Genomic DNA, 72,089 nt, shown 5'->3' with positions numbered 1-72,089 from the left:
CACTATAAATATAATAAAATAATCACTTGACCTTAATTTATTCAAACCTACAATTATGTTCAAACTCTATAGTTATTAGATGAGTTCACACATATAAGAGATTATTTTATAGAATCATATAGATAATATAAAAATCTGCATATTAATAACTTATAATATAAGTAAACAAGTAAAGGTTGCAGCCAGTCTCCAACCATTATCACATTGTTGTAATGTTGCTTCTCTTTCTCTTTTATTAAATATACTATAATAAGCGCTGCTCTAAAGAGCTAGCGTCCTTCTGCAATCTACTTAAATTCTTTCTCATCATTTAACTAAGTCTTATCCTTAAACTGCGAGTGTTCCTAAGTGCTCCAAAAATTCTTATTTATCTAGTTTTTTTACTTGAACATATGTTCTTTGGAATTCTCTCCCTCCATTTTGTTTTCCTGGTTTTTTTTGCAATCTGTCAATCAAATCATCTGTGAGTTGTTATTTTTCTTCATAAACTTCATCTTGGCTCTTCCAGTAACTTTCAACTCTAGTAGTGATTGCTTGTAGCCTTGTCAGAAGCGAAGATTAAACAAGTAACTAGTGTAATAAGTAAAAAAAATTGTTAACATCTATATATATTTTGAGTATTTTGGAAGTATATAGAATTTTTTTGTTACTTATTGTTTTCGCCTTGAATTCAAAATTTTTGTTATTGTTATTAAATCAAGCACTGAATATGAGCAGACAGTTAGACTGACTCCTATTAATAAAAAGATGTTCAGAGTAGATCTGAATTAAACTAAGATCTAATTAAAGTAGATTTGAGTTAAACATTTTTGAGCAGTTTTTCCAGGTTAAAGCTTATGTTTGCCATGACTTCCAGTCCTGTTGATATTTTGCTGCAGTTCAAGTGCCAGCAATTTGTTTAAGACCTAAGAAACATGGACATAGATATCCCTCGTCCAAGCTTCATGTATAAATATTTTTTCTCATTCATATTGTAATCTTTTGCCAAAAGGTGTTCCTCTTGGCAATCAAACACATCACAGCTATACTCACATAATCAGAGTGTACACATTATCATAATTGCAGCAAAGAGGTAAAAAAAATTATCTCTTTGCTGCAATTATGATAATGATAATACATTCCAATCAACAGGATAATAACTCTATTTAAATAACTCTATTTAAAATAGAGATAATGGATTAACTATGAGTCAGTTTAAAATAGAGTTAAAAATATTAAGTTCAATAGAAAATAAATATAATATAATATGATGGTACACGCTTTATTTTAAAAATGTTATTAGTGTTTGTAACTTTAACTAAATAAATAATAAATCTAACATCCCTAAGACTTAAGGACGTAGAGTACGCTAAAGTTTTGCGACAATAAATAAAACAAAAAATAATCCGGTAACCGAAAAATACGGCCTAATTCTGAGGGATGTTAAAGTCTGCTAACCAAGTTAAATATACTAAATATCTACCAAATAAATATTTATTTTCATCTAATTTTTATGTTCAAAATTAATAAAAGTATTATTCCAAAAAGTTTAATCTCTTATTCAAAAGCTTTGAATAAGAGATTAAAGTTTTTGCAATAATACTTTTATTAATTTTGAATCAAAAAAATCAGATAAGATACTTAAGTAGATATTCAAGTAACTCCTATAAAGTTAATTTGCGGCAACTGATTTTTCAATTTCAATTAGAGGACCAAAGGCATGGTATAAAATACTCACGACTGAACTTAAAACTCTTACGATGTTGAATGAGTTTAACGCTCAACTTAGACAATTATTACTAAACAATGATCTACCACAAAACTCTTTCTAAAAATGCAAAATATCCTTATGATTGATCTATCAATCAAAGGAAAAGTATATTAATTTTAAAAACGCTAAAGTTGGTAACTTTTCAAATTTATTTATGTTTTTGTTATTTAATATATGTTGAAAAATATTTTTAATAGCGCTACTTGTTATTTTTTGATGTTTTAATTTATTTCTTTAACAGTTTTACGTTTGTTTATTTTTTGTTGTTAAAGAAAGTGCTTATTTTTAAATAAAACTTTATATTTACGGAATTTATCAATGGGCTTGGCGATAAGACTTATTAGTCTTCATCTCGCCCCTGCGACATATATATCTTGTTATTAACATACGGTTTGTATATATTTACACGGCATAAAATTTTTTTTTTTTAACAACTTGATTTAATTAGTTTAAGTAAATATGAAATAACATATTTAAAAAAAGTTTAGAATATATTTAATTTTTTATATAGATAAGTTTTTTATAAATATCGATAAGTATTAAATAATACGCTCAAGCTGCAAAATGATGCGTTTTCAATCAGTAAAATTGATTAAAACAACAAAAACAAAAAAAAAACTAACATATTATATAGTGAATTTGAAATTTACTATCTTCATTTACTTTTAAAATTGAACAGCAATTACGCTAAAACAAATAAAGGATATGCTTACAATTTACATGTTTAATGAATATAAAATAGAAATAGAAATATTGGTGAAACAACAGGAAAAAGTTTTTGTTGATATTGTAAGTGAAAATTTAGAGGTATTCAATGTGCGTTTGGATGCTGTTGAAATTAAAACATTAGATAGCCATACAAAAATAAAAATAATAGAAAAAGAAATACAACACCTAACAGGAAGCATAACTCTTTAAAAACAAATGATAGAGACAAAAGTTAATTGCGCTAAAGAGTGAAAACATGATAATAGTCAGCATAAAGTCCAGAATAGCGAAGACAGGTCAAGATAAAACAACCTAAGAATTAGCAGCATACCTGAAAGCAAAAATGAAACTTAGAAAGAAGCAGAAAAAAAGATCCTGAAATTCTTATCTGATAAGTTGGCCGTTGAAGGAACTGAGATCAAAATGGCACATCGCACAGAAGTAAAAACATAGAGCGATTTAGAACAATTGTAAGGAAGTTACTTAGATACAAGGATGAATTTAAAATCTTGAAAGAAACGAATCGACTCAAGGGGTTTAATATATATGTAAATTAAGACAACTCACAGGAAACAGCGGCCATTGAAAAGAAATCAGTTTTTGAAAAAAGCGAAGGTAACAACGGCGATAAATTTTGAGATTTTGAGTAAAACGAATGTAACAAAACGGCGATAAGGTCATTGTCAGGTATGACAAAATTATTAAAGTAAACACATTTATCCAAAAAAAGTAACTTTTTTTTATTATTATAAAGGTTTTTATACTTTCATTATTTGGTTGCAAATATTTATTATGGTTTCGACAAACAAAACAACCGAAACACAACATTTTGGAAATTTTGATTGTAAAAACACTCTTCTTCAGATCAATACTAACAACCCGAACGAAAATATTTTTGAAAACATGAAGTTCAACTCTAATTATTATTGAGTTAAATTTTTTGGTTTCAGTATTGAGTAAGCATCTTCTTTTATAAAAGCGTCACAATCTGCTTTCTCAGCGCTGACCTAAAATATACGCAGCATGAGTAAAAGTTTTAAAAACCTTAAAGTAACGCTACATGACATAAATAACTAGTTGAAGGTAAAATATCTTATAGAATCATGGTGTAGAGATGATGATATTTTAAACTCAAATTTTCAAATACAGGGATATAAAGCTCTCCATAAAACTCGGAATAGAGGAAATGCTGGAGGTTAATGTTTCTTCATACATAATACTCTTCAATTCAAAAAGCTTGAGTATACTAAACGCAAACTGGAAACTGTTTACAGTTGAATTGGTAAACTAAGATAAAACAATTGCGTTTATAACTGCAATATAAAGACCACCTGGTGGCAATATAAAATCTTTTGAAAACCATTTAAATCATTATATAAAACTCGCTATACACAAGCAAATAACAGAATGGGAGGTTTTATTCTGGATCTTTTAAAAATAAAACTTAATAACACTACCGAACGATTTCTTAATAACCTCTCTCAGTACTTCGTAGTACCTTTAATAAATGCCATTATATCACGGGATATTTCCTAAACTGCTTAAGATAGCTAAAGTTGTTTCTGTATTTAAAAGCGGGGCAACTCTATGGCTTCTAACTATAGACCAATTTCTATTTTACCCTGTTTTTCAAAAATATTAGAGCGCATAATGCGCTATAGACTCTACAACTTTTTACTTAATCGTCACCTCTTATATAATGATCAATATGGGTTTCAAAAACGACACTCAACAGAACACGCTGTAGTCAAACTTGTAAATAAAATTTTAAATGGATTTGATAAAAAATAAATACACTCTAAGAGTATTCCTTGATCTATCGAATGCATTTGACACTGTTGACCATGAAATTCTTCTGTATAAAGTAATTATGGAATAAAAAACAATACCTTCAAATGGTTTCGATTCTCTCTTTATAATCGAAGACAAACATTATCGTATGACAATACTGTTACACATATTTATTTTTCTATTATTCACACCTGCATCATTTACTGTAACATAATCTGGGCGAGTACTTATCCAATAAAGTAAAACGCAATTAAAAAAAAACAAACATGCATGTTGCTTAATATTAAACGCAATTACCTTAACCCTAACCCTAGCCCTAACACCAGTGCCAAACCTCTACTATGAGAACTTGGAGTGGTTAATGTCTTCAAAATAAATATTCTTAACATACTACTTTTTATGTTTAATTTAAAAAACCTACTACTACCAAACACTTTCCAACAACAATTTATTTCTGCACACCACCAATACCAAACTAGGTACTCAATTAACAACTTTGTCATACCTAAAACTTTATTAAAACAAGCTGACTACATAACATCTTGCCGAGGATTGTGGAACTCGATTATAACAAGTAGTAAAAAGACTATAAATTTCATCTACATATTAAACGTGCAACAAAACCACACAATTTTGATTATAAACAATTACTAACTTACTTTCAAAGCCTTTATTTAACTTTAGTTACTTAATATCTTATATATTGACGCAATACGCTTTTGTTTTGTTTTTTTCAATATATATTTTTCTTCAATATATATGGACTTCAAAGTTTTGATATTATATTGACGTCTGAAGCGTTTGCTTCATCGAGAAAATTTTTTAAATTAACTATAAGTTAGGAGATCATATTGAAGGTTGGTCTTCTATTCCGAAAGATTCCGAAGACAACATACACACATTAAAAGATGCTGGTCCTGTAGGTTTATAATTATTGATAGTAATGGCAGTTTTATAATTATAAACCTACAGGACCAGCATCTTTTAATGTGTGTATGTTGTTTTCATGTAAAGAGTTTTATAATTGAGAGTTTTATAATTAACGGTAGTTATGGTAGAGAGCTACAAGATTATGAAGAAAATACAGGCACAAATTTTGCACCACCAATATATGTAAAATCATAAAAAAGGTATGTTGACGACATAATAATAATTTTAATAATAAGGCAGAATCAGGTCGTTTTCTCGAGTTGTTAAATAATCAACACATAAGTATCAAATATAGAGATTAAAAATGCAGGCTGTACTCCAGATTTTAAATCACCAAAAAACATTCAACGATCAATAACTCCAAAAGACAAGCCTCAACTTCCCAACAATTCTTATTCTGGAGTCTACAAACTGGAGTGTTCATGTGGAACAGGGACTACTAAAATACCAGAAGGCAACTTTTTATATCAGTGCGAATCCAACAAGAGGGCTTACTTTGGCGGTTAGCAATATTGCATTTTGCTATAACTTAAACAAAAACTAGTAAATCTTAAATTATGTTATTTTTATATATTTTTGCGTCAATCATTAAATTATTTTGATTATTTAATATTCTTAGAGGGTCTTCTTTTTTTTTTAACAGATTAGGTGCTTGTAATAAACACGTCAATTTAAGTTTTTTGTTAAATTTAACAATAATAACTTATAACAACTTAACAATAATTATAGCTAATTAAAACAAACTAAACAATAATAACAATATAACTTAACAATAACAACTTGTGTGTAGACTTGATAAAGTAAATCTACTGCCAGATTACAATTAGAGCATTGTTATTGGTAAGACTTGAGCTGTGCATATTAAAAATTTTATGTTTTAATGCTTAAATTAAAATAAAACTATATATTATCTTATTTTATTTTCATTTTTGTATTATATATAATTTAGTAAAATAAAATAAATTCAGTAAAAATTTTAACATAAAAGCAAAAGTAAATTTGTAAAAAATTTGAAACATGCCTAGAAAATGTTCATTGGGAAATTTTCGTGGAAGCTATGATAATACTGAGGAATGTGTCAAAGTTTACAAATTTACAACTGATAAAGAGTTATGTTAAAGATGGTAAGCAGCTTTACCAAATAAAATTCCATATCCAACAAATAATATGATAATATTATTTGTTGGATATGGAATTAACTAAATAGCTGGCATGATAAGAATTAGCTTGGCAATCTTTACAACTTGAAAAACAAGATGAGATGTTTGATAGTGAATATTTTGAAGTCAAAACCTATTGGTGTTGCAATGCTCGGGAAAAAAGGCAATTTGTATTTTAGCTATAGATAAGTTAAAGTCTTGACTGTAAAAGTGACAAACTCATTGCAGACGATTTTCTCAACTTTCCTCTTTTATTGAATTGAGAAGAACTCCCTGAAGATCAATATATACCTTATGATCAGGTTGATCAAAACCCTGTTTTGTAATGCTGATAATAAGATCGAAAGCCTTAAAATACAATTAGCGGTAATGTTCTTTTGGTGAATTTTTGGTGAAACAATTTTCGGGTTATGAGTTGTTTTTTAAATAATCTGGCATTTTCCTTTTTCTTGAGAGGTTAGGGTCAGCGACACCAAAATAGGTTTTTCATTTTACAGCATGTTCCCAAATTAGCTTGTAAATTTCGCTGCTTCAAAATAGTTCTCGAATAGCATTAAGATTACAATTTCTTTGAGGTAATTTTTCGATAAGTTTGCCAATTTCATATGCTTTTCCAAAGGTTTTGTTTAGACTCGGGATGATTTTGATGACATCACTGATGGCAAGGTTTAAAGCGTGGTCGTAGCAATGCGTGTAAAAACACTATATATATATATATATATATATATATATATATATATATATATATATTTAAACAACTTTAAAAAGTATTCTACACAATAGAGTGCTCAATGTTCTTAAAAGAACAGAGCAATTATATTAGTAGTAGAAAATCACTTAACAAAAAAAAAAGTAGTAGAAAATAAACTTAACAAAAACTTAACAAAAATAAAGTAGTAAAAAAAACAGTAGTAGAAAATCACTTTAAAAAAAAAAAAAAAAAAAAAAAAAAAAAAAATTTTGTTAAGTGATTTTCTACTACTAATATATATATATATATATATATATATATATATATATATATATATATATATATATATATATATATATATTTATATATATATATATATATATATACACATATATATATATATATATATATATATATATATATATATATTTATATATATATATATATATATATATATATACACATATATATATATATATATATATATATATATATATATATATATATATATATATATATATATACATATATATATATATATATATATATATATATATATATATATATATAATATATATATATATATATATATATATATATATATAAAGAGAGAGAGAGAGAGAGAGAAAGTTCTTAAAATTTATTGTATAGATTCCATCAGATCCTTCATCAATATTTCCTGGTGTGCTTCTTCAATTTTATGATTAACAGACACAACATTTCAGTCAAAACTTTTGGAAAGATTTTAATGGAATCAAGAAACTTATTACCTGATGCGTATTTAAAACATCTAATTCTGAAAAGCCTTGCAGTCTTCATTTTGATGAAGCTTTTGTTGAGCGAAATATACGTTTTTAAGGATGTCATTTAATAGACTACAGTTACAATAATCCTACTGAAGTCGTTAAAACCATGCTTTGTTTTATGTTTCAGCCAATATTAGGAAAACCAGATTTTCTTTCTTGTATTGTGCCAATCTTTTAGCTTATGAAATAATTTGGTAGGTTTATATGACAAGGAAAAAAACAACGTTTTTAAGTTGATGAATCTTACATACGAATTTTTTCTGGGCCAGTTGATCATCAAAATGTAGCCCGTTTAAGTGCAGTTGTGAATAAGAAAGTGTTAATGTTAAATATTGAAGCGAAAAATTGTTTACAATTGCTTAGAATTGTTTTATTAATTATTTGTTTTTTTAGCGGTTTTTATGTATTACTTGAATAACGAGGGTATATATAACCCCGAGAAACATTGTATTTTAATACAAACGATTTTATAAGGATAAGTTAACATACTATAACATATATTTAAACTTAATTTACTTTTGATTTTAATATTAAAAAAATTGAAATAAAAAAAATTTTAATTCATGATTTTTTAATAAATAAAATCTAAATATTTCCGTGCTTTTAGAAGAATATGTTAAAGTTAAGAGCGCTTCTTAATTTTTATTAATAGATGTTCTATTTACTTCACCAATTTTACGTTTATTTTATATAGCTAACGGTATTACTTATTTCTAAATTAAACTTTATTATTCATTTTTAAATTAAATTTAAGGAATGTATATATGTACACAGCAAAAAAAGAAAAAAAGAAAAGATTATTCGTAATAGAGGTGATAGCTTTGGTTTATTCTAATAGAGTTAATCGTAATGGTTTATCGTATCGGTTTATCGATATGTCGATTATCCTATCGGTATTCGGTATATCGTATTGGTATATCAATTTATCGTAATGGTTTATCGTAATAGAGATAAAGCTTTGGTTTATCTTAATAGAGATGATAGATTGTTTAAGCATTGATTATGATGATATTTGTAAAAAAAAAGTTCGAAGGTTGTTATTCGTCCATATATGAATGCCAACAATACTGCAATATTTTTTTGCATAAATTAAATGAGTTTAGTTGTCTAAAAAAAATTATAGATTTTAAGTCCAGAAGCTAATGCAAGCCATAGGCTGTTACAGAAGAGAGATCAGATTAAAAATCGGCTACTTGTTCTAAGCAATCAAAAAGTGAAGATTTTTTGAAGACAAGAGTATAGGGTTAAGTTGTCAGCAAATAGAGCTTTAGATGTAAAATTTTTATGAATATCATTATTGTAGATAAGAACTATTATCACAGGAGCAATTATGGAACCTTTTGGTACCCTTAAGTTTACTTGAAATAAAGAAGAGGGTAGGACTTCAAGAACAACTTTAATTATGCAGTTAGAAAGAAATAATTTATTTATCTAAAAACCTTTATATAAAGAAACTAATAACAGAGTAAAGACTAATTTTAGAATAGTTGAGGAGGTCAACTATTCTACAATAAGTGTTTTATAGAGTTTTGAAAAACTGGAACCACTTATTTAGCACTTTTTTAAAATTTAGCAAAAACTGAAGAGATTTCTGGAAAACACGGCTTCAAGATTAAGATGGAAATCTTTTCTTAAGCACTAACTGTAGAAGTGTTTATTGAGAATTAACTTTAGCATTGGAAGCCAGAGTGACTTGGATGTTTGACAATGGTTTAATCTGATTAACTGGCAAGAAGAGTATGACCATTAGATTCAAGAATAAAATTAGAGTATAGTTTCTTTGCAAATGACTCTGCCTATTTCTGGGGAGAAGTAAAAAGATCACACCCATGAATTAGAGATTAAATGTTAGACTTAATTTATTTAATGACATTGTTGAAGTCTAACTAAATAGATTTTTTATTAATTATTTTACCAATTTTACGTTTATACGAATGAATTAGTGATTAAATGTTACACTTACTTTAGTTAATGACGCTGTTGAAGTCTATTCAAAAGTCTGTAGAAATCTAACATCTGAGATAAGATACAAGATTTAGTAAAGTGAGATTAACAGAGCTTAACATCTGACAGGACCTTTTTACGTTAGTTTCTTGCAATAACAAAAAGGACACTTGTTCTTAAGAGAGATGTTTTTGTTAACAAATTGAAAAAAATGAATAATATTGAATGAAGCAACTGCTCAATATGGTAAAATATGTGGAGTGGAATGGAGCTTGACTCAAAACTAAGGAGAAGAAAGAAAATTTTCAAAACTTTTATTCCAGAAGGTAAAAAACCTTTATGCATACGTTTTATGGATATAAACAATAATAATAATAGTAATAAATAATAACAAATAACAAACGATAATAAATAATAATGCTTTATGCTTTTGTTTTATGAATATAAGCATATATGTTTGCTATTTATTTAGATGCTGGCATACAACATCCTTTCATTATTATATAAATTTTAGTATTTGTATGGTGTGGTATTTGCTGAAAGAGATAGATAAAGATAATCAAATGGATGTGTGGTGTAACTCTATCAAGACAAGAAAAGGAGGCATAATCTTAGACAGATTAGGAAAAACGTTGTATCAAACAACGTTTGTTAGAAAGGATTAAAGTGATTTAGGTATTAGCATGTAGAGAGGTGGCAGCTTCAGGAGAAAATGGTGGGGGTAGAAGTAAGAAAATTTGAAGATGGTGTTTTACATAGTGTATGAATGAGCTTTAGTTGATGATGGTGACGTTGATTATGATAATCATGTTGATGATAATGATGTTTGTATATGCATATGTATACAAAAATTTAAGGTTTCGGAAAACCCGGCATTTTTAGATCCGACGAGTCCGAGTCGAGTCTAAGAATATTTATCGAGTCCGGGTCCAATACGTCTTTTTAACGTGCAATTTTAACTATAGCATGGAAGGATTTTTTGTTCTCACACCGATTTTTAAAAATGGATTTGGTATATGTTAAGGTTAATAAAACAATTTTTGGCCAGTTCAACGTCTAACGTAAATATATTATTCTATACCTTTATTATAATCTTAAACTACCAAATAAACTTTACATTACCTTTTTAAAAATATTGCATTTTATAAAATGCATGTAAATATACTAGCAAAAATAAACTCAATTCAATCAAAATACTTGCAAGTGTTTAATACAAAACAGAGCAATTATTTTTATTTAAAAAATAAAACTTTGAAAAAACTAATGCAATTAATGAATTGTCCGATAATCTAGAACCAACCCTTTTACAGAAGTTGGATGCTACAGAAAATGTTCGTTCGGAATTTGTCGATGTTGGTTTTATCGTCATTAACGCTTTATATCTAATATTTTATGTAGTTCTTCCTCCAGTGTTAATGGTGGTGTGTTTCCTGTAGTACTTTCGTTACTTTCAGATGAATGCCCTTTGTTCATGTGTGTTTTGCTGTTCTTCATCCTCACCAAATAATCTCTTCAGTAAATCTGTTGTAAATAATTGTACGTTCTTTAAAGGCATAGTACCATTTACAAGAGAACCTAATAGCATCTATTTCTTGGTTTTTACGGCTATTTATTCAAGTTTCCATCGTCATTAATCGCTCTCTACTTAAATTACTATTGGGTTCTTTTAATTTTGTTAACATAAAATCGATTGCTAATCGGGCTGTTACAAGATTAGCATCGTCTCTGCTAAGAGCTTCAACATTTAATTTAATAGGCTTTAGAGTATTTTCCTATTCATTTAATAATTCAATATGAATATTTTCTATTAAATGTACACTTCCAATATCTTGCAGAGCTTCTTTAATGATATGAAATAATTTAAAAAATCTAGATATCATTTCGATCATTGAGATTCAACGCGTTCTTACGTCTAACACTAGCTAATGTTCATTTTCTAAAACTATTTTGATCTTTTCTTGCAAAATTTTATTTCTCACAGAAAACTGTTAAAAAATTTAACAATTATACAAACACTTTTTATGTTTTTTTCTACATTGCCTAAATTTGTTAATTCAACTTGTCCGTACTCTTCTACGTCACCGTCGCTCTCGTCAGAATAATAATATCATCTTGACCGTGGTCATTTCTGTCTCCATAAACGTCATCTTCATCTCGCAAGACGGTAATACTTTTCTTTTTATATAGTACAGCACAAACACTAAGTGTATAGTGTGATTCAAACACAAATTATAGAGACTAGAAGAATCTTGTCCATATTTTATCATTACACTTGGACCGTCGCTGGTTGAACCATATAAATGTTTTTTAAAATTAATATTATATGTGTTTAAATGCTGTTCTTCTTTTTCGACTAACTGCACAGCTGTACACGAGTTAAAAATTCTCACTAAACCCAGATTATACACTTTAGAGTTAATTCCATGCAAATTGATATTGAGATATTTCCAAATTTTTATACTCGTCCATTCATCAAGTGTAATGCTAAATCGTCGGCCTTCTTTAATTTTTTCTTGTAACAATTCTAATATTTCCTACTTCTTTTTTTCATAAAACTTATGAATTAAATTCATAAGATCTCTTTCCACGAATAAAGCTAGACTTTGTAATCCCCCTAACTGATATACCATCAAGAGCGGCTATGTTAGAGACAATTTCTTCTAAAGACGTCCTGCGACGGAAACGAAAGTGTCGGTAGTTTTAAATCGTTTTTTCTTCCCATGTTTATAAAGAAATTCCATGTTTAACTTTTAAATATTTAATCATTGATGAAGTATTTTTTTGTGTTTGGTACTGTCGTTGAAAACTTATTTCATTTTCCACTTTTCAAATCGATCCATTGAGTGAAATACTCCCATACTTTGGAGTGTTTCGGCATAATGGGGGTGTAAAAAATATTTTAGTAAAAATATGATATCTCACTTTTTTTTCTAAAATAGAGAAGTAATTAATAAATGAAAAGTGTTTTTCTTTAAGTTTTTTAAATACGCGCTAAAAGAACTAATTTATTAACTTCAATCTTTCTAATCTAAAGTTTTTATACTAGCGAATGGTTTTAAAACATTTGCTAATATAGAAACATATTATACTAGCAAATCCTTTAAAGCATTCGCTTATATATAAGAACATTCGACTAGAAAAAATTTAAGTTATGAAGTTAATTCTTTTAGTGGTTATTAGGACATACATGGAAGCATACATAAACTTAAATGTTCTTAAAACATCCAAAAAGCTGTAGCCAAGTTTAACTTTGAGTTAGATTCACAAACCCTACTACTATATTTTTCTAGAAAAAATAGGGATCCAGCTCGACGTTGCTGGGAACCAAATATGGCAAATACGGTGGCTGTGGGAGCAATTCGAAGTTCAATTCATGTAGTTTTGCTACTGTTTTGAGTGACTTGTGACACGGTGCGTTGTCTTGATGAAACAAAATTTTTTTCTTTGCCATATGCAGTCGATTTTTTGCAATTTCGGCCTTCAAACGCTCTAATAACGCTATAAAATATTCATTGTTCATGGTATTTCCTTTTTTAAGATAATCGATAATTATTACAACACGCACATCCCAAAATACCAAAGCCATAACCTTTCCAGCCGATTGTTGTGTTTTCGGGCGCTCTGGACGAGGTTCACCAGTTGCTGTCCACTCAGATGACGATCGTTTTAATTCCGGAGTGAAGTGGTAGATCCATATTTTATCTTTTGTCACATATCGACGCTAAAATTCCGGTTTTTTACGTTTGAACATGGCCAAACATTGCTCAGAATCATCAACACGTTCTTGTTTTTGGTCAACAGTGAGCAAACGCGGCACCCACTTTGAACAGAGCTTTCTCATAGTCAAATGCTCATGCAATATAAAGCCAACAAGTTCTTTTGATATATTTATGATGTCAGCTAACTCACGCAACTTCACTTTTCGATCATTCAAAACGATTTTGTGGATTTTTTTGATGTTTTTGGGTGTTACTGCCTCATTTGGACGTCCACTGCGTTCTGCATCATTGGAGTCTCTATGACCACGTTTGAAGTTAGCAAACCAACGTTTTATTGTTGTTTTTGATGGAGCCACCATAGCATAATACTGGAGTCACCATAACACTTTTGAAGCCATTGCTTTACCTAAACGGTATTTTTTCCAATCAAGAAGCAATGTAAAATTAAAAGACGAAATTGTTTTTGAGATATTGTTCTGAAAATAAAAAAATAAAGTTACTATTAGCAAAATAACATACAAACCAATGAAAAGAATATAATGAAATTTTAAAAGCTGTCTTTTGAAGGTTAGTATTAACTGAAAAAAAGGTGACTGCAATAAAACTCGTGCTATCTATGTGTTAGGCCCGGGACTTTTTAGCCCATGTGTTATTAACTCTACTACCTTAATGATTGGTTGAAACTCTGACAATTTTAAAGTTAGTTTTCTCAAAATCATTTGATCAATTTTAATGATTTTTTTAAAAATAATTCTAAGATAATTAGCTTTTTTGGGAAAGAAAATTGGAAAATGATGGAGAACCAAGATCTATTTTTAAAAAGAAAGCAAAATCAATATTCAACGCAATTCATTAAAATCCAACACCGTCACAACAAGATTCAGCTACAAAGTTTAAATGCACAGATTTTTCGTTCAAAGAGTATTCAAAAAGGAAAACCTGAAAGCATATTATAAAAAAATTACCAGAAAGGTCGCTTGAGGGTAAAATCAAAGCCATTTTTTAGCTCGTCCAAATCAACAAGACGAACTATTTATGAAATATTTATGGAGTTTAAATCACGAAACTCACTGAAAAAAAGATCAATTGATAATACTATTGATTACTGCACTAACAGTAATCAATAGTATTATCAGTCAATACGTTATAACGCCTTTGACAAATTTAAAAAACAAATTAAAAAATTTGCTCCCAATTCCTGGTATGGCAGGCTATTTGCAGTTGTGGCTTTGAAAGCTCTCCTGTTATATTAAATCATCATTGAATCATATCTATTTGTGACTGAACGCTTGAAAAAAGCGACTTCTTCCCTCTAATTATAAAGCACTAACAACCTACCTCAGTTTGTCCAGATCTGGTCAATATTCACTATTCCAAAAAAGTAAAGCAGTGGTTTAAGAAAAATAGAATCAATTTTGTTCCATAGGATGCTAATCCACCAAACAAATCCACTTATGCTGACATAATTATTGCCTTATTTGTATTATCAATAGAAAAACGATTTACTTTTGTATATTGATTATCATTGATAACTTTGGTGACAAAAAATCAAGACGAGAAAAGTTTTTATAACGTATTTATGCTTCTTATTATATCAACAAGTTTACAAAAACAACGGATAATGAGTTTTTACTGTAGATAATTGTTACTGTAGTTTTGGTTTAACTTTTATTATGAATTATAGGACAATGATTATTATATGACTAAGGGTGCCGAAAACACAAATGCAGCACTGCATGAGTGTGAGCACAAAAGCACTAGAGATTTTTGTTCTTATCTAATTAAAAAAAGATATTAAAAATCATTATATAGTATTTTTAAGTATCAAATAATTATTAATTATAAAGTTAAAAACAAGCCAAATAAAAATAGTTGTTTGTAAAATTTTAAAATTCATTATTAATTTTTACTAAAGAGTTCATTATTATCCTTGATATATTATAAACTTTTAAAAAACTGTTTAGCATTTACTTAGGAAGGTATTAAATGTTTTTAGCTTTGAGATAAAACACTCCTTAATTATGTGAAATATTTTTAAATTATTCCATCCGAACAACAACGCAGGGGTCTAAATAGCTACATGACCTTTGATTGCGGCCCTTTATTTGTTTCCCAGATGAAGTATTGGAAAAACAAAGACATCTTTCTTTTTTTAAAAGAAATGGCTAATAATTGGTTGCTGCCTTATCTAGACCACTAGGCAGGTTGTCAGGCACTAGTTTCCAATAATGCATTGATGATTAAAAATAAGCATTATTGAAAAATGCTGCTTTTGGTGCAAACATAACAAGTTAAAATGTTTGCTGTTTTAGATTGTTGAGTATAATGGTCTTTTATCCTCTTAATTTAAATCATTACAAAGTGTTGAAAAACCTATTAAATAAAGTACCTCTTTTCCTCTGTTTTCAAACTTTTTAAAGAAAGATGTTAAAAATTTTTTTTAAACATCTTTGTCATCGCGCATGTTGTTTCAGATCAAATATGCCAGGTATTTGTATTAAGTAGTGTACGAGTGAACCATGTTAGCTAATGTGAAACAGGAACCTTTTACTCAAGATTTATAACTTTTAAATAACTGAGTAAGTAACCTAATTGAGATTATAACTTATTTTAGACTTATTATTGCTGAAAATTAAATCATTTATCAATGCAAATCTAAAGCATATGTCAAGTAGGTAATGAGATAATTGGCTGAGGGTGCACGCAAGACAATATCATCAGCATAAAAAAGATATTTAGTGAGAGATGGACCCATACAACAGCTTTTTTTTTACATTATTGATCTTCCTGACACTTTTACATCTAAAGTTGCTATATATGCTGACAACTCAACTTCATACTTCTTTTTTGACAAAAATGCTTTTCTTTTTTATTGCTTAGAGTAGGTAGCCAATCTTGAATCTGATCTTACTTCTGTAACATGTTGGGGCTTGTAGTGCATTGTGAATTTTAAATTCATTTAAACTCAGTTATTTACTGCAAACAACAATCACATTACTACTGACATTTCTATACTAATGGATAGCTACCCTATCACTGAGTCTTCTACTTTACATTTTCATATGAATAATCTGAAGCCATAGACGTATTATTTGTCAACGAATTTGAAAGAAAACAAGGAAGACAGAGAAAAACATTTCATTCTGAAATTAATGAATCGGATTCACATACTAATTAGAACTTAAACCAAAACATTTAATGTTATATATGTATCTGTTAGTGGCGAACTGTAAAAGAGACTTCGCCACTAACACATACAATTATAACATTTAATGTTCTAATTGTATGTGTTAGTGGCGAACTAAAAGAGAGGCTATGAAGTTATTTACAAAAACTTATTAAATTATTTAATTAGTATTTTTAAACCATTCAACTAATTAACTGCATTTTTCAAAATTTTTAAAAATGCGGTGAATGTATAGCGGATATACACGGACAATTAAAAGGACAGGGCTTAATTTCTTTTTTAAAATGTCCCGGTCAAAATGTCCTATTAAAACCTGTTTGGGTCGAACAGTGTCCGATCAAATTTTGAAAGTATAATTTTCACAGTTTTACGGAACCGAGTGACGTAATTAAAATTTTTATCATGTTATTTTATTTTTATAACGTTAGTCTAGTGAAATTGTAGTTTCTTTCCTTAGTATTTAGAATATTTCATCGCAGATTTTTGTTTTTTAATAAAACAGTTTCAATTTAATATTGTATGTTTTTTAGTTTTTATTTTAAAAATTAATTATAATGATCGCTTAAAATAGACCCATTATGTGTTAACTAAATTTAACATTTAATTTTATTTAATAGACATTTTTATGATAAATTTAAAAGCTTGAAACTGTTTTTTTACGACTTTCTAAAAATCTTTTAAAAGTTTTTTTACTTTAAGTTACTTTAAATTTTGAATATGTTAAATTAAGTTTTCCCATAATTTAATTGCTTTATTTTTTTGTGTCTATTTTTACAAAGAATTGTTTAAAAGTTTTTAAATTTTCTAACTTGACTTACCAATTTAAGAATGAAATGATTAAAAATTACGATTTAAAAAAAACTACGTTATTGTTTTTTTAAATAAATGTTTTTACAACTAAAAAATTTTATATTTTTTCTTTTTAATAGCTTGATTTCACTTTTCAGTAAAAAAAATAAATTTTGCTTATTTATTAAACAATCAATAGAAGTAATTTGAAAAGAGTTTTGCGTAACTCTTATTAAACGTTTTAAAAGACGTTTCAAAGTCATTTTTTCAAGTAACAAAACGTAACAAAACGTAACAAAAAGTAATTTTAACTTCTGGTTTTTTCACTTTTATTTCAAAATTTGTTTTCTTTTTTTAAGGAATTGTTTTGTCTATTCTTTAGTTTTTTCTTTTTTTTCTAGTTAAAGTTTAGCTTAACGTTTCCTTTTTTCAGCGCATTTCTGTAACGTTTAAATCTTCAAAATATATAAGGTTGTGACAGTATATATATATACATATATATACATATATATACATATATAAATATAAATATATATATATATATGTATATATACATATATATATATATAAATATATGTATATATATACACATATATACATATCTATATATATATATATATATACATATATACATATCTATATATATATATATACATATATACATATCTATATATATATATATATATATATATATATATATATATAGATATGTATATATATATTTATATACCTGCGTTAAGGCTGAAGTCTACTGAGCTCGGGTGCCGACATAGGACCGCCATCGATTTTGTCCATACGAAATCGCGTCGAATTGCCATCGGCCAGCCGATGGTTGAAGCGAAGTATTTCACTCAAACCACAGGGTACTTAGCAGTTTTAGAGACCCATTTTCCCTGAGTATTCTCTGATATGCACCCGATTTCAAGTACTTTTTCCCTGAGTTCTCGTGGTGAAAAGTATATAACTTTCTTTGTTAACGTTGAAGAATATAATATTTTTGCTTCTGAATCCATGTTTCCCTAATATTTTTATTAGAATTTTTTAAGGAGGTAAATACTTCTTCTTAACTAATTAATAGCAATCTGTTAAAGGAAGGGTTTTTAAGTAATAAAAAGTAGTTTAATAAGGAAACAAAACCATTAAAGTCCAATAAATATAAAAAAATATATTTTCAAAAATAACAATTTCTATTTATCATATAATCTTATATAAAACTAAAAAACATTCCCTGAGTTTTCCCTGATTTTATAGATTTTCAAAAAAAGTTCCTTGAATTTTTCAGGTATTCCCTGATTTTTTAGAACTTAAAAACTTTTCACTGGTTTTCCAGGTTTTCCCTGAGTACCATGAAACCTGAACCATCGGCTGGCCGATGGCAGTCCGACGTGTTTCTGTATAAACAAAATCAATGGCGGTCCGATGTCGGCACCCGAGCTGGACGCGATCATTTAAAAACACAACAGATTTAGATCGACCAGCCGACATTAAAACTTATATCAGAATGATATAATAAGACATCTAAAGTATCTATGAAAAATACGATTAAGCATTTAAAATGTGAAACGCAAGTATAAAACAAAGTTATGTATTTTTTAATAAAGTAATTTTTTTTTAAAATTGAATCTTTTTCATCAAACAAATCGGAGTGGTTAAACATGCAATGATTATTTGTAGGCTGATCGTCGTTGCTGTTGAGCGCAGCATCTAAAAAAAAAAGAAGACGTTAAATTTTGCATGTCAATAAATAGTATTAAAATAAGCCATAACGTAGTTAAGGTGACTCGTCATTATGGAAAAAATAAATGTTTATTATAATTAAAATGTATTTTTCTCATAGTTTTAACACTACTTCAATGGTTGAAAATGAATTAAAAAAAAGTAAAAAAGCTATAGAAATGAAAAATAATAATAAATATATTAACTAGATGATATTGTTTAAACTTGAAATTTATAATAATAATAATAGTAACAATAGTAATAATATATATATATATATGTGTATATATATTTATATCTATATATATACCTATATCTATCTATTTGTATATATATATGTATAGATATAAATATATATATATATATATATATATATATATGTACATATATATATATATATATATATATATATATATATATATATATATATATATATATATATATATACCGTAACGCGGGGTTACTTTATGCCTTGCAGTCCTACTTGAATCCACTTACAGAAAATTCGAGATTCATGCCTCTCCTGTTTAAACGTTAAAAAAGTGGTGCGTTTTTTTCCTTTTTTTTTAATTTATATATGACTAATTCTGTTATGAAATCATATTGCCTTTGCCGCACACTAAACAGTTTAACATTAAGTTAAATGTCAAAAATGAACTGAATTTGCTAGTGAAATTCACTTGGCAGAACTTTTATGTGGTTTGTTATTATCGCACACACTACAGAGATAAAAAATCTCAGAGTTTGCTAGATTAACACTTTGGTAAAAAGATTAGAATATTATTTTTAACTATTTTTTTATTTAGCTGTGAGAAAAAAATAACTAATCACATTTAAATTAGTTTTTATGTAAAAGTGGGGCTACTTTAATCCAGACTTAAAGTATCCCCATATCATTTATTACATCTCCAATCATTTTATTTATATTAAATAAATATACTTTTTGTTTATTCATTTTGGTGGTATGATTTATTTATTAAATGTATTAATAATATTATTATTATTATTATTATAACAAATATAATAAACTTAAAGTCATTAACATTTAATATATTAACAATATATATAATATTATATGTTAATGGCTTTTTTATTGCTGTTGTTTGTCTATTTTTGAACTATGTTAAGTTTCTGCTTTGAATTAGTTTTTACTTAATATTTGCAATATTCATTGCTCTTTACAAAAGTTCCTTTACATTTTTTATTCTTGATAATAGTATTGTAATAATTTTACAAAAACTAAATTTTATACTGTAAAAAGTATTTTTCTTGTTGGTATAATATATTGATTGATATCTATTTCAGCTTATGAAAATGCCAAGAATGTACTCTAGGAAACTGGGTTCCAGAAAATATGTAGATTATTTTCAAGAAAAGCTCCAACAGTGCCTTAATGCTATTAATGAAGGCAGAATGAGTCAGAGAGTAGCATCTAAACATTTTGACATATCTAGAACTACTATTCAAAGTAAACTAAAGCTAAAACACAATGGAAAACTAGGACATCCTACAATAATTACTGCTTTGGAAGAATCTGCTTTTGTCTCTCACATCTTGGCAGTGTCTGAGTTTGGATTCCCTGTTGATGAATTGGATTTTAGATTTATTGTAAAGGATTAGCTCTCTTCCCAAAACAAAACTATTCCACAGTTTAGAAACAATTTTCCAGGACTTGAATGGAGTAAATTATTTTAAAAAGACATCTTATGCTCACCACACGGTTGGCAGATAATATAAAACGTAATCGCACTGTTAACAAAAAAAACTTTAGGCAAGTTTATTGAAAACCTCTCCCAAGTTTTTACAAATATGCCAGCAGAAAATATATACAACTATGACAAAAAAAACCTAAGTAATGACCCAGGCCACAAAAAAAATATTTGTCATAGAGGTTGTAAATACCCTGAAAGAGTAATGAACTCGTCTATGTCCAATATTTCAGTCATGATTGCGGCGACGCTGCTGCATGTACAACACCACCATATGCTTCCAAAAGGATGCTTACCATCACTACTAAAAAAAGTGCTGGAATTAATAAAAGACACTTCAAGTGAAAATTTAATATCAGGTTTTGCTAAGTGTGGAATTTATCCTTGTAATAAAGAACCTCTTATTAATTGGTTGCCACTGCAGGATTGATCATCTATTGATCCAAACCTTATTTCACAAGCATTTATCAGTCATTTGAACAACGATCGTGCAGACCTTGGAACTTCAACATTAAAGCGCAAAAAGAAACTAAATGTTCCACCATGAAAAGAAATCTGTCAGGACTCAGAAGAATCAGAAGTTATACCAATCAAAAATGCCTTAGAAGCACCCCAGAAACAAAAAAAAGTTAAGTGTGATATATTTATTTTTCTTTTTTTTTTTTAAACATCTTCGCTTCCAACAAGGCTGCAAGCAGCCACTAATTAAAGTTGGAAGTTACTGAAAGAGAAAAGATGAAGATTGTAGAGCAAGATAACGATTGACAGACGACTTAAAAGATTGCAAATTATATGAGTCAGGAAAGCAAGATCAAGGAAGCGAATTCCAAAGAGCTGATGTTCGAAGAAAAAAACTAGACGAATAAGCGTTTTTGGAGCACTTAGGAACAGTCGCAGAAAAAGAATGACACTAACTTGAATGACGAGTAACACGAGAATGAATTATAGTAGATGGCACAACAGACGCAAGCTCTTTAGAGCGGTGCCCATTATAGTATTTGTAGAAAAGAGAAAGAGAAGCAACATTACGACGATGTGATAATGGTTGGAGGTTGGCTGCAAGAGCAGGTCTATTTACGTTTACGACGCGTTTTTGCACCTTGTCTAAAAGAGAAAGGGCATCATTAGAGGGTCCGCCCCAGGTATGGCAACAATTCTCCATACAAGGCCGGATTTGAGATTTATAGAGATAGAGAATAGAATCCGAAGTAAGAAAGTGACGAGCTCGATAAAAAGATGCAACCTTAGCAGATGCTAATTTTGCAACTGATTTGATATATGGTTTCCAAGAAAGATTGGAAGTAAGAGTTAATCCTAGAAGATGAAGAGTGGGTGACTCATCAAGTACATCACCGTTCATAAATATAGGAAGATCTAAATTATTGCGATAACGATTGGCTGAAAAAAATTGAGTTTTATCTGAATTAAAGTTCACCAGCCACTGTGAGCCCTATGCTGTAGCAGAAGTAAGATCCTTTTTAAGCTCAAATGCCCCCTCCAAGCAATCAGAGGGTGTTGGTTTTTTATCACGACAAGAATATATGGTAGTGTCATCAGCAAACAATGCCACCTTAGATGAGAGAATATCTGGAAGATCGTTAGTGTAGATTAAAAAGAGTATAGGGCCAAGGATAGAACCTTGAGGAACCCCTGAAGTTAGAAAATAAGAAGAAGAGTGTTGTCCATCGAGGACAATTTTTATGCTACGATTGGAAAGGAAGGATTTGATGATCTTAAAGTTGTTGCCGGATACACCATAAGAAGAAAGCTTATGGAGAAGACCAGCATGCCAAACTTTATCAAAAGCTTTAGAAATGTCGAGAGCGATGGCCTGAACCTCTCCACCTTTATCAAATGCACGATAAAACCTGTCAGTTATTACTGTTAACAAATGAGCTGTAGAACGAGAAGATCGAAATCCATATTGATGATCATAAATTCAGTCATTAGATTCAAGATGAGAAATTAAGTGTTTGTTAATTAAAGATTCAAAAACCTTGCTTATGATACGAAGAAGACTTATGGAACGGTAGTTAGACGAATCAGATCGCTCTCCAGAATTTTTGAAGATAGGGATAACAGATGCCGCTTTCCAGCAGGCTGGAAAACAAGACTCTGATAAGTACTTGTTGAATAGTTTTGAGAGTATAGACGACAGCTCCGGAGAACACTTCTGCAAGACAATAACAGGTATGATGTCTGGGTCACAAGCTGTAGAAGACTCTAGGCAGGAAATCACTTTAGATACAGATGCTGGAGTGATATGAATGTCAAGCAATGGATCAACCTGTTTGTTGGTAATATCAGGTAGAAAGCAACTAGTGGAATCAAGAGATGATATTGATGAAACGTTTTTAGCAAACAATTCAGCTTTGTCTTTAGGTGACGTGACAAAGTCTGAACCATACAAGAGAGATGGAATTATAGATTTGCCCTTATTATTGATCTTATTAAAGAATCTCCAGAAGTCACGAGAGCCTAATTTTTGAGATGAGATACGAGATTTCATGACCTGAGAATAGCGGGTTTTGGCGTTAGACAAAACCTTTTTACAATTGTTTCGAACAGTAATAAACAGACGCCTGTTTTCTGGAGACTTGTTTTGCTGATAAATATGGAAGTAACGGTTTCGATTGGCCATCGCAGCAACACAGTGTGAAGAAAACCATGGAGGAGACTGAGGATTTGACCTGGAATCATCGAGAGGGAATAAAAGATTCCATGCCAGCCTGAATCCACGAAGTTATGTAAGAAGCACATTTGTCGACAGGAAGACGAAAGATTTCTACCCAAGGGCCATCATGAAGAAAATCACGGAAAGAATCCCAGTCAGCTTTACTGTAGTTGTAAGAGGTACAATAATAGGGGAATTCAGGTGATGAAGAAGAATGAGATATTAGTTTTAAAGAGATCAAACTGTGATCAGAAGAACCTAACGGTGAATGTGGAGAAACTGAGCACTGACTAGGATCAGAAACAAGACATAAGTCGAGTAGAGAAGGTAAAAGATTCGGGTTGTCTGGAAAGCGAGTTGCAAAGTTGACTATTTGAGTTAGGGATTGAGAAAGGCAAAAGTTGTGGGCTTTAATGCCTGCCGAATCACTGACACTATAACCAAGCCATTCAGAGTGGTGAGCATTAAAGTCACCAACAACAACTATATTAGCTGTTGGATAAAGAGAGAGGGCTCGGTCAGTATGATCAGAAATAACGTCAAAAAGTGTGCAGTCTTGAGATGAAGGAGAACGATATAGAACAAAGAGAGGCAATAGAGTGAAGTGGTGCTAAACGAAAGCACATAAAAGAAAAACTAAAAAGTATATCTGTTAATAACTTATTTTATAAATCAATGAACTCGAGTTAAAGGTTGATATCTTTAAAAAAATTTTGAATAAAAAAAAATTAAAAAAAATTGTGAATAGAGCAAAATTGATCGTTAAATCTAAAAATTGCAATAAAGTGGATTAAAGTAACCCCATGTTACGGTATATATATATATATATATATATATATATATATATATATATATATATATATATATATATATATATATATATATATATATTAAAAGTAGAAAATCACTTAACAAAAATTTTTTTCATTCAACACTGTTTCATCAACAAAGATTTATCAGAAATGTTAAATGGAAAAAATTTTTGTTAAGTGATTTTCTACTACTAATATAATTGCTCTGTTCTTTTAAGAACAATAAGAACTCTATTGTGTAGAATACTTTTTAAAGTTGTTTAAATATATATACATATATATATATATATATATATATATATATATATATATATATATATATATATATATATATATATATATATATATATATATATATATATATATGTATATATATATATGACACGTGATAACTATATATCTCGACAAGGTTTGTGTAAATACAAAAATACAAAGGAAATATTTTATATAAATGCAACCACTTCTATTTTGTCGCAAGTTTAATTCTTTAAATGTATTATTAAAAATGAAAAAAAAAAGCTTATAACGAAGACTACCAAAGAAAGCGAGTGTACGCATTTTTGGATTTGCATCCGAATGACAACAAAAATTTTATAGCAAATCATTTTCGAATGAAGAACATACCAAAATCTACAATATATATTATACTTAAAAGAAAGGGGAACAATATAAGACCAGAAATCGCAAAGCAATAAAGATGTTTGCAAAAGAGATAAAGTGCCTTAAAAGATCGATAAATCAAAAGGATGGTATTTCACACCGTGGTCTTGCAAAACGATTTCATGTATCACAACCGTACATAAGCAAAATTATTCACCAAAAAACTAGCACTCGTTATTGTAAAAAAACTAAATATCAAAAAGAACACTGGCTCAAAAAGCAGCTCTTCGTTCAAAGTGCCGCAGGTTGGTTTCGATTTTTCGGAAAAAAATTGTTATTATTGACGATGAATCGTATTTTCATTTGAGAAACACTAATACTTCTGGAAATGCTATATTTAACTCTTCTGACATAAATGCAGCATCAAATGATGTAAGGTTTAAAAGAAAAGACAAATTTGAGCCAAAATTACTTGTTTGGATTGCATTCTATACAAAGGGAATCTCTCAGCAAGACATTGATCATCAGGCCAAGCAGTCAATGAAGATGTGTATATTTCAAAATGTCTTGTTAGGTTAGAGAAATTCATTGAAAAACATCATAAAAATGACGACATTGTTTTTTGGCCTGATCTAGCTTCGTCGCATTATTCACGTAAAGTACAAAGTTATCTTAAAGCAAAAAGTATTGAATTTGTATCAAAAGAGCATGATCCTGCTGATAAGCCAAAACTACGTCCAATTGAAGATTTTTGGTCTGAACTTAAGAGATTAATGTACAAAAAAAAACTGGCGAGCTGAAAACCTAGGCAAACTTAAAAAGCAAATAGAGTTTTCAATTAAAAGAATCGACGTAGAACGTGTATACCGGCTTGCTTCCACCACGTTTACAAGAGACACTGTTCGTCGCTATAACATGAAAAACATAAATATATATATATATATATATATTTATATATATATACCATTTAGTTGAGTTCGTCTCAGTTGTTCTTAATTGTGTTACCGAGTTATTACACTTGACTTTTTCAGTCTTTTTGTTATTTTTTCACACGAGTACTTTTTTTCAGACAAAATCTGAATTTTTGTACCTAGTTTATTCTGTTCTTGTATTCTTATTTTGATTCCTGTTCGCATAAGTCTTGCTAAAAAAGTTAGTATCAAGTTGTTAGTATGCGTTCAAAATTAGAAATTATATTAAGTAATTACTCATAAAAAACCCCTCAACAATATATATTCAGTAATAAATTTGCTGTTAAACTTTTTAAAACAAATTCTACTGTTTTCTATTATAATAGATTTTAATGTTATTCTAACTAATCCAATTTATTCAAAATGTAGATGAGAAAAAAGTTTAAATGCTAAACACGAAATATATTAATAAGTCAATAAACACAAATTCACTGGACTTTTATCATGCTAAACTGATTGGACTTGTATATATATATAAATATATATATATATATATACAAATATATATATATATATATATTATATATATATATATATATATATATATATACAAATATATATATATATATATATATATATATACAAATATATATATATATATATATATATATATATATATATATATATATGTATATATATATATGTATATATATAAATATATATATGTATGTATATATATATATATATATATATATATATTTATATATTTAAATATATGTATATATATGTAAACAAATATATGACTCATATATTTATATACATATATATACATTAGTGTGATAACAAAATTTTTTTTTATGAAACCACTTGCAATCGAGAATAGTTTATGAGTAATTGAAGAATATAAATTGCATTATTTTTTAAAAGTTTCCCCCCCCCCTCCCCTCTTTGGAAGAAAAAAAGTTAAAAAATATTTTATTTTGTAAAAATGACATTTGTGTTTTGCTTTATTCAAAAGAGTAATAGTAATAACTAAGCAACTTTTATTAACAAATAAGATACAGAACAGCTAGCAATTTGTCCAAAATGTACAAGAAATGTTTAAAAAATAGTTTTTGCTATGAACTTCAGGTTCAAAAATTCAATTTTTCTTGATTTCGCATGAAGTTCCTCCATCAGTTTTACAGCACGTTCAGCAATTTGGTTAGATCTGGTAATGTCAATTAATGACTCTTCGACTGGCCAATGCGCCTCCAAACACTTAACTGCTTTCTTGCATTTTATCTTCATGACTGAGGTAAACAGTTCATTGAAGGACGCTTCATTGAAGTGTTGCGAATGGAACGAAGCATTTGCTCATTCGTAGCAGATGAAGTCGCATGCTGGAGCGAGGATACTGCGCCACTCTGGTATCAGAAATAATGCTATTGTAGCATATATCGCACGTGAGTTCCATCTTGCTTGGTGTAAATTTGAGAGTTTCTTCCTGCTGATTCTAGGCCAACGTGAAGATGCTTTGTAATGACGATATGCCTGACATAGTTCATATAAGGACTTAAAATCATCTCGCCATCCAGGGTTCTCGCCTTTGTTAACATCATCTGTCGCAACGAGGTGGTAATCAGCCTGAAGAGAGACATAGTTTTCTGGTAATTAGTTAATGAAGGAATGGTTGAGTTCTGGTTTGGTCGTCGGCTCTTGAATAAGAAAATCCATGACATGCTTCAGAAGGAGGTTGAGCACATGGTGCTGACAGCCAATATATTGTGGCTTCTGAAAGCCCTTGCTCAAGACATTATCCTGTATGAACTTTACAATCCCGTGCAAACGACCAGTATTTACTGCAGTCATGTCGCAGATTATCATGCGAATATTTTCCCAAGCATCGTAATCATCAATTAGCTGATGTAGTTCCTTGTGAATGGCCGTGGCGGAACCACTCTCACATTTAAGAATACCGAAATTGATTTCGGTTGTCAAATTTTTCAGCAGAACGACTTGATACTCTTCCCCTTGCATTCCTTTACCATCAAACTGGAGATAATAGGGATCTTCGCTTTGAAGTTTTTGAACAATTTTGGTTTTCATTTTCTGTCCTTTAGAGATTACTCGTTTCCAGACACCCGCCTGACTTGGAACCGGCAAATCGTGACCATGTTCAGCAATGGTTGCAAGAACGTCATGTGCTTAATGTGTAGAAATGTTGTTTTTCAGTACTAGTAAACCCGCTGTTGTAGTGCTTGATCTTTGGTATTTCGGTTTACGTTCAGGAGAAGATGACGTGGAAGAAGAGGTTGGCGACTCGGGTGAAGTATCAGGGGTTTTAGAATCCGAAGATTCTGAGTCACTATCATGTGTTTGTGTGGGTTGGGATTGAGAAGAGCTGGCTTGAGGTTGAGTAGTTGATAGTCAGATTCGTTTTCTTGGGTGGATTGATTCCAAAGGGGCTTGTTTGACCATTGAATAACCTATCTTTCCTCCACTCTTAACTTGCCTCTGGTAGAGCTTTTTATCCTCCGTGCTTTTTCATTCTCCATTAAAGTTAGTGACATCAAATAACTGAGAAAGTGTTGCAGTGAATTTTTCAGACGGTTTATTTTTGTTTTTGTCATATAGATCAATTAGACTGTTGAGCTTCTTTCTGATGAGTGCGCTGGATAATAGTGGAAAGTCTAGAATTTCCCTCCAGAGCAATTCTTTATCCGTAATCATAATTTTGATTCGATCCAATCGCCGTTTTTTGCTGTTGAGCAGAAAAGTGAAGTTTCCAAGAATTTGACGGTTTGTCGGCATCTGAGTGAGATTGGTTAGCTTTTCAACAGATGGAATACTTGAATCCATTTTCTGTTTAGAAAAGGAGGATAGATTCTTTATCCAAATATACCTGTTTGACTTTACACTGTTGCTGGAATTTCTATAAGACATTTTATTGACAACCTTGCACTGAAAACAAAAATATTCAAACGAGTTCACATTCACACGGTATAGCTGGGACCAAAACAAAGATAATAAACATTATCTATTAACAAACTACTAAACTAACAACCGTCTGTAAATGTCTTGTTTATAAACAAATGAAAACAGCTGACTGGAAGGTGCTTAAAAGCAGTATAGAACGTCATATAAAAAGTCAGTGTGAAATTAAAACTGATTGTCAAACTGTGCGAAGTATGCACAAAAAAAAATTAAAAGGTGAAGAAACTTTTTCCAATTTTTTTAAAAATTGATGTTGTACTGTCATCTATCTACAATTGTTCCACTAATGTTAAGGGTTTCAGTTTCGTAACGAAAAATAATGATAATAGTTATTACCCTAATACACATATTTATATATATATATATATACATATGTATATTTATAAATATTATATACATACATATATATATATATATATATATATATATATATATATATATATATATATATATATATATATATACACATGTATATATATATATATATATATATATATATATATATATATATATATGTATACATATATATATATATATACATATATATATATATATATATATATATATATATATATATATATATATATACATACATATATAGATATATATATCTATCTATATATATATACATATATATATATATATATATATATATATATATATATATATATATATATATATATATATATATATATATATATATACCGAGCGTCAGCTAAAAAAAACAGAAACCGAACGTCACATAACTTTACTTTTCCTTGCACATACGTTGGCGTTCGCTTAAAATTTTTCATAACGAACTTACTTAAAATTACTTTCATAAAACCATGCTTAAACTTAACGATTGCTCACTTTAATAGCGTGCTTTTTTTTCTTACTTTCCTTAAAGTGAAGTAATGTTTGTTTGATTATTAAAAAAATTTTAAAAAAAAGTTTAAAAAATTATTTTCAAGTTTTGCTAAAAAATGCATAATTTAATAGAATATATACACTTATTATGTTTATTATAGTTTTAATTTTTTTATTGTGCGTTTAACAACACCAATGATATGATATTTTTATTAACTTATTATTAAATACTTAGTACACTATTATTTTTAACGTTTTTAAAAAAATGTCAAAGCAATAAGTATCTTTTCGATGTTAAAGAATATGGTACAGAGGAGCGTAGCATTAAACGCATAGGAGAAGGAGAGAGAGAAACTAAGCATGCTACAAAAGCTAAATGGTTGGGCAAGAACTACTTATAATACAAAGATTGTAAAAACTTTGTTTCGTCAATTTTGTCAAACTTAAAATGCAGCATAAATTTAGACATATCAAATGCTAGTTTTATTGCGAATCTGACGGTTCTACTAATAAAAGTATTTGTGAACAAGAAACAGTTTTTTAAGGTTTGTTAAAAGTTAATCCAATAACTATAAAAAAATAATCCAATAACTATATTTGCTGTTATGAACTCACCACCTGCAGTTGATGCCGATAGTATTTTAGATGCCATAGAAATTTGTTTTAAAAGTATAACAACAGACAAAATGAATCAAGATTTATATTCAAACAATATCCGCAAAAACTGTAAGTGTTCATACTAAAATGCAAAGTAAGAACCCCAGTATAGTATATACCCACTGCGTGGTGCATAGATTAGAACTTTCTGTGATAGACTCAATAAAGTTTGATATTAATCGCAGGGAAGAAAGGAACTGAAGAAACCTTTTTTAGATGAAGAGTTTAAACAGCTTGGGAAATTCAAAAATATTCGTTGGTTAGCTAGCCGGGAAAGGGCATTAAGATTGCTTGAAACTGACTATAAAGTTATTATTTTTGATTTAGAAAGCATGGCAAACGAGAAAGACGAAACTGCACAGAAAGCTAAAGGATTTTTGTGTTTCATGAAAGACCCACAATTTTCATTTTATTCAAGATATTGTTAAACCACTAACAACATTGTCATTGGAGTTTCAAAAAGAAGAAACTTTAATTTGTGAGATTTTGCGTAAATTTAATGCAAGAATTGCTGTACTAGACGCATTTTTAATTAATCCAGGTTCGAATATTGGACGTTAACTAGATAATCTAGAAGTGTAATAAGATCAGTTCATCTACAAAGGTATTGATTTAACAGCATTAAAAAAGCGTAACTTAAAGAGAATCGATGAGATTGTTAGACAAAAACCAAATGATAATTTTGATTATTATAATAAAAAACATTTTATTAAAATTAATGACGAAGCAAAAGAATATTTAGACGAGCGATTTCGCCGCGATTTTAATAAAGAGCCATTAAAACCTTTAACAACAGTCTTTGATTGTCGAAACTGACCAAATCTTTTACAGGTTCGCTAGAGACAAAAAATAGAAATTTAATAAAAAAAAAGTGTCTGCAACTTTTATTAGAATAACAATATGATAAGCAAAGAAACTTCTAACTTATGTGTATTGCATTGGCCTTTATTCACGGAAAAAGTCTCTAAACTAAGGACAAGTTTACTTTTGAGCATTTATAGAGATATTTTGCGGGAAAATGAACCTGAATTGGCAAGTATAAATATCTTGTCAGAGATTATGCTAACTTTCAGCGCTTAAACGCCAAGTTGCGAACGCAGTTTTTTTGCATGAAACATGTCAAAAATTGGATTGATATAAGACAGGTTATAAGCGGTTATAAGCCAGGTTATAAGTGGTTATAAGCCAGGTTATAAGCGGTTATAAGACAGGTTATAAGCGGTTGGTATAAGACATTTGGAAGACCATAAATTAAAAAGTTCTAGCGATTCTTAAAACCATTTTTATAAATATAAAAACTAATATATAAACATTATTGAGAGGTTATTTTCCGATTTATTTCTTTAGATCCATTTATTTTGGTTTCTTCATGTTTATACGTATATCTTATGAGTGAATAAATTTAACAAACTAAATTAAAAAAAAAAGTTTTGTATCGTTGGATAAGAGTTTACAAGTTATTATTAATCAATAATTTGCGCACACTTTGCAAATGCGTGAAAAATTATATATATATATATATATATATATATATATATATATATATAAACATAATTATATATATATTACCCGGCGTTGCCCGGGCCAATATTTAAACTGGGTTACCTGATATCTGTAAACAAAAATGGGCCCAAAAAATGGTCCTCCCTGACCCCGAGGGTCGGGGTACGGGGTCAAAAGCCAGCTAAGAACCTTCTCCCCATCGAGGACTACCCCCATGCCAAATTTCATCGAGATCGGTCCGGCGGTTTGGATTTCTATAGAGAACAAACAAACACACACACAAACACACATTGCCCTTTGTATATATTAAGATTAAGATATATATATATATATATATATATATATATATATATATACATATATATATATATATATATATATATGTATATATATATATATATATATATATATATATATATATATATATATATATATATATATATATATATTAGGGCCCTGCGAATCACCATTTATGGTATCGAATCGAATTCGAGTCAGGCATTCATTTACAAATCGAGTCGAATCTCAAATCAAATCATCATTTTGAGGATATCTATGTTTTAGTTAAACTTAGATTTCCTCAAAATGCGTATTGGTATCGTGATTCGCAAAAATGAATCGTGATTCAGTTCGAAACTAAAAATAGTGATTCGCAGGGCTCTAATATATATATAAATATATATATATATATATATATATATATATACAGATATAGATATATATAAAATATACGTTTATATGTGTATAGACGTAACACGTAAACATATACACATAAACATATTCGTGTACACACATATATACACGTACAAATATTCGCATATGTGTACGTGTATATGTGTATACGTGCATTGTGTCTATGTGTACGTGTAACACGTACACATATTTATAAAATATACACGTATATTTTATATATATGTATATGTATATATATATACATATATATATATATATATACATATATATATATATATATATATATATATATATATATATATATATATATGTATATATATATATAAATATATATATATATATATATATATATATATATGTATATATATATATATATGTATATATATATATATATATATATATGTATATATATATATATATATGTATATATATATATATATATATATATATATATATGTATATATATATATATATATATATATGTATATATATTTAATATAGTATAATACAATTCAGGTATATACATATATGTTCATATATATATTTATATATATATATATTTATATATATATATATATATATATATATATATATATATATATATATATATAATATAATACAATTCAGGTCTACGCTTTTATACGATTCTTAAGCATAAAATTCTCAACAATAATCAATCTTAAAAATAGAATGGAAAAACTGCAGTAGCACCATATAAGTTATAAATTAAATGGTTAAAGTTAAATACCTTTTGTACATTTTTCTTAAAAAGTTGCTTTAGTCAATTGTGCGTAAATGTAGGTTTTCCTTTCATTTTAAAAGTTCTTTTGATAATTTTCAGTTTTGAATTCTAAGTGTATAGGAATTGAATTCTTTTGTGTATAGGAATCGAAATGAATCATAATAATAGTTACGGTGAACGCAAGTTTAGACGCCTGAATAACATAAAATTTTTTTTTGAGTCTAGTGATAATGAGTTAAATGTTATTGAAGATTTAAATAAAGTTCAATGTTCGTCGATTAACATTGAACCTTTCGTACCAAATCAATTTCTTCTGAACAAGGAAATTTCTGTTTATGACCTTGGATATACAGAACGGTAATTCTCGATTACAAACAATCAAGAAACCATAGGCTCTGCTGAAAAAGACATTTTTTCCTTAAATTGCTGCATGGGCAATAAAACATAAAAATAGTTGTTAGCGTTGCAGGGAACTTCTGGATATTCTTTGTATAAATAGTATTCTTGAGTTGCCAGGAACAACGAACATTGCTAAATACACCAAAACATGTTAATGCCCAAAAAAAATGTGGTAGGAATTTTTTATATTTTGGAATAGAGAGTGGTGTAACAAGGTGTTTAAAATAATGGCAAAAATACTTAAAAGATATTATGGGTCATACTAGCAAACATGGTTGTGAGAGATGTGAAATTGTTGGAGAAAGTCTGAACCATTAAATAGTATATAAGGGGTGTGGTTTTCCATTTCGAACTTTTGAAAAGTTTGATAGTCTTGGAAACCAATTTCATTAAAAAGGGTTCTCGCCTCTTAAAGAAATCAATGTTTTATTTAACTGTTTTGTATTTGATTACAAGCATCTTATTTGTTTGGGAGTTGTCAAACGAATCCTTGAATTTCTTAAACATCTAATCTTTAATTAGCAGAAGTTATTGATAGTTTAATTAAATTGAAAAATTTTAATTTTAATTGACTTTGTGCGACAACCGCGCTCTTTATATTTTTTAGACAGTTAGAAAGCAACTGAATTTTGCCAGTTTTTAATGTAGACATGAGTGATTGTATCAAAAGGTATTGTTAGCAAAAAGTTTTATATACATTTTCTTTCTCTTATGTTGCAGCATCAATTCTATTGAATTCCAATAGAAAAATAAGAGAAAACTATTTAGATTATGCTAGACAATTGTTTACCTATTTTGTTTCAAATGCAGAAGATTTTACAGCAACAGTTTTTAGGTGTATAACGTTCACACCCTACTGCATATTGCTAATTATGTGGAAAAATGTGTTTCCCTTAATAAAATTTCTGCTTTTCTATTTAAAAATTTTTTACAGACCCTTGAAAAAGATGTTGGAAATCATAAAAGTCCACTTTCCCAAGTTACTAGAAGGTATATAGAATAAGAAAATTGTTATAAAAAAATTTCCTTTAAGAAAAACTTTTCATTCTTCCGACAAAGGACTAAAAGATTTCTGCTTCATCACAAAATATTTGTTATATTGTCACAAAAATAAATTTAGGTGTCGAAACCAGTTATTTTGTCAAGAGTATAAATTAAACTCTTTCGAGTCGTTTTATGAAGAAACATTAAATTTTTAAGATTTACGTATATATAATATCCTCAATCTGCAAAAGTATAAAAATATTAGGTAATTAAACAAAATGAGACTGAGAAAAAAGTAGCTCTATTACAAGTGGGAGTGGTTATGTTTATAATTAATATTCAAGATTTAATCATTTTTAGCAAAGAAAAATTGTAGTGTTGTTGTTATATATAAACTAAAATAACTAAATAAATTCAGAAAATTGAATTTTTCGATAACGGATGATGCGAAAGTTATCGGACAAATCCTAATTTCATTATTTGAGCATAATAATAAGTTTTTGTGGTTATATGCGTATGCATAAACGTTCTATAAAATATAATCTTTATTATTTGAAACACAATTATTTAAAATCAGGTTAAATGCAGCTGAACGAGAATCTTTTCGAAATCGACTAAAAATGTTTTTTGTAAATAAAACAAATATAAAAACAAAAAAAAAATCGTAAATCATTTTGAAAAGGAAGGATTTGCTCGAAGTACAATATATGATAACCTAAAATGACTTAAAACTGTTCAATCGTTTTTTGATAGAAAGCACCCTGGTCGTCCGACATCCTGGACTAGAGAAAAGAAAGCCGAATGAACGAGACTTGTCAACAATCGAAAAGGGGTCTGTCAGAGAAAAATAGGTATTAAAATCGGTTTAAATCAATCGACAATTGGTCGTCAGTTAAAAAAAATGAATATTAAATATAGAAAACGTGAAAAGACTCCAAAATACACTATAGAACAACAAATAAAGGCAAAGAAAAGAAGCACGAAACTAGTTAACCAACTCTATAACACAAAATCGCTTCTAGTCATCGATGACGAAAAGTACTTTTGTTTTGCAGGGGACAACATGCCTGGAAATTCTGGATACTACACAAACAACAAAAAGACATGCCCAGAAAGTGTATATTTTATAGGAAAAGAGAAATTTAAAAAAAAATTATTAATGTGGATAGCCATATCTGACCGTGGTATGTCCGAGCCATTGTTTCACACTTCCAAGGCTGTAGCGATCAATTCATCAACCTATATTAATGAATGTTCAGAAAAACGACTTTTTCCATTTATTCACAAGTATCATGGAGACTTTGACTATTTATTTTGGCCAGATTTAGCAAGTTCTCATTATTCTGAAGATTCTCTACATTGGATGGACAAATATATCTGTTATGTTGATAAAGAATCCAATCCCCCAAATGTGCCTCAAGAACGACCAATTGAAAATTTTTGAGGACATTTGGCACAGAAGGTTTACGAGGGAGATTGGCAAGCTTCAACAGAGCAAGTTTTGATTGATCGCATTAAACTAAAACTACAAGAAATTGATATAATCTCTTTACAGTTGCATATGAAAGGCGTCAGAGCAAAATTGAGATCAATTGCAGATGGTGGAGTTTTTTCATATAAAATTAATATATTTTTATTAAAAGATAAATGCTTTATTTAAAAAAAATATAATAGTAGTTTGTTTTTTTATTTATAAATAAGTTATTAAGGTTTTTATTTTGTCCGATAACTTCAGCATCACCCGTTAACACAGTGACATATTTAAGTTTATTGTATCTTTTTATCCTATTTAATGATGTTTACTTGCCTAGTGTTATATGATTATATATGCATTTATCTGTTTATCTCTCTCTCTTTCTTACTCTCTATATATACACACACATTTATATATATATACATATATATATATATATATATATATATATATATACATACATATATATATATACTTATATATATACATATATATATATATATATATATATATATATATATATATATATATATATATATATATATATATATATATATATATATATATATATATATATATATATATATATATGTATATATACATATATATTTATGTATATACATATATATATATATTTACATGTATATATATATATTTATCTATATCTATATATATATGATACATATATATACATATACACCCACACACCAACACACACACAATTATATATATTTTCACAGAAATGTATGTCAATGTACAAAAAATAACACCAAAATGCTCGAGAGCTGTGGAGGGAAGGAACAAAGGTTCATGAAGATTTGGTTCTATCTAAGTGGATTGATGATTCACAACAAAAGGTTTTTTGGCCAGTTTAAATGAGTCGTGCAGAAAAGGAAGAAATAGATCGTTGTCCTCACTGGAAAGTTTTTGAACAATGAAAGTAAAGGTTTGTAAAGGTATGTTGTTCCTCTTTTTGTTTTAAATAGTTTTAAAAAAGATTTCATTTTTTAGCTTTTTTATTTATTACAGATTCTTTAAGCTAAAAAGCAATCAAATTAAAAGTTAGTTAAACTTTTAGATGATGTTGAAGTTTGTAAAGGATATGATCTGACATCAGCCTCAGAACTTTTGGAACAGATTACAAAAGAGCAAACCATTTTATTTATAACAGAAAAAAAAGGTATCTATGGCATACGCTAAGGTGGTTCAAAAAACAACTTTTTAAAAAGTAGTTTCCTGCTCTCAACTTAATGTGTTCAATATAACGAACTAATACTGGATTTAAAGTTCTTTTAAATTAAGTATATTTCTAAGTGTCTCAAAACCCCTAAAAATTTTAATTTCAAAAGAAGAAAAATTATAAAACAATTTTAAATGACAAAAATTCTTAGAAGCAAAAAACTCATAAACATTAACTTTTTTTGTAATTTTATATCTTTTTAATACTTTAAGCTGCCAAATCACCCAAATGCACATTTATCTTTGTGTGCGTTTGGGTGGTTTTTTGAACCACCCAAGTGCACTTAAACATAAGTGGCAATTTTCTAATGGTAAAGTGTCATTGAATGGTAAAATGTAATGATATATTTATTATATCATTACATTTTACCTTATTTATATCATTATTATTCCTTATTATATCATTACATTTTACATGTAATGATATAATTATTGTATCATAACATTTCTATTCAACGACATTTTACCATTAAAAAATTATGTATATTTTATATAATACATTAGGGTGACCTCAAAACGAAGTTTTTATATAATTATCTGTTGGGACCCCTAAGATGTGTCTTTGAGTTTAGCAAGTATTTTAATAAAATTTTAATAAAATATTTAAAAAGTTAGACCCTTCATTATTGAAAGGGTTACTAATATATTAAAATATAAATATTAAAAAAAAAAATTCTTTTAAAGTAAGTCAAGGTGGTATTTAGTGTAGCCAAACTTCATAAATAGTTCAAAAAATGTAATCTTATTGCATAAAAATAAATTTAAAAAGTATAAAAAAAACTGTTTAAAAAATCAAACTTTTTACTAAATACTATTTGTAAATACAGCTTTTATCCATTAAAATCTAGAAAAATAAGTTTTTTATAAATTAAGTGTTATTTATTAAATTTCGCTTTTTTGAATAGCAGGTCGACATACTTTAGAACAATTTTTTTTTTTAATATTAGGGACACGTTAAATATTCAAGGGTATAGTGCCACCACTTACAAAAAATATGTTTTACTATATAGAACACTTTTTGGGGATCCCAATAGATAAATATATAAAAACCTTGTTTTGATGTCACGCTAAAGAACATATATTAATGGAAAATATTTTGGAAAAAGCGTAATTTCCAAACTAAGGTTTGGTAATCCATTACAGCCGTTTTGTAACTAAATAGTAATAATATTATTTTATCTTTTAGGCCTTCCACTTGATTCAATTCAATGAAATGGATGATTATAATTTTAACAGATCCCAATCTAGTCAAAGCTTAAGATCCATTAATATACCTAAAACATCATATAAGAATGTAAGATGTAGATCTCTATCTTATAAGAATGTAAGATCTAGATCTCCTATTTATTGTAACTTAAGAACTCCTTACAGACGCAATAGTGCAAATTACAATAGCCGATCTCCTTCAAGGTCTGCTATTCTTCACAACTCAAGATCTTCTTACAGAAAAATTAGTTTAAAAGACAATAGCCAAAGTAAAAATACTAATTAGAAAAGATCTCCAAATAGGTCAAGTTCTTTTTCTTCAGAATCTCTAACTAAAACATCATCGAAACAGTCATTAAAATGTTATGTTAAATACATTTGAAGAATCGTTCAACAAAAAAAGGTTTTAATAATTTTTTTATAACAAATTAGTTCAGATAGAACATTTAAAGTATACTTTTTTTTTCTTAAATATGTTATGTCAAAGTAACGCTATATTTTGATTTGTTTTTAATCTCTAAAAATGTTTAATTCATTTATTTCTTCAAATTATTGAGGTTTTAATGGTAAGGACTTTTTAAGTATATTTTACTTTTACTTTTTTTGATTATTCTTATATCCATTGAATTATTGTGAGCAAAGTGTTAAATGTAATGATTTTGTCATTTTTAAAAATTTTACAGATGCTTTGCAAAAAATCAGTTACCCAATTAAGACTGGAAGTAAGTTTTTATTCAATATGCTAAATATCTGTTTAAAAACATGGAAATAATTTTGAAAACATATTGAAATAATGTTGTAAACATTGAATATATGTTGTAATACCTAATTAAGTAATATTTTATTTATCATAGATGATGCATTGTGTTGCTTATATATTAAAGATATATAACTTATATTAAAGATATTAAATTATTATGGTTATATACAAAATTTATATATATATATATATATTTATATATATGTATATATAATAATAATATATATATATATATAAATATATATATATATATATATTCATATAAATATATGTATATATATATATATTTATATATATATATATATATATATATATATATATATATATATGTGCATGTATATATATATATGTGCATATATATATATATATATATATATATATATATATATATATATATGTATATATATATATATATATATATATATATATATATATATATATATATATATATATATATATATATATGTATATATATATATATATATATATATATATATATGTATATATATATATATATATATATATATATATATATATATATATATATATATATATATATATATATATATAAACTTGGAGTAAGTATAACTGACATTCTATTTCCTAAAGTTTAGACAACACAAAAATTGTACCGAATGTTATTATAAAGAAAAATAACTGGCTACATAATAGTAATCAAGAAAAAAATTCACAACTAATAAACCTAATAAGCTTTAATAAATTTAATTGTTTTTTAAAATTGCAACAACATTTTAAATAATAATTAAATTTTATTAAAACATATGCGTGATGCACGTTCCAGTAGAAAACTCAAATTTGCCTCGATTGTCAAAATTGTGATCAGAATTTTTAGAAGGATTTAACACTTGATACAATAAATAGAACGTCTGGAGGTGAAAGTAACTAAAGCATCATAAATTTGTAATTAATAAAATATCAACTTTGTTACTCATTGCAAACTTTTTAAAACTAAGCAATAAAAATCGTTGTTTTTACTTATGTATCTATGTATATACACTTTCTTTATTAAGAGTTCCAAAAAGGAGTGATGAAATTCATGGAAGAAGTGAAGCTTTTCATGAATGACACGAACATATTTATGGGAAAGGAGATAAATAATCGTGTTGAAAATAATCGAGAAGAATTAAAACAACTCCTTAATATAAATGAATTTTTCCGGTTTGAAGAGAAGCTTGTTGATCCCTTATTTTAGGCCAAAATAGTATTATTTAACTTATTTTATCCCATTTTTATTGTTTTATGAAATAAGAAAATCACGTTTAAAGATAAAATACAGAATAATTTGAATGTTATGGTTAAGCCATTTTATTTAGGTTTTCTATATAATAATTTTGTTTATTTATCTATTTTATTTCTTCGCAAAACTAAACTAATGATCATTTTTCCGTGTGTATTTTAGATTGAGCATCTTAAACAAGTTAGGGGTGGGGGTTGATAGTAAAAGATGCAATTTGAAGAATAATAGATCGAGTTTTTTCTGTCCAACGTCAATCGAAACTTAACATAAAAGGAACAGGTTATAAGCTTGGTATCGAAGATACCAAGCTTATGACCTTTATATGGAGTTTATATGGAAAGTAATAAAAGGTAATTTAATTATCAAAGTAACGAAAGTTTAATTAATAAAGAAAATAATGAGCTGATTAAATTGGTTTTTAATTATTTATGAATAAAGGTTATGTATATTTACCCGATTTTCATGACAAAATACTACCAACTTTTTATTTATTTTCATTCTGTGTTTGGTTAATATTTTGATTTTAAAAAATTCAAATTTATGGTAAAAATAGATTTTTTTTTCTTAATATTTAACGCTTTAATATTATTTAACGTATTACAAAATTGGAAAGCGTATTTGCCATCTTTCCACTAGTTAGAGAAGCAGAAGTTCGTAAAAAAGCAAGTGTAAAATTAATGAATGCTCCAAGTAGAAAGAGCGGTTAATAATCAAAAATTATATGCATTAAATCTACTTTTGGCCATTTGATTTCTTTTTGAAAAAATTAAAGTTTTCTTAATTGTATTCGTTTTTAATAAAGTAACTGTGTTTAATCACGTATTTCTATTAAGAGATTAAACTTAACTATCGTTTGATTTTTTACCTTGTTTCTAAGTAAATACTTTTCAAAGTAAACATGTATGTTCACTTTTAAATCGAGGTACTTTGGGTTTTCTGGGTTTGAGGTACTTTTAACGATTCTGGCTTTTGATCTGGCTTTCATTGCAGAAAAATTTTAAACGTCTACACAAAGACGTTTAATACATCTGCATTAATATCTGATAGTTGCTAGATATATCAACTTTACGATCTAGTATTATTGCAGATGTATTTTTAAATATTTATATTTAAAAATACATCTGCGAAAATACAACTTTTATAAGTTTTTCCGTTGTTTTAAAGACACGCAATTTTAAAGTCTATAGATTTTAAACATCGGAAAAACTTATAAAACACGTTTAAAAAGCGCATTATTGAAAAGTCTAAAAGACGCAATTATAGACGTCTAGATCATAAGGCTAAAAGACATATATAAAATTATGATTAAAAGATGTCTTTAGAAAGACGTTTGAAAGTTATTTTTATAAAGATGTCTTGATGACGTGTTTTAGCCTTCTTTTAGACGTCTACAAATGCGCCTCTAAAAAGACATCTTTTAGAAGTCTCTAGACGACTTTGCTGGGTTACAAATAAACTTACCCAAAGTCACAAAGTAAATCTTACTTTATATAGTTAAATATAATTAAGCATAAATTTTGCATTTCATAAAATACTTAATTAAAAGTATTAAAATGCTACTTTAAAGTTCTTCAGCATTACCACTATAACACTAACAAAAACACCAATAAATAAAAACCACAATCTATACTTATAATTAAATTTAATTTAATCAGAACCTAACTATTATAATAATTTTAAACAATCAACAAACATATTATCAAAATTATATGAAAACTTTAAAATCTATAATAAAATAAAGCTAAACTGTAACTTACTAAGTTCAATATCACTATTGTTTGCTAATTGTGTGCTTTTTTTTTTCTAAATGAAATAAATAATACAAGTTAAATTTTAACTTTAAACAAAGCAAGACAAACAGTAGTTCTTTTCAATAAAATAGAACTCACAAATTGTATTCTCATCAACATAGTTTAATCAATATAAATTTACCAAGTTATGTAATAAAAAACATTGATAATATAGAGATTGCTATTTTTAAAATTCGAAACAATTTTGCGTTCGGTTTTTTATTTAAATCTTATAATAAAAACCGAACAACATCGGATGAACGTCTGCTAACTATTTATTAGCCGACAAATGTACTTATTTGGCTGCCAACAGACACATAGCCTATGTTTAGCCGATATTAAAAATCAAGCCGATCTATAACTGATGTAACGACGTCGGTCCGACTTTGGCCCGATCTCTGCCTAATTACAAGTATATATACACAAGCACATATTCATGTGCGCACATACACCCACACATTATTGTGTCGCATAATAGAAAAAGGGATGCAAGAAGAAAACATCTAATCGACACTGGAAATATAATTTTTTTAATTTTTTATTATTAGTAGTAAAAAAGGTGACAAGAAATCAGGTTTTTAAGGCCAAGAATTATTCATGTTTTTTTTTCTTTCATTGTACTATAAATATTGTTATCCACGTTATCATTATTATTCTATACTTGTAAGTTTATAAAAAAGATGCAAAAGAGAGTATCAATATTGAATTTTCCATTTATATCATCAGTTTTGCATTCAGATAGGTCTTGAAGACCCAATTCTATGCTGTGCAATTCTTCCAACAGGGCTTTTGTTCAAATATTTAATGATCCAACAAAAAGACATTAGATAACGGGCTCAAACTACCATTGAAAAGATGATCAAATCAACATTTATTGTAGTCTGCAACTCATTTCGAGTACAAATTGCATTTACTCAATTTGTAATCACGCCTGTTTACAATATCAATAGAGCTTAATATAAACAAATATGCCCGGTAAAAAGATCTTATTTGTGACTTTTATGTAAATAGGCATGATTACAAATTGAGTAAATGCAATTTGTGCAAACGAACACAGTTTTTATGTAAAAAAACTGTGTTCCTTTGTGTTTAGGCAAAGATCCTTAGAACTTTAGATATAGATATAACTATTAGATATTTGCTGATATGTCTCAAAAATAACAGAATAACACTGTTATAAAGCTGTTAGGAAATAAAATGTAGTTCGTACCTTACAATACTCTTAGTATTGTGTGTGTAATAAGATTTTTAAATTTATAGACTCAATGATCCTGTGTTTCATTTGTAATGAATGGTTACATTCCTCTTCTGTAGGTCTGTCTGTAGCAATGTTTACAGAGTACAAGACAAGCCTTTGCTAGGTTTACGAATTCATTAAATGTGTGTAGAAAATTGTTTCATATTCTTAAAGATAAAATTTTAGGCCGTACCTCTAAGCAATCAAAATAGTAGGCGGATAATATCTTAAAATTAGCCAAAACATTTAGCAAAAGTTGATATAATAGCGATTCGCGTTGGTTGTTGGTTAGACTATGAGTTTCATTCATATAAAGCAAAAAAAGGATATTTGATTTTTTTGTAATTTTATTACATGATTATAAATCAAGTATTTATATGATTTTTTTGAAATTTAATTATGTATTTTTTTAAATTTTATCAAAAGGGACCGACATTTTCAATGGCGTTGTCGTCGTAGTACTGTGTATGCTTTATCCGAAGAAATTTCTCTCAGCCTACAAAAAGTTAACAATGATGAAGAAATTCTAAATGTTAGCACTAATGAACATAACAGTTCAAATAGTCAATGTTTTGCATTTAACTGCAGTTTTACAAGTTCAGGCAACAATGATAGTATTAGCAAACTTGACAGCATTTCTTCCAGTAAGTCAAATAATGATTTTGTTTTGGCAAACAATGATGAGAATTCTATATCCGATATAAGCTCTTTTCAATTCAATTACAGAAAATTTTTCTGAAAACTGGAATCAGGAGAATGATTTCTTTCCCAATTCCCAATTTGATACCCAATTTTGCAAATCGTTAAGACTTTGGTCATTAAAACATGGATATACCCGACAATGTGTTAATGATTTGTTAGCACTTCTAAGTGAAAAAGGTCATTCTTTACCCAAGCATTCTCGTACGGTATTAGGTACAAAAAATACACATGATATAGTTGTTGTTGAGGATGAGGCATATGTATATTTTGGTATAGAAAATAACATTAAAAGAATATTGAGTTTACATGAATACCAATCACAGGACATATGTGTAAATGTGAATATAGATGGCCTACCTATATGGAAATCTAGCTCGTATCAACTATAGCCAATCTTTGTTCAGTATGGAAAGTTTCAACCATTTATAGTAGGCTTACTTGGTGGTAAATCTAAACCAAAAATGTCAAAATTTCTTTCAGAATTTGTTCAAGAATTGAAGGAACTTTTGTCTAGATCAGAATTAAACATCAAGGGCAAGCGATATATTTTATCTGTATTTTGCTTTGTTATGATGCTCCAGCAAGAGCACTATAAAAAGGCATTGTTCACCATACTGCATATTACTCTTGTAAAAGATGCACTCAAAGAGGATTCTAAAAGCACAAACGGACTGTTCTTGATGTATTAGAAAATAATATTACTTTACGCAATAATGATACGTTTTGTAACCATTCTTACTCTTTTCCAGGTACCAGTGGAAAGCAACAGCAACACTCTTGATCATGTTTGCTTCCATTGCCAATTAATTTTATAAAAGATTTTGTATTAGGCTATATGCATTTAGTTTGTCTTGGATTGGTACGGCGTATATTATGTTTTTTTAAAGGTACCTTTAGTGATATATTTGATGGTCGGTTTTCTTCTGCGCAGCAAAATATAATTTCAAAACAGTTTTTAAAATTTAATGGAAGATTGCCAAGTGACTTTGTCCACCAACCAAAGTTATTATCAGAATTGAATTGGCGGAAAGCGACCAAGCTATGTAGTTTTCTGCTTTACAGTGGTATGGTTGCATTAAAAAGTGTGTTAAGTAAACAAAGTTACAAGTATTTTTTGAGTTAGCCAGATGATATCCGAATGCTATGCAAGAAGAACACTATTAAACGAAATAGTAACATTGAGTCAGGTTGACAGTTACTTAATTACTTTGTTAACAATTGCAAAGAACATTATGGTTCTTCTTTTTGTGTATATAATGTATGATGTCTGTTACACATTGCCGACGATGTGTAATTTATATGAAATATCTGCTTCTAGTTTGAAAACTACATGTATCAGATAAAGCGATTAATTCGTGGAAAACATAATTTAGTTATGCAAATAGTTTTGAGACTAAGTGAGCTTGAAGATACTCTAACTTTAAAGGAAGGAAGTATTTCCAAGATACGTTGGTAAAAAAGATTTATGTTATTTGGTTAGGAATGGTATTGTAAATGTTACTGCCATATATCAAGATGGAAGCTTTCAATAAGAATTTTATCCAAAATCTGCCCTTGAATATTTTTTTACCCATTTTGTTGACACAATAGACCTTGATATATATTATATTAAAAGAAATGCCTGCTCCATATAATGTTTTATTCTAAGAACTGATTTAATTCGAAAATGTGTTTGCATACCATATAAAAATAGTTATGCTATAATACCTTTAATGCATGATGTATAAATAACTTTAAGTGGTCTTAATAAATAGTTGTAATTTTAATTTTTTTAATATTATCTGGGGCGGGTGAATAAATGTTACTTTGAGTGAGTGGGAGGAAAAAAGCATGACTTCTGCTAAGTTCAAAATTTTTTCAGAACTTATGGCTCCTGCTCTTATTTCCAAGTTTTTTACTCTCTGGCTCTTTTAAATATCTAATTAATTATTTCAACTAAATCTTTCATGTATGAAAAAAAACTCATTTTGGTGATATACTATAAATACCATTACCAGTTTAATTAATTTATTTATAATATATAACATAGACATGAATTAGATGGATGGCCAGTACAAAATTGATAAATATAATTGAAAATTTAAGTTTAAAGGAGCAGATAAGCTGACATTTTTAAAATACTTCGACTCCCTTAGCTTTGCTTAATCGGCTCGCATAGCTTTTTCAAAAAAGCTAAAGCTCCAGCTCTCTACCCCTGGATGTTAGGAATATTCATTCGCTTTTAATGTTCTCGTATGAAATGTGAGTACATTAAAAGGTTATAAAGTTTTCCAACTTGCAGCAGAATATGTTCTAGAATTTTGGATAATCGTGACAATTAGTAATTCTTTGTGGATTAAATTAATTAACTTTGTAATGAATAATATTGCTAACCTTTTTTTTTAGATATTGGGCTGCATTTGTTGTCCGAGAAAATGGTTCAGAGATAAAAACCATTGTGCCATGTCAATGGGTTGATACTTTACATCAGCAAATCTTCCGGCCACTAAACGAATCTAAGTCTTTGGAATTCTACTTTAAAGTACATGAATCATCTGAGCTTACTTGGGTGACATACGCAATAGTAAAGTTTTTACTTCACCAGGGCACCCGCGAAAAAGAACAGGAGTTGGTTGATTTTGCAACTACAGCTGAGGATGTATCATCTTCTGATGATGGCAACTGTACTTTAAACTTGGTGTTTTTTTTTTCAATTTTAATAACTCTTTATATTAGTTGCAACTTGCATAACTTTTACCTCTATAAAATATTATGTAACTTTTTATCTTCTCACTTTAGATCCACAGAATAATAACTAGAAAAAAGGTATTTATTTGTTTACTTTTATGATTGAATTGAAAACCAATTAAATAATAAATTAACATAGTTATCCCATTGGTTTTAAAGTTGCATATTTTTTTAGCATTGCCCAAGAAACAGCATCGCACTCTAAGTCCAGTATTAGAGGTAAAGAAATTATGCAATAAGAAAGAGCCTTCTTCGAATGTAAAAACGGATAAAAAACACTACCGAGAAGAGCATCAACCTGTCTTTGCATTATCTTCATCTTTTATAAATTTAGCTACACAAAAAAGTAAGCTTACTAATCTAGACAAAAGAAAAAAGATAAAGAAAAAAATGTAGCACACCAAGCTAATTCTCTTTACCTTTTAAGTAAAAGTAGAACTAAATCACCTGCCCTAATTGCATCACCATCTTCCTCCGATGGAACAAGAAGAGAAGAATTTTCAGAAAACTCTCTTATTCCATGCTCGAACCGGTCATCCTTTAAAGCAAAAAGTTTTATTATTTCCATGACTAGATTTAGTTGAATATTTATTGACCATAACAGAAAACACATACTTGGACATACTGCAATTTGGTTCTTGACTGATGATTTGTAAAATGCATGTTCAAAGACATTAAATAAAAATGCAACTGCTTTAAATAAGTTTAATCAACCCTAACCTTTATTTTTGTAATTTTTTAAAGTAGTTATGCTGTCTTTCAAATCAAAGTTTTTATCGAAAATGAGGGGAGTGATTTAGGTGATTGCGTTAAACGAAATATAAAGTTGCTGTTTGACTCTTTGCTTTACCAAAGCAATACAATTTAACTGGTGCATCACGTCAAGGAAAATGTGGGTTTAATAAGCTGATAATGTTTAAGTTAATTTTTGATAAGTAGCAATTTTTAGGTGGGCTTCTAACTACAAGCAGTTGTATATATAATTTTTTTATATTAGGTGGGCTACTAACTACAAGCAGTTGTATATATAATATATTTTTCTGCTTTCTGAGAAATTACTCCTTGTAACCCCTCAGTGGTCACAAGAAGTAATTTCTCAGAAACTGGACGCAGCAGGTAAATAAATATATTTAAAGTTTAATAAATCTTTGATAATGTAAAATATTAACAGAAATATCTTTTATAGGTGTGCAGATTGCGGAATTGGAGTTGCGTTTGCAGACTCTACTCTCTGTATTAACGATAACAGAGAGCATAAAATGGAGGCATGCAACGGCTGCATACTTGCTGGCCGTTCCGCTAACTTTAAAAAATGTAAGTTGTGTGATGCAACTATTGAAATCAAAGTTGTACCTACAGTGAACATTACACAAATACGATTAAATACATTAGGAAGAGAGTTGGATATAAACCAAGAAAATGTGAAAATAGCTGCGACGAAAGTCCGCAATGTGTGTGTTACGAATCCGAAGTTAAAGCAAGTGGTCTAATCAAAGTTTTATCATCCGCAGAATTTGAAGACACAACCTTTGACGAATACATGGAATACATTATCAACAAACTTAACCGAAAGCAAGAATCCGAAAACGAAAGGCAAAGATCACGCAACATGTCCAAATATGACTAAAGTACATACAACTTTATACAAAACTGATTTTTCCAATCTCATATATGATAAATCTATGCCTTCATTTGATTTAAAACTCAATGAATTTAATGATTTTACTTCTTTATTTTTAAATTATAAAATTATATCTTTTGTTATGTTACATTTTTTGAAAAAAGATTTATTTAACAAAGTTACATGCCAAATTACCACCAAATAATACTAACAATATTATAAATAAATTATATACACGCTCCCAATCGTTTTTTGAAGTTTTACCATTCCATTCTATAATGAGACGACATGTTGTAGATACTAACATCCAAATAACACGATTAACTGGTTTATTAATATCGTTTTTAAACATGTTTCAACTTCTAACGGTTATATTTCTATGTACTTTTTTGACTGTATTTTTTAATGTTTTAACTTTGCAAGATCCCAAAAAAATAACTTTATTTCTTGTTGGTAAGAGCAATGCAGGAAAATCTTTTCTTACTAATGTATTAACGTCTGTTTACAAAAAATATGAGATTGGAGGTACACTAGGTCCTAATAATGAAAGGTTATCCGAATTTTGGCTTCAAAGTTGCATTTTTACTCATTTAAAAAAGTGCGAAGAACTAATTATAACAACATCTTCTATTGCTCAAGAGTTCAAAAAACTCTTTGAGGGTAACCTTTCATTATTACGAAACGTTAAATACAAAGACAACATAGTAGTACCAAAGACGCCTATACTAATAACAGCTAATGGCAACTCAATAGATAACATATGGACATTTATTTCATCAGAAAGAGAAGCATTACAAAACCGATGTCATATTTTTTTAATAAGGACGGAATTGACAAAGATAATAAAAGAGGAGTACCTAGCACTGATATGAAGAAGATCATGGCCCGACTATACGAAATACATTTAAAAAGAAGACATCTACGAGCAATAGTTTCAGAAACAAAAGAAGACGAATTAGAGGGCTACTCGGACGAGGAAGCAATTGCAGTTTATCTTTAAACAATTGTAATATATATATAACTAATTTAAATTTTTGAAATATAATTAGCAAAACATTTACAATATTTAATCAAATTTAGCGGTTGCCATAATACAATCAATAAATATTGGGTAGGTTTTCGGTATAAAATAATTCCATGTTGCATTTTGAATAACATCGAGATTAACCGTTATTAACCGAAGTAAAATAAAATATAGTTTTATTAGAATCCTTTTTAAAGTCGCTTGCATTAAACATTACGTCTTGCTTAGATGCAATTTGACAATTTCTATAAACGTTATCAGGATATCCTTTACGGCTATGAACTAAGCATTCAATTTCATGCGTAATAATAACATTAAAAGTAACGTTGATAAGAATATTATTATTATTTCCTCCTTTTAATTGATTAGGCCAAAATAATATTGGCTTCATTAAATTGTTTTCAAAGTAGGTTTGAACTTGACTCGTAGGATTTGGACTAAGTTTTTGATCCTTCATACCATCAACTTCATTAAATTTTTTGTAACAACGACGTTGAGGTGGTAAATTTTCTGCAAAATTATCTTCATCATTATTAATAAGTGTTTGTAAACCTTCAAATTCATAGATACAATAAAACATTTCAAAATCTCTAAACAACAATTCGCCACGCTAATGTTCAGTTTAATTAGTTTGATCAATTAACATTGTTGACATTCTTCTTCTTTCATCCCAAGGGAATAATTGAACATAGGGAGAACAAATAAAACCACCTATGTAATCAAATCGAGGAAATGACAGAAAGTGAACCTCATTATCTTTATCCCATTCAAATGCTTTTGACCAAGGTAATTTATTATCTTTGTAATATATATCTGTGTTACCTATTACTTCTGTAGATATACGCCATGGTGAATCATAATGCATTTCATGATTCCATTCGTAATAGGCAAATGTATCTCGACCTGGTATTTTCGTAATCCAACAAGTATCTTTTCTACTAACAGGTAATGAACTATGTGCTGTAAATCCATATTTTAAATACCTTGTCGGAGGAGATGTATAAGTCATACCATCATCACCATAACTTTGTTTGAACCAGTTTATAGTATCATCTTTTGACTGAAATGTTGTTAAATTTATAGGTCAATTATCACCACCACCGAAGAATAACATTTCCCAATCGCTTGCTTCCTTTTGTAACTCATTAGCGTTAGTCGGTGGATTTTTTAAAAAAGCTCTAGAAGTGTCAAATTTAACTGAAGCATTATGCGGTCGCCATATATGTACACCGAGCATTAATTTTCTTAATTGCTCAGTAGAATGTATAGTCAGACTTTCAAACGGTATATAATATGGATCTGATTCAGTATTATCGCATTCCATTTGATACACAGTTGATATCTTTCTAATTTCTTTAAAGTGATGATCATGTTTGTGTATATTACTATTTTCTACACGTATTGGTGTACCAATACGATTTTCTAACACTAATGAACTACCTTGATCAGGTGAAACACTAGATCGAGACGATATGCCTGGAACTGAGGGCATTGAATCAGAAACAGGTGAATCAAATAAAGGTTCTGATCCTTCGTTTGGTGATACCTGTCTACGTCTTTTATGCGCTATTGTATTAGTAGGTGTGTATTTTGTATATATTATATATTTCCTCAGGTGTTGACACCTGAGGAAATATATAATATATACAAAAACCATCTCCAAATGAAATAACTCTTAATACAAACGATATTTGTTCACCCGGTTCCTCCGTTCTGTAAAATACCACTAAAAACTTATCACAACAAGATACATATAGACCACCAAAAAATACGATGCGCCTTAGAGTGTTTGGTCCCAGGTCTTTCCTAATAGTAAACGCGGACCGCCTTATGGCCATAGACTATAGCAGGGAAGAGCACTCTATTGTGTAAAATACATTTTAAAGTTTCTTAAATATATATATATATATATATATATATATATATATATATATATATATATATATATATATATACACATATATATATATATACATATATATACATATATAAATATATATATATATATATATATATATATATATATATATATATATGCTGATTCTTATAATTATTATTATCCTTGCTGAGTTTAGTTATATGTATACTAAAACTAATCTGTTTTTATATTTTAGAGTACATATTATTCTGCATTAGCTAAAGAATGGTCACACTGGTTTAGAACTTTTACAAAATTCACGAAAACTATACAAACAGAAAAAAATTAGATGTCACCTTAACCTATTTTTCTTTTTCCGTTATTATTCTACAATTTATTCCTTATAAATATCTAAGACCGAAAAATTTTGACAACAATCCCAATTCTGCATAAGCTTCTAAAGCATGGTCGCACTAGTTTCGAACTTTAACGAACTTCATGATAAGAAGATAAAATAGATGTCCTGGTTAACTTTTTATCTTGTTTCGTGTTCGACTATATGGCTGATATTAAATCATTTGATGGCGCTATAGAAATCCTGAAAAACTTATTTGTAAAACCTAAAAATGAATTATTTCCTAGATATCAGTTAGCTTCACGTAAATAATCATCCGGAGAATCTATTGATGAGTTGCAGGCCTTACGTACACTCAGTAAAGATTGCAACTTTAAACAGGTTTTTGCTTTAAAACATTGTGCAGAATACCTGAAAAATGAATATCATCATTCGCGACTCATTTATTAGTGGTCTATACTCTAATCATATTTGCCAACGACTACTAGAAAACTCTACTCTTTAACTTACTGAAGCTTATAATCGGGCTCCTTCATTGGAAAAAGGCTCAAAGAAATAACAAAATGTATTCACATACAGAGTATAGTAATGTTGCTATAATTAATAAACATTCTGAAAGTATTACTGAGCTTGCTTCAGCTTATACTAAGCCTAGTGGATTTTGTTACGTCTGCTGCTGCTAACTTCCATGCACCAAGTTTAGCCACGATTACTTGCTCTTTTATTAACTCACTCAACTCTATTGCTTATATCTTTATTGCTTGGGCCAAGGTAAGAACTCTTCTTGACACTGGAAGCTCTGATATATTTAAAAGCAAATCATTATGTGACTCTTTAAGACTTAATATACTCCCTTTTAATATAAGAGTTTGTATGTGTGATCTTTCCTAATCTTTTCAAATTATAGGTAAAGTTCTAATTAAGTTCACTTTATTTTGTATGATGTACTCTAATACTAATTTTTTGGTTATACCCAACTCTTGTGAACAAATCATACCTTAGTAGAGATTTCCTCCTGGTGCACAAAAGTTTTTATATCAATTACATTGGTTAAAAAGATTCTTTAAAAATCTGTTCTGTAAATAGTAATAAAATGAAAGCTAGCACTCTTTTCCCTTTTCTATCTCCAGAATGTAGACCGATTGCTTCACCTTGTAGACAATATAACTCAGAGGACAAAGCATTCATTAAGCAAGAAAATAAAAAACTTTTGGAACTAAATATAATTCAACTTAGTAACTCTCCTTGACGATCACAAATAGGAATGAGAGACATAAGAAACGCATAGTCATTGATTACTCACAAACAAAAAAACACTACTTGAAGCTTATCTCTTACCTAACATCAATGGATTAGTTAATTCTGTTGCAAAATATCATTATTTAGCACATTAGATTTAAAAAGTGCTTAACACCAAATACCTCTGAAAGAAAGTGACAAGTATTATACTGCTTTGAGTCCATAGGGCATCTTTTCCAATTTCGAAAAATTCCTTTTGGCCTCACTAATGCTGTTGCACAATTTTAAAGAACCATGAATAAGTTCTTTCAAGAAAACATATAAGGAGACACCTTCGTATATCCAGATAGCTTGCTTTTATGTGGTACATCTAAAAATAAATATGATTTCAATTAAGAAAAATTTCTTGGAGCTTCTAAGAAAGGAATGTTTACGTTCAATGAAGAAAAGTCTATATCGTCTACTACACGTATGACCTTCCTTGGTTTTATTATAAAAAGTGGCTCTTTTTTATTCTCTCAATCAGCTCAACAAGCTATTGATGAAAGTATACCATTGAAGGTGGAAACAGATGTCTCCGATTTTGCCATAGCTGCTTGTTTTAATCAGGCTGGAAGACCAGTTACATTCTTTTCTCGCAAACTTTCACCTACTAAAAAAAAATTAACGCTGTTAATGCATGCTCTGGAAAATACACAAAGTTTGCGTTTTTATAAAAAGGTTATGTTTCACTGCATTTTTTTAGCCTAATTAATTTTATTTTCCTCTAGTGCTTTAGTTTGACTGAAATCAAACAAAGTTAAATTTTTTTTTAATTATTTAAGTTTAGATATAAATTTTGCCTTATAGTTGATGAACCATATTTTGGTATAAAACGGTGCTGCTCTCAATAAAGATAAAACATTAAATTGAGAAACAAGTTTTAAGCTATATGTTTAATTCAAACAAGTTTTAAGTTATATGTTTAATTTCTAGCCAGTCATATGTCTGCAAACAAATTAAACGTAAAAAAAATTAGTTATTTCAAGTTTAAAATCTGTTTTTTCCATTTTATATGAAAGTTTTTATTAATTTGAGAGGAAGAACAAACAAATTAACATACGACCAGTTAGACTTTTAAATTTAAACCTCTTAGGGTTTATTTAAAAGTCTTAGCTCAAAATTTAAACGTTACTGTGATATAAACCACCCCTATTTTATAATGCCATAAAACTATTAAACTAAAATCCAGTTCTTTGATTTACCATAGATTAATATATAAACATGTAAAATAGCGGGCAGAATATAAGTTTACTTAACCAAATTTAAAATACAGGTAAACAACAGATTTATAATAAAATCAACTCATGCTATTGTTATGTCAGAGTTGTCTAGATTCTAGCAGAGTAGTTAGATCTATACATACTAAATATTGTTTGTACATACCTTATATACTACACAAGTGCCTGTGCTTGCTGCGCAAGAGAGAGAGAGAGTGTACTCTCTCTCACTGCGCAAGAGAGAGAGAGAGTGTACTCTCTCTAACACAAAGTATAATAAAAAATTAACTTTTCAAGGGGATTTGGTGTTCTTGTATCATTAAGCAATAGAGATATGCTCCGCCTAACTCATAGTTTTATAAATATATATATATATATATATAAATATATATATATATATATATATATATATATATATATATATATATATATATATATATATATATATATATATTTAAAACTCTATTCCCATCTAGAAGGAACCTACGAGATGTGGAAACACTCACAGGGCTCGTTTAACAATCTATATGACAAATGTGTTTTAAGTACAGAGAAGTTGTAGCCATTCCTTATGCAGTTATGTTATATACCTTCTAGCATACTACAGAGAAGGGTTATGGATTGAAAGGTTCATATAGTGAGGCTTGCACAAAGTTTTTTCAGGGTTAGGGTTAGGGCTAGGGTCTAGCACCTGTCGAGACCATGCAATTGCACAAAGTCCAAAATCTACCCCATTTGTTTGCTATTGAACTGGTAAAACTTTGATAACAATTTTCTGAGTGGACAATGTAGGGAGCTTATTGACCTTTTGATCTCAATATTTATTGAACTACGAAAAAGACAGGCTTGCAATCATATCATAGGTTGTAATACAAACCAAATGCAGATTTCCGTCATGATATATTTGTACAATAGGTTTGCTTGAGCATATAAAAAAGCCATAACTTATCCTTTAATTGGATCTTGAAGACCAATATTAATGTTAAATTGAAATGACATCATTTGTTCACAAAAATAAATGAAATCATCGCTTAGCATTTTTCCTTTATCAATGTCATTCATTCTATAATTTTTAATCAAAGAGCATTTTTGACGTTGAATAGAGTGCACAGCGCTTTGAACTTGTACGCTATCATCGGAAATTATTGAATCTTACTCCTGTTAGTTCAATTGATTACTTGGAAACTGTAAAGGTTTCACAATTTTCTTTAATTATATTATTTGTAAAAATCTCTGAACTACAAGAGTCATTTACTACATTTGGAATCACATTGATGTTTGATGCTGCCTTGGTGATGTCATATTTTACACCTACTCTTTTGAGCAATTTCCTTTTGCGTCTAACTTAGTGTAGCCTAGACTTTATCTAAATTTCAGGTTTTTGGTCCGGACAAAGAACAACCCCTTCGTTTTTTTTTTCAAAGATTCTTCAATAATTGTTTTATGTTCTTCTTGGAACCAACTGTCAATTGAACCGTTTTTGAATTGAACCAACTGTCAATTGGAACCAAGCTCTTGAAACCAACTGTCAATTGCTGTTTGAGAGCCACTTAAATGTTTCATTCGTATCATTTCATTCAAGAGTTTACGACATGCAGCAGGGGTGTGAACTATTTGTGATTAACCATGTACTTCATTTTGATCATAGCTCAAGACTTTACTATTTATACAATGAACACTTTTGAGACTCTGATTACCTTCTAAGTCGAACACTGATTTGGTATCTTCAAGATGATTCATATTCAAATTTATTGATATATTTTCAGTAGGAAAGTTTGAAAAGTTGAACAATGTAGATAGAACATTTTTGTCTGAAACAAAAGTTCAACGATGAAATATGGTTAATTTACATAAGAGGTATCATAGTTAGACCAGGAAAAGTTAAATTTAATAAAAATGGCGGAAAAATGCTTGCAGGTATATGCACTATATAGCCAAGAAAAACAAGTACAACTTGGCAAGCAATTGGCATCACCAAGATAGCATAGGTAAGTTTCTCTGCTGTTGCACTGAAACGAAGCTACGTTGAACAGTCTGTTTGTTACCGCACTAATTCTGACCAAGTCCATGGATTTTACTTTATCTATTATATTCATGCAATGTTTTACTAGAGGTTTTAGACGATTTGTCAAATATGCTGGAATGTTGTCTTTATATTTTTTGTAAGATGAATGTGTTCTTCTATATTTATCAGCATAACTAAATAAAAAAAGCAATTGCCTATTTTATGTTTGACAGCTTTAAATGAATACTAATAAAATTACCATATAAATATTATACACTACTTATACTCAATCAAAAACTATACGTATTTAACAGAGGTGGAAAGCAACAAATTTACTCATGTTTCTGTAATTGAGTATTTTTTTTTAATTTGTACTTTTTAATTATTTTTTGGAAATGTGTACTTTTACTTAAGTATATCATTAAATCATATACATTACTAAGCAAAAAAATTTATTAAATATTATTTAATTCTTTTTGATAAAAAATAGCGCCTTTTTTATAACTATGTTTTCTAATAGTTTTCGTTAATGCTCTAAGTCCAATTTTTTGAAGTTTGAATCTAGAAAGACCTGTCTTTAAATTAATAGTGATTAGCCAAACATAAACCCTGCATGTACATTCGATCTCAACTTAAACTAAATTGAATATGACTTTATAAATCCAATTGAGTCAAATAATGTATGACTCAGCTGCGTTAACAGCATTTACAACATGTTGCTGTTTCAAACAAAATAATTTACTTTTCCCATTAAACTTAAAATAAATTTTACAAATGACAAAAGAAGAAGACATTAGAGAAAAAAATTTGGGTAATTATTTTAAAAATTGATATATAAGCTACAATTCCATTGCAAAAAAGTTGCAAGTACATCCCTACACCGTTGGTCATGTTATTCAACGTTTTTCCCAAACACAATTGATCAAGCACAAATCTGATGATGGTCTTCCATCAAGATATAAAACTGATTGTAAGATTAACCCAAGCCTCTAAATTAAAAAACGCACTATAAGATGCAAATTTTCTCATAGTTTTGCTGCATTTTAAACATACTTTTCATTCTTTCACATCACAAATAGTGCCCAATTATTCTTAAACTTAAGATAAAAAAAGTGAAAAAAAACTGACTGCCAAAAGTTGTAAAAATATTTCATTTTAAAAACAGTGGTATTATTATTACTTTTGAAGATGTGAACTGTATTATTAAAGACATGTGCTCTAACCTAATTTAGCTTTAAGTCATTATATTTAACTGGCTATGAAATGTTTGAAACAAAATGACGAGTTGTGCCTAAAACAGCAAATCTCCTAAACTGTCCAGAAAATTAAAATTATTGTAAAGTACTGGGCAATTATTGAGCAAAAAAAAAGTGGCTTTCAGAAAAAAAACCAGCTTTCTTAATTTCATTTAAACAATTTGAAAAGCATAAAACAGTTTCGATTTTTAATCTGTCACAAGATTATGTGTCCCACCTCAGCAAAAGTTGGAAATTTTAATATTTTATCTATATATTATACAAATATTCTGAAAATCCAAATAAAAGCTACAATTCAATAGTAAAACAGTTGCAAATACATATTTTCAAGTAATATTAATTCATAATAATTATTCTTTAGATGTAATGAAATGTATTAATTAGTTAATTAAAAGATGATAAGTAAACTTAAAGTAAAACTTTTATGGCATTAAAGTCAAAAATTGTGTAACGTAATTTATGGATGACGTCATATGAAGATATCAAACATGAAGACTGCTAAAGTTTAGAATTCTTTCACTTCTTAATTGAGTTTTAAAGAAAAGTGTTAAAAACAATTTTAAAAGAAAATTTAAAAAATTGTAAAAAAAACAAAAGGGCAAACTTTTACTCAGAGTACATTTTTAATGAGCTACTTGTTATTAATTTCACTCAAATAACAGTACTTTTACTTGAGTGCAATTTTATTAACTTTATCCACCTTTGCTATTTAATATAATTATATATAATAAACTATATATAAATAATATATATATATATATATATATATATATATATAGATATATATATATATATATATATATATATATATATATATACATATATACATACAAGTAACATTACTATTCGTTATTTTATTAATGATGTTTAATAAAAGTTGCAGTATTTTTATGTAAGTGGTTGTATCATAGAAATAACAAAACTGTCATAATAGTGGGAAAGGAATTCCTCAACACAAATACTAAGCATGGCTGTGAGAGATAAAGTTTTTCTTTTTATCTAAAAAACTATATTTAAAAGATTGGTTTTGTCTTTCAGTTCCATTGTTAGTATTGATATCCCGCAATAAGCGTTGTTGCCTGTAAGCAAAAACCCATCTCTGAAAAAGAAGACATATATTACAAGCAATGGGAAAGAAAAAAAATTATTAAAATAAGGAATAAGTGTTTATTTATGATATAAAATTAATTTAGTAATAGCTTCTTAACAAATAAATAAAAACTTTTTGTATTATATATCAACCTTTTGATTACATAACCAAGTACTATTTAAATATACTGCTTGTTTTAGTTTATTTTTCCACTCTTCTGAATCTTTTAAAGTACTAACAGCATTGACACAAATTTCTTATGTTTTAGCATAAGCAATTTGACGCAGTTTTAACTTAATTGCGTCTTTCACCATAAAAAATCCATTAGCAGTTTTAGACAGCCATTGCTCCCAAGATTGCTCTCAATAAAAGTCAAATTAAAACAGAACATCCTAAATAAAGCAGTTGGATTCTGTTTAATGAACGAGATAATGCTAAAAAAATATCTAAAAGACTATAAATAAGCAACAGCCTCACCTGGAAACACTAATTCTAATGATTTTATTTGTTCATGTGAGTAATCAGTTAAAAAATATTTTGGCTGGAATTCCATTTTTTAATGCAAGTCAACGCTTCTGTGTAAGCATCTGTGGTTTCATTTTAACACACAAAAATGGCAACCAACTGGTAACCAGTGTTTGTTTTAACAACCACAAAGAAAAATGGAAGAGCATACCTAGTCCTGCAATATGTTGCATCTAGAAAAGCAAGCTCAGTTCCATATCGCAAAAGTTATTTTTTCTGCCAAATGTCTTGATATATAAACAACAAGAAATCCTTAAGTTCTCAATCAATATCATCAATTATGTTCACACTTTTTGGTCTAAATTTTATCATTGCTTTTTGTAAGGCAATCCTCCATTCATTAATTTAACACGCAAACATTCTTGTTCTATCAAAGATCTGCGAAGTTTTCTTCTGAATTTAGCATATGATTTCGGATGGTTTTATCCATTGTAAAGTCACACTTGTTTGTTTTTTGTGGTCTATTAGATGAGATTTCGGTTTGCACAAAAACCTGTAGATGTCGCCTCATTTCTGAAACAGAAATCCCGCCTTTTGTTACCAACTGACCAATTTTTACAGTAAGATCATCAGAAAAGGTTGACTAAAACCTGCAGTCTAAAAAAAACAAAAAATAATATTTTCATAAATTATTTAAAAAAAAAAGAAGCAACAAACCAAAAACAATTTAAAATAATAAAAACTGTTTAAAAAATAAAAACCTCACCGACTGGATGGTTCCTATGAATAGAAATATCAGGCAATACTAAAATATACTTTCTGCACTTATGTACATTTTCTGGGTTAACTAAAGCTTCACAGAGCTTTTTAGATGAGAATATATAGATAAGCTAATGTTTCCAAAAACACTTGAGAGATCACTACTTCTACTAAGTTCAGGGTTATTATATTAAGGTAGATAAATGTCACATTAATAAATTGCAATAAATAGCAATACCATTACAATAAAAAAACCTACACTCTGGAATACAAAAAAATATCTTATATTCATTAAAATACCATACCTTATACTCTAAAAATTCGACAATTTCTTTAATATACACCATGGCAGAACAATCAAATGTTTTGGTATCCTGCAGAATAATTCTATTTTTTTGGAAATAATGATCTGTACTCTATGCAATTGGAATAAAAATAGAGAATTAAAAAAAATAACACTTTAATCTCAAGTTGTTTGATTGAATAAAACATATAAATGGAAAAAATATCAACAAATAAATGAAGAAAAGAAAGAATGATACTTATAGATCCTAAAAGAAATTTTTCTACCTGAACAAAATTATGATTAAATCAAGTTTACATAAACTTTTATACATACAGCTTTATCATTTTTCTTTAGCCAGTACTGAGCTTTTGCACTAGTATGTCTGTCCTTCTCATGATGGCAACCAAGTTTAGTAGTCCTGATACAATGAATGGTATTCCGGTGTATGGAAAATCTTTGTCCTCAAAAAACACCTTGTGTTTATTCTTAAACAATTCTGGATAAAACAAAAAGTTATTTAAATGTTTTAGCCACGAAAAAGAAAAAAAGAAACGTAACATTGTGACAATTTTGACACAGTGTAGATTTATATCTATTAGATAATCTACACTTTTTCAAAATGTATTTGAGAAGATGAAAGTTGTAAATAAGAAATTGTAAGATGTATTGAGAAGATAAAACTTGTAATTGAGAAATGTGTAAAAAATACAAAGTTCTTTGTATTTTGTAGTCCTAGTATACTTGGTAATTTAAGGCTGGAATTAATAACATAATATTAATAAAATATAGAAGTCATGAAAAGGCATTTGAAGTTTAGGCGGTAACTGGAAAAATTGTAACTTTCTTTCATTTTTGTTTGTGAGAATATTTTTGTTTTGGACCAGATAGCTTCCATTGAGTTTAACATTGGCCTGTAGGGTCTTATTCGTCACAACTGAATCGATGAATTTTCAATCAACCATTCAAAACGAGACATGTAGCATTATCTGTAACGACGACTCTAAACGATTCCCGGATGTAACCCACTGGGGTTAAACAAACCCAAAATCGACTCGTTACAAGAACCTGCTTTAAATGATCCTCTGCGAGTTTCTATTATGACGACATTTGTTGTTGATGTAGCTGCAATCAAATGTATGTTTCCACCATTTGAAGAAGGTATTTTTCAATATTGCTCTTTTAATTTTTTTAGTTTAAAACTGCCTTTTCCAACAAAATCAAAGTTTCCGCTGCGGACTCAAATGTATGCTGTCTTATATTTGACACCTAAAGTTTGCGCAAGAGTCACCCAATTGTCGTTTCGCACATCACATTCAATTACTCGTCTCCTGTCATTCGATGAAGTTAACACAATATTTTCTTGTAACTTGTTCAGTTGAATGTACGTTATGTCCTCAAATTGGACAAGGTGGTTCTGGTTGTTCCAGAAGTGGTTAACAAATTTGGTGAAATAAATGCTTGCAGAGATTCGATTTAATAACAGACTTTCTATTTATAGTGTATTGACAAATAACACAACGATCTTTCAATTTCATTACTGTGTTTTTGTATTACTGGTGCATACAAATGCTAATTTTGTTAACTTATTAAAATGCATATTCGAGATCTTTTATAATGACTTTTAAGCTTACAATAAATTCACAATTACAAATAATGTATTCTCGTTTACATATTAGGATTTCTTAATTACAATTTTGTTTTTCAAATAACATATTGCGATTTCTTATTTATATGTTGGGTTTCTCAATTACATTTTGAAATTTCTTAATTCCATGTTGTGTTTCTTAACTACATCTTATTTTCTTAACTAAACACATTCAGGTTCTCAATTACATCTTGAAAAGGTGTACAGCGTATTAAATTATTTTGTAAACCTTCAAAGTTCTTTTCCATACATCCTGAGCAAGTTACAACATAATGCAACGTGCGCATCATTATGCTCTTTAATTTTTGAAACATGCGCAACGTGCTTATAAATTTTTGCACAAACATCTACCTATGTGAAAAAAAAAATACTTTTCAACAGGTAGAATTGTTGTTGAAAATTGTTAAATTCAAATTTTATAATTACTTTTAAAACTATTTCTTAAAGTTATTAGTAAAATTTTGTATTTATGTTATTATTTTTTATACTTATGAGTAAAATTTTACAAATAACTTAGTATTTTCTTAATATAAAGAATCATATTAGATAATAACAAACCTTACCCTGCGAAATTTCTAAATTGAGGGAACAACTATTTTCATTCATTTTACACCCTAGATTAAATACACACACACATATATGTGTATATATATATATATATATATATATATATATATATATATATATATATATATATATATATATATGTATATATTTAGATGAATATTAACGGTTTATATGTTAACGGAGCAACACGAGCTCTAAAGAACTTTGGAACGTTAATATCGTTTAAAATCAGTTTAACGGTGCGCATGCGTATGCCAAACAAAAATATTTTCCAGGTCTGCGATTTACTTATAATCGGAAACATTAGAGTGAACGACATTAAATAGCACTAACCTATTATATTAAGATTATTAAATTATGTTGCGAATTATTATTGTTATCAAAAATGGATTTTTATTCATGATATGAAAAAATAAATTACTTCTAATTATTAAGTTTAACTAAAAATATATATATTCAACAAAATATTGTGTTTCTTAACTTTGTGTTTTTTTATTCAATCGCAAAAGATATGTTAATTTTATACAATAGCTAAACAAATGTTGCAGACCGGAAAAAAAATATGTTTGTTATCACCGAGAACAAACAATTCAGAAAGTTTGAGGACTTACATTAATGCTGTTAATATCTTATTATCGAATCACTTCGAAAATGGAAACACTTGAACTTGATGGTCGGCATTTTACTCTAGTCACTGACCAGCGCCCTGTCTCTTTCATGTTTGACAATAACAAAAGCGAAAAATTAGGAATGACAAGATTCTGAGATGGAGGATAAAACTTTCTTCGCACAGCTATGATATAGTTTATTGCCCTGGACGTAAAATTTTACGTCTTTTCTATGTCTTCAAACCTGAGTAGAACTACTCCTATGATTACTATAATCCTCAGGGCAATGGTCAGTGTGAAAGATTCAATGGGATATTTTGAAAAGGAATTTCGCTTTCTCTCTCTCTCTCTCTCTCTCTCTCTCTCTCTATATATATATACCTATATCTATATCTAAATATCTATATGTATATATAAATATATATATATATATATATATATATATATATATATGTAAATATATATATGTATTCATATATATATGTGTATATATATATATGTAAATATATATATATATATGTATATATATATATATATATATATATATGTATAAGAATATATATACACATGTATATATATGTATATCAATATATGCTTATATATATATGTATGTAAATATATATATATATATATATATATATATATATATATATATATATATATATATATATATATATATATATATATATATGTATATATAAATTTATATTGTACGTTAAACAAAATAAGAACCATCTTTATAAGAACAATTCTGACCGTTTTCCCGTTCATATTATATCCTGAAGGCACTTGTAGATAACAAGTATATAGGTTTTATAATAAAAAACGATAGGGATCAACCTGGGCCCCATTCGATGTTTCCCATTGGGTTACCCAATTGGTTCCCATGCAGAAATCTATGCCAAAAACTGATGGGACTCTAATTGGATAAGCTAGTGAGATCCGATTACTATCCTATTTGGGTTCCAATGATTACCCAATAGGGTGTGTTTGCTGGATGCTAATATATCATACAATTATCAAATGGTTACCATAAAGCTGATATAATATTTAATACAAATGTTAATACGATGCAACAACAATAGAATCACGTAATTTAATGTCACCACAAGGTATATAGAATAAAAACTATGATATAATATTAAATTAAGATGCAATTATAGACTATTATTACCTTATGGAATATGTAATATTATTAGTAATGCAAAAGCATAGAGATAAAAAACAGAGTTTATTGTCACCATAAGGCTTATATAACTTAAACTGTTATACAATTTTGATTTAGTTTAGATATTAGTGATAAAATTTTGGAAAATGTACTTTGATTAATATAAATTTACTTTTACTAGTTGACACTTAACCCTTTTTCCGTCATTGTTGCGAATTTGCAACAAATGATTTGGTGATAAATATTTTATTTATTAACCTAATCTACAATTAAAGTTATTTTGAAACATGTATTTTAGACCTTTATTTGCTATTTTGACGCAATTAAAGCACGAGATTGTTTTTTTTATATGTGGTGGCAGCTCATAACAGAACTGCTGCTTTTGGTAAGTTTTAGTTACTCCCTTTAATGCTTATATTTTGTCATACGAAAGCTTAAGCTGATGCTTAAATGCATAAAACTAATATGTCCGAAGACTGAAATTGCTTATTAAAGTCATTAAAGACTAAAAATAACCTAACTTATTGTTATATAGATCTCCTGATTTATTTGTTGCAAATATACAACATTGTCGGGTTGAGGTACAAAAATCACAAGATTTCTTTTTTTATGCTTTTTCTGGTAGCTCCTACAAAAACACGTAGAACTCGAAATTTTAATGTACAAGAAGCTGTTAACTATGTACTTGAACCAAATTCTGATTCTGAGTTATTAGACCTTGAAGAATGAAATGAATCAGGGAATGAAGCAGAATTCGGTATTGATGTAGTTGTTTTCAGTTCGAAGCACGTGAGTGAGTCAATTTTGACTTTAAGTTGCTTTAAGGTTTAATTTTATATGGTACATCTATTCTATTTATTATGGTACATCTATTCTATTTATTGAGGATGCTTTGAGGTTTAATTTTATATTCTATTTCTCCATCTTTAGGACTGAAGAAGAAAATGCTTCTTCACCATTCAAAAAGAATTCCCCATCAGAAGAGTCATGGTATGTCAAACTAAATAATGGATATACATATACATTATACACATACAGACACACAGACACACATGCATATGTGTAAATATATATATATATATATATATATATATATATATATATATATATATATATATATATATATATATATATATTTATATATATATATATAATAATATATATAATATAATAAATATATATATAATATATAAATATATAAACAAATATAATATATATAATATAATAAGTATATATATATATATATATATATATATATATATATATATATATATATATATATATATATATGTATATATATATATATATTTATACATTTATATTCATACATACATGTTATATTTTAGTGAGTATGAGGGCGAAGTTGCTCTGCTGAAAAGAAAATCTGCAAAAAAGCCTGTCTATAGGTGGAAAAAAAAAGTACCACCAATATTTGATGCAGTGCTCAAGGAAGAAGTTTCTCTATGCCAGAACGCAATGATATGACACCATTTGAGTACTTTAAAATATTTTGGGATGATAGCATCACTCAGAAACTAGTAGAACAAACTAAACTCTACAGCGTTCAGTTGACAGGCTTTACTATAGCTACAAATTTTAAAGAGATGGAGCAAATTTAAGGAATTCAAATGCTGATGTCATTAGTTCGCCTTCCAAGCTATGAATTATTTTGGTCAACAGAAATTCGATGCAGTGCTGTTGCTGACGTTATGAGTTTAAAGCGTTATGAACATCTAAGAAGGTATTTGCATGCAGTTGACAATACTACAAAAATGAACACTCTAGCAAATTGTTTATGGTCAAACCTGTATTGGATGCTGTTCGTAATAACCGCATAAAAATTGAAAAAGAGTGAGACCAATCTGCAGATGAGCAATTGATACCTGCAAAAACTAAGCATAGTCGGATACGCCAATACATGCCAAAAAAATCAACAAATAGGGTTTTAAAAATTTTGTTAGAGCAGGAAAGTCAGGATTCACATCCGACTTCCTTATCTATGCAGGTGCTACTAGTGCTAGTAGTCAAAATTGTTGTGCTGAAGATGTAATACTTCGACTAGTACAAGAAATGACCAAACATAAAAACTTCCGTATTTTCTTCGACAACTGGTTTTGAACGTTACAACTGCCTAATGAACCGAAAACAATGGGAATATTAGCAGCAGGAACTTTCCGTAATAATCGAATCAAAAAATGTCCACTTTTATCTGAAAAAGAACTAAATTCTTAAGAAAGAGGATTATGGGACTATCGAGTAGACCAGAATTTAGGAATACATTTAGTAAAATGGATTGATAACGAAGTTGTTACATTTAAGTCAACACATGCAGGTGTTGCTGGATCAATAGAAGTCAAAAGGTTTGACAGTAAGAAGAAGGTATATGTTGATGTCACAGCACCTGACATTGATCTTGAATACAATGCATCGATGGGTGGTGTTGATCTGGCAGACATGCTAATATCGTTACACCGAACAAGAATCAATACTAAGAAGCGTTGGTACTTATAATTAATTTTTCACAGCATTGACATATCAGAGATTAATCCTTGGTTGTTATACCGAAGGCACTGTACTCAATTTAAAGTGCCTAAAAATAAATAACTCTCCTTAAGAAGATTTATAATCAGGTAGCAACAGCCTTGAATATCAAAGACAAAGATCCTGAAAAAAAATTGATTGTCCTAAAAGGAGTTTTTCACCTGCCAACACTCTCGGAAGAAAACCATCAAACCCAAAACCAATTTGTGATATAAGATATTGTGGATTCTGTCACTGGCTAGAAATCAATGAGAAAAGGGGACGATGTAGAATATGTAAGATGAAATGTTCTTTTGCTTGCACAAAATGTAAATTAAGGCTTTGTTTAAACAAGGACATAAGCTGCTACAAAGACTTCCATGTACGATAAAATCAGAAAAGACATAAGGTAATATATTTGGATGATATTATTTTAAAACTGCAGAAGTCTTATATCTTTTTCTAATATTTTGTTAATAAATATTAGATACCTCAAACACCTGTTTTTTTTTTTCCAAAAGCGTTGTTTTTAATACCCCTTTTCGGCAAAGTTGCATATTTGCAAAAAATTATAAAATGGTTACAAATGTGTTTAAAATATTAAAAAAATATTTTTTAAAACATAAGACCATGCTCTTAAAGAAATTTATGAAAAAAAATTTATTGGCATCTTGATCGTTATTTGCTAATGTGCTAATGGGTTAAACGAATTAATACTTGATTTTATTTGAGCCTTATTTTGAAAAAATACAAACCCGACAAATAATTCTGAATATTTTAGAATTATTGGTCGGGTCAGTTATAAAATAATCATTTCCTTGGTCAGCCGAGAACCAAATCGTATATCCAAGTAATCTAATAATGAGTAAGTTAATTATAACTATATAAAATTTATAACTAAATGATCGATAAGCGTTACCCAAACAGAATTCCAATCAAAGAGGGACACCATTTTTTAAATATAATATGATTAAAATAAGTATTGAAATAATAACAATATAATAATAAGTACATAATATAATAATAAGAACAATGGAACATATATAAACTGAGTAAACATTTAAAAATCATACTTGATGATAAATAATAAAAAATTATTCTCATATTTTTTTAAATTGGTTTTGATTAAGATTAAAAAGAGACGATAAAGGTGTTTGAAGTAGTAGTTTTTTGAACTCATTAACTATGCATTTAAGACTCTTGTTCTATTCACAAATGTACTGAAAGACAACAGAATGTTTACCATACTTGCGAATTTTAAAAGATTGTACGCTAAGTTTTCCATTACATATGTTTCTCTATGAGTATGTAGTATTACTCTACTTTCTGTAATAGGTATGTCAAATCCCGTGTTTTTACAGAACCGATTTTTGTGCTAAAAAACTGTTCCACGTTTTTAGAACTTGGCGTTTAAGGATGTGGTAGGATGGTGTTTTGTAGCATATTTTTTTAGAAGAATTAACTTACAAGTTTTTTTTAAAGTAGAATAGTTGAACTTTTTTAAAGAGTATTTTTTTATTATATTAACGAAAGTTAAAGTGTTATTTATTGATATGAAAAAGTGTGTTGTACTTCTTGTGCTTAGTAAATGTTGAAGTTATAATCTTTTTTTTTTCTACCCTATTCTTTTTTTTAAGTTTATACGTTTGTTATGCACATGCCAAATTTCAAGAATTTATTTTAACTAGTAGATTACCCTATTTTTACCTTCACTTTTGGTACCTAAATTTTGTTTTTCCGACTTCTGTTTGGGAAAGAAGGGGGGGGGGAGTACTGAAGGATATTAAATATTCGTTTTAATACTTAATAATAATTATTATTAAAAAATTTATGTGATTTTTCCATACGATGATTTTGTGATACAGGTACTAATATTACAATTTTAAAGTACCAATGTAAAAATAACATTCATTATATATTGAATCAATAATACATGTTTTTTGCTCAGTCCAATTATATTATTACACTTTTAAAAACCTTTATATAATATAATAATATAATATATTGCTTTTTTATGTATTTAGAATATACCATATATTAGTAATATGCTAATATTTGTCTAAAAATATATAGACATAATATATTTATAGAATATTAAGTTTAATATACTATTTCTAGTATATTATATTTTTGTATATTATATATTTAATATATACTATATTATATGTATTAAATATATACTATAAAATGATATATATATATATATATATATATATATATATATATATATATATATATATATATATATATATATATATATATATATATTAGAGATGGGAAACGAACCGAACCCGAACCGAACGAACCGAACTAGAACCTTATCTACGACAGAACAGAACCGAACCCGAACTTTAGTTGTTACTAAACCGAACCGAACCCGAACTTTAAAACTGTTGTGAACGAACCGAATCAAACCAACTGTTCTTGCCCTAACCAAGCTAAAAAGAGGCTTGATAAAGTGAAAATTTTGCAATTCGCACATCACTACATTACATAACATGCTACATTACCTAATGTGTAACATACATAACATAATTCATTATCTAATGTATAACATACCACGAGTTTAGAATTATTTTGTTCTATCTCTCATATTAAGTGTTGGAAGAAAATGAGTTAGTATTTTTAGTAATTAATAATTACTTTTAAAATATATTTTAATTTTTAAATTTCTTCTAAATAATTTGTTTAAATCAAAATTATTTAAAGCATAAGTTATTATTTCTTTAAAAACTAGCTAAAATTTTAAGTAATTTTTACTTTTAGAAAAAAATGAAAAATTTTCTCCCAACGTTTAAAATGGGAAATAGAACAAAATAATTCTAACCTCGCGATAAGTCTACAATTCATAACATTACCAACCAAAATGGAAATGTTGTTTCTAAACATTTGCAATATTGAGGTGTTGTTTTTGTTCTGAGTTTTTATTCATATCTTAGTAGTTAATGATTGCAATAATTACATAATATTGTAGTAATAATGAGTAACAGTAAATTAACTCGTAAATGGACTAAAAAAGTGTTGGAGAAATTGATAACAGACGGAGCGGCTCGCTTAGTACCTGCATCATGGACAAAGAGTGAATGTTGGACACCCTTCCGTTGCGTTGAAGTTGGGGATGAGGTTTGTAGCTATACTTACTGCGTATAAAATTATTTAGTTTTATAAATATTTCAATAAATCAATAATCACCTGCATCTCTCAGGCATTGCATATTGCACACAATGCCAAACTGAGCAGCATTCAGGTTTGATAATTAATTGAATATCAAATGCTAAATAGGGTCAATTGACATTAGTTATAATACACTTTATTTGATTTTTGTATAACTGTGAGTAATCATGTTATGATCAACAGGTTGTCAAGGAGTTTGCCGTTTGTAAGCAGTGTGGATTATGGTTGTCAGTGCCAATTGGTCATACTACAACTTTACGTAAGACATAATACATCACACATCAATAAGATCAGTTCAGAACCTGGACAATTAAAAATGACAAGCTTTTTACCTAAAAAAACAGAGGTTAATAAATATAGTTTGCGGATCTTGCTTTTTCCTATTTACTGTTTTAACTTTTCACTTGCTACCATTGATAGCAAAATATATTTGTTACAAGTTGTTAGCAATATTATAGAAATACAATGTTTTTTGTAGTACAAAAAAAAAAGGCCATTATGTATTGCTATGTGTTTAATGTCTATTGTTTATTGCTTTATACTTTACAGGTTCCTAAACACATTTGTAAATATGCTCAACGTGCAGCCCTTTACATGATTGCAAAAGACATTCAGCCATTCTCGTGTGTTCAGGATGATGGGTTCCGTCACTTTGCTCAAACAATGATTGATATTGGATCGAAGTATGGATGAGTGAAACTTGAGGGTATTATGTGTCTAAGACACTACTATCAAAGTTCTACAACGAATGTGTTCGAAAGCTGAAAGACGAACTTGCTGGGGTTACTCATATCGCAGTAACAACTGATCACTGGACCAATGACATTCTAAAATACTCTTATCAAACTTTTACAGCACATTACATTAACAGCAGTTATTGCCTTATAAGTAAGTGTGTTGGATTGTTTGAGTTTAGTGAGTCTAAGACTGGCATTGCCGTAAAAGCAAAGACAACTGAAATACTTAAAAAACTTTTCCCTCAGACTATAAAAAGTGACAATTTGGTATTTGTGACTGATAATGGGAGTATTATGAAGTCGGCTTATTGCAACGATGTTAGACTTAGTTGTGCAGGTCATAATCTTAATTTAGCTGTTGAAAAAGCTTTGAAATCCCCTGGTGCTAATTTAGTTTAGGAAATGATCAAGACTCCAAAGGAAATGGTGGGCTACTTTAAACATAGTGGGAAAAACCAGGAACTAAATCACACTCTCAAACAGGATGTTGCGACTCGTTGGAACAGTCAATTTTTTCTTTTGCAATCACTGTCATGCCAGTTAGATCATGTCAAGTCAATTTTTGCTGATTCAAAGCAGTTTGACAAACTTGAGCAACTGAACAACGTTAATGAAAAATTGTTGCATGACGTCGTAGAATTTTTGCATCTCTTTCTTTCACAAGGCTACTGTACAAATGTCACATGACAATGTGCCGACGTCCCCTGATGTATGGCCAATGCTTTTTTATCTTCGATCAGTCTGTAAGATCAATGGTTCAGACAGCGACAGTATGCGTGATTTGAAGGCAGTTTTTCTGTCTAGTTTGAATGAAAAGTATGTTATTCATCCTTTGCACAAGCTATCAACATTTATTGTTCCTTCTTACAAATACCTTTCTTTTGTCAACACAGACGATCGCAATTTTGTTTATTCAGAAATGCGTAGTATGCTGGACAAAATTATTTCTTCTTCACCAAATCAGGTGATACGAAAGGACTCAGGCAATACAGATATAGACAGCTTTAAGGAATGCAGTCATTCAGATCAGCGCCTCCTGCAAAGAAGAATAAAGCTGATCTTGAATCGTATGATTTGCTGGCAGACTTAAAAACAGTTGCCGCTCCATTGTCTAACGCCGACAGTAATGACACAAGACATGAACTTGACAAATACTTGGCACTGCCCGTGACAGCGTGTGATGCAATGCAATTCTGGAAACACAATAACCGTGAACATAAGCTTCCGACGATGGCATTGATTGGTAGAAAGTTGTTGGCTATTCCTGCTACAAGTACTGCCAGTGAAAGAGTGTTTTCAGTGTGTGGGGTGACGATGAGTGAGCGCAGGGCTCGCCTAAACCCAGAAACATTGGAAATGC

At 28.5% G+C, this 72,089-nt stretch overlaps 1 protein-coding gene across 1 annotated transcript; it reads left to right on the top strand.

Annotated features, from left to right (window-relative positions):
- Positions 1–65,926: 65,926 nt before the first annotated feature.
- On the top strand, positions 65,927–66,809 carry LOC136081566 (uncharacterized). Its single transcript, XM_065798894.1, has 3 exons — positions 65,927–66,039; positions 66,260–66,390; positions 66,532–66,809. The coding sequence occupies exons 1-3, from the start codon at positions 65,927–65,929 to the stop codon at positions 66,807–66,809; spliced, it is 522 nt and encodes a 173-aa protein (XP_065654966.1).
- Positions 66,810–72,089: the final 5,280 nt, after the last annotated feature.

Source organism: Hydra vulgaris, chromosome 06 (genome assembly GCF_038396675.1).
Source record: "Hydra vulgaris chromosome 06, alternate assembly HydraT2T_AEP".
NCBI lineage: Eukaryota > Metazoa > Cnidaria > Hydrozoa > Anthoathecata > Hydridae > Hydra > Hydra vulgaris.
This window is presented reverse-complemented; position numbering and strand designations above follow the sequence as displayed.

What these genes read in the sequence shown, in the direction of transcription:
- LOC136081566 (XM_065798894.1), top strand. Translation starts at nt 65,927, where the DNA reads ATGCTGATGTCATTAGTTCGCCTTCCAAGCTATGAATTATTTTGGTCA. An exon ending in CGTTATGAACATCTAAGAAG is followed by an intron (nt 66,040 to 66,259) that starts GTATTTGCATGC and finishes AAATTTTGTTAG; the next exon opens with AGCAGGAAAGTCAGGATTCA. An exon ending in GACCAAACATAAAAACTTCC is followed by an intron (nt 66,391 to 66,531) that starts GTATTTTCTTCG and finishes TAAATTCTTAAG; the next exon opens with AAAGAGGATTATGGGACTAT.